Raw genomic sequence first — 62,820 nt, 5'->3', positions numbered from 1 at the left:
CTCTCTCTCTCTCTCTCTCTCTCTCTCCCCCCCCTCCCCTTTAAGTCTATATCATCCATCCAGTTGCATCACTTGAAAAGACTGCTGATCTGATGGTCCCTCCATTCACCTCAGGGGCTTCTCTCTACGGTGGAATCTTCCCCAGTTTCACTAGATAGTTTTATGCTTCGGTTTCTATTAAAATGCAAATACCTTTGGGTGGGGACATACTTTTAAGCTGTTATCTGTCATTTACACCTGAGGGCTTCGAGGGCCTCACTTAAGCCTCAGTTTCCTGCTTTCCCTCTTTCCTTGTCCACTGTCCAGAATCTAATAAGATAATGTCTATGAAAGCCTTTGTTGTGCAAATGCAAAGTGTTATTATTGTGTCCCAGTGGAAGTGGGTTAGAGGCTGAATTGTACACACTTGGTGGAACCCAGGCTGAGTCCCTCCCTGTGTGTGACGCTGACCGCTCTGGGTTTGGGAGAAAGCTGAAATCTGCCCAGTTTGGAGAAGGAGCGGAAGATCCGAGAATGAAGTTTTGCTTAGGGGAACAGAGAAAAGGAAGGACGGAGGGAAAGGAGAGCGTTAGGGCTCCAAGAACCTCTCCCCATTTAGGAGGGAAAAGGGTGGTCACATTTATGCAAGCACTTTAAAATCCCAAAGCACTTTCCATTTCTTATCTCATTTGATTATCACAACCGTGTAAAGTGTGTAGTGCATCACACTGGTTGTGCTGGGGAAAACTGTGAGCCTCGATGATCCAAAGTGAAGGACAGCGCCAAGTCACTATGTTCAGCTTTATTCACTTTGTTCACCAAAACCAGTAGAGGGGCTGTGCTTTTGATCAGCCGAGGGGGGCAACCAGCAAAGACCGGCATTTCTAGACTGTGCAGGATCATAGCTTGGCTTTGCTGTTAATTAGGTATGGATATGACCTTGGGAAGGTCACTCTGCAGACCTTGGTTTCCTCAGCTGGAAAATGGAAGTGTTTGGACCAGACGGTCTCTAAGATTCCTTCCAGCTTGTCATCTATGATTCATCTAGACCAACTCCCTCATTTTATAGCTAAGGAAACTGAGGCATGAGTGACTTGCCCAAGGTCATAAAGGAAATAGGTACTTTCGTACTAATAGGTACCTTAGGTGCTATGCTAGATTGTGTCTTTGAGGGTCACAAAAGGCTTTCCTCACAGCCACCCTGGTAATACAATTCTCAGCTTGGAAAATAAGCAATATGGCAGAGCGGGAAGAAAGCTGGCCTCAGAGTCACAGAGGCCTGGGTTCAAGTCTTCCCTCCCCCATGCAGTGATGACCCTGGGTAAGTGATAATCCCTCTGTGTTCCCAGGCAACTCAATAAGACCTTGAGCTACAAAAAAGATTCTCATCTTCGTTAGAGGAGGTTCCTAATTGGGCTACCTACACTGATGAAATCACAAGTCCTGTTAACAAAAAAAATTTTCAGTCAAGAAATGTTGCAGCTAGGTGGCGCCTTAGTGCACAGAGCACTGTATCTAAATTCAGTGATCTGAATTTGAACCTAAGTTCGAAACCAGCCTCATTTACAAGCACATGACCCTGAACAAGTCACATAACTTCTCTGTGCCTCAGTTTCCTCATCTGTAAAATGGAGAAAGTAATAATGCCTAACTCCCAGGATGGTTGTGAGGATCAAATGAAAGAAAATTTGTAAAGTGTTTTGCAAACTTTGCAGTTCTATCTGAATGCTACCTATTATATATAAGACATACAGATCTAAGTCTATACAGAGTAAATACAAATTATGTATCAGGATTCCACTTCCAACACTCTACTATGCCACACTACCTCTATGTGTGTGTGTGTGTGTGTGTGTGTGTGTGTGTCACAGGGAGAGTAGCAGATGAGTGTGGTTCACTCTCATGAATTGTGGGATGTGAGTCCACGGTAGGAACTAATTTTCCTTATTTTCTAAGCAGTTAAACTTGCCTAAGGGAAGAAAGGGCATGAGCTTCACAATGCGGAGTCCACCTTCCCTCCTGGGCCTCAGCTGGGGCTTAGGCCCTGGGTGATCATGAATGCCCGTGTCCTATACCCTGACCTGGAGAGAAGGCCCCCTGCAGACTCCCCGGATCCCTCTGTGGCTCTGTTGACACAAAGTTGTCTGTGTCTGTTTTAAAACAGAGAGATCCCTTGGGGAATTTTGGCAGATCATTTTCCTAAAACACTTCGTCACTCTTTATTGGGTTCTGTATAAAACAAATTGCAGGGACTACTTTCCTCAGGCAAGCGGAAGAAAGACCATTCATAGGACACTGAGAATATAGGATAAATGTCAGACATTGACCGGGGTGTCTCTCCTTTAACAAGCCAGAAAAGAGGGATGTGGAGAGCTATGGATAAAGTATAGGACTCAGAGTCAGGAAGACCTGAATTTGAAGCCTGCCTCAGACAGGTACTAACTGTGTGATCCTGGGCAAGTCAGCATCAGTTTCCTCATCTGGAAATTGGTGGAGGGGGGAGGGCAGGAGAGATCATACCACTTCACAAGGTCATTGTGAGGATCAAATGAGATAATTTACACCAAGCATTTAACAAGCCTAAAAGTGCTATGTGTTACTAGCTATTATTACTATTACATGTAATCCTATTTTCATAGTCATATTTTTAAATTTAGAGACAGGTGGTTAGTGAAATGGACAGAGCACTGAACCTGGAGTTAAGAAGATCTGAATTCTCGAGGGCAGCTAGGTGGCACACTGGATAGAGCTCCAGCCCTGGAGTCAAGAGGACCTGAGTTCAAATCCAGCCTCAGACACTTGACACTTACAAGCTATGTGACCCTGGGCAGGTCACTTAACCCTGATTACCTCACCAAAAAAAAAAAAAAAAAAGACCTGCATTCAAATCTGACCTCACTTGTTAATTCTGTGACCCTAAGCCAGTCATTTAATTCTATTACCTCAGTTTCTTCATCTGTAAAATAGGGGTAATAATAACACCTACCTTCCAGGATTGCTGTGAGGATAAAATGAGATAATATTTGCAAAGTCTTTTCCAAACCTCAAAGTTTTATATGAGTACTAGCTATTATTATATTAAATGGAGATGCAGATGGCTGGAGTTGGGAGGGGTGGCACTTCAGGGAAAGAATCTGTCAGCAAGCTTTTTAAAATTACATTTTGAAAAAGAAAGAGTCTTATAAAACACAAACAATTCTCAGTGAATTACGAAAATATAGTTATTGAGATAATCACTCAATAACCCCACACACATATACCCATTATTTCTCACCTTTGCTCATGTTATTCTCTTACGTATAGGCTACCTGAGTCATAACCATTACTACTACTGACTCCCAGATAGCACTTGAGAATTTGTTTGCGGTATTATCGAATTCAATCCTCACAAAACCTTTGTGAGGTGGGTACTATTATTAACTCCATTTTACAGAAGAGGTTTAGAAAAGTTAAATGACTTGCCCAAGGTCACATAATGAATAAGTATCAGAGACAGGATTCCATTTTAGGTCTTTCTGACTCCAGTTTCAACACTCCTTCCACTATGATTCACTGCCTCAAATCCTACTCAACTCAAACACCATTTTCTTAAAGCTTTCCCTGATCCCCTTCATGCATTTACCCCTCAGTTGGAAATCATCTTTTCCCCATGGGTTCCTTTGCATATTTCAAGCATCTGTCATACCTTATTTTGTATTTAGTTATTATAAGCCTGTGCCATATTTACCTCTTAGCTCCCTGAAAGCAGCAATCAGTATTTTATTTAAACTTTACATTTCCCTCATTGCTTAGAAGTGGTCAACATACATACTGTGTGCAGATGAAGCATCCCAAACACCAAAGGATGAATTCAGTCCCTTTTTCTCACAGATGGACAGCAGAAATAACAGCAAGAAAACTGGACTTGGAGTCAGGAAACCTGGATTCTAGTCTTTTCTCCATCTTGGACTACTAGGGGAAAAAAATCACTTAACTTCTCTGGGCTTCAGTTTCCTCATCTGTAAAATAGGGACAAAAATACTTGCACCATCTACTTTGTAATATTATCGTGAGGAAAGTGTTTGGGAAACCACAAATCACACTAAAAATGTGAGTTATTATAACAGTACTTGTAACAGACCTGAGGACTCCAGGGACTAGGGCCCTCTCTCTCACTAAGGGACCCTAGCTCTGGGCTCCAGGGAATTGGGCTCAGTCCTGCAGGACACTTTTCACTAAAGAGAAGAGGAGTCTGGCTTCTTCTTATCTCTCCCTCGTTAGGCTCGAGCTCCAGAGCCTCAGGGAAGATTTCTTAAAGAGTAGACTTGGCTTATGCATATATGGGGTTCAGGAGTGTGCTGGCAAATGTAGAATAACCAGCTCTCTTTAAAAAAAAAAATGTATACAAGACCCATTTTTAAGTTTAATTTGCATTATTCACATGATACACTTTTAAGTTTAATCTGCAAGATTAGCATTTTCTCTATCACTCTCTTAAGTCTAGGCAATCAACAAAACAATCAATCAAGCCCTAATTAGTAGCATTTGTGAATTTCCAAGGTAAATGCTTAGACTGAAAATTTATCAGGCTACCTTTGATAAGGATTCTCCAAAAGGTATCAATGGAGTTCTTTCTAGAAAGGAACTCAATGCACAAAGTAGATCATGTATAGAACAGTATGCAATGACAAGTACATAAAAGTGTGAAAGAGTAAGTTATAATTCCAATTATAATCTCCCAGGAGGTCAATACTTGAATCAACATGAAACACTTTGTGAAACTGTTCAACAGGCATATCACCCTCATCTTAACCCTGCACTGCCTGAGGAATTCACTCAATGTCTAATATCTTCTGGCAAGCCAGAACATGGCTTAAGTTCATCCTCCTTGGGATTGGATCTTCTCTGAATAGAGTATAGTTGAGACTATTGCTAGTCACTCAGACTTCTCAATGACTTGAGACCTCTCGAGTCCATGAAATAGGCAACAAGATGTTTCTACATCCACCTCAGGACTGTTGTTCAGTCATCTCTACTAAGGTAAGGAGACACAAAGGGGAAGACACATCCAGACTTAGGCTCAGCTAGACAAACATATGCTCCCAAGACCATCTGTGAGCAGCCATCATAATTTCTGGGGGTAGAAAGGAGGAGAAAGGAATCCCCTTCCCTCCTTCCATAGGAAATCCAAGAGAAAACTATCCGAGTCCTAAGCCACACATTTAGAAGAGGCAAAAAAAAAGAAAGAAAGAAATCAAGGGCGGAAATTGTCTCTTCTTTTTAATGTCTTCTGAGTAGGCAGTTCTTACTGCCTAGTGACTGATCCTCTATCACAGCCCCCAGTCATGGGGTCAAGGGGAGGGGATGAGGCAGCATGTGGGAACCAACCAGAAGCCTCAAGTTGTAAATGCCTTTTATTAAAAGTCTAAAGCACATTTCTCACTAGAAGTGGCTAGCTATTTATTTCTGGGTTCAGGCTCAGTCAATATTCCATGGGAAGTGTCTCATCCAGGGCTGTTACTTAAAGTGACCAAGGAGAGGTCTATCCCTACACATGTTCTATGGGGATAGCCATTACTACACACTCATAGAGGACCAAGACTGGAAGAGATCTTGTCCAGTAGTTTCCATTTAGTTGTTTACAAACCCTTGGGGGAGGGGGGGAGGTTTACAGCAACAGTCCAAGGGATTCTAGCTAAAAAAAAAAAGCTTTGGTACCTAAGCAGTAAATCATTCCCCAATTAAGCTACAAATATGTTTTTCCTCTGTGATGACAAACGTATTCACTTTTGAAGCATTATAGATTTCTTTCTGCAGCACTTTATTATCATTATAACATTATACACACAGCAATTTTGGTGTTTATGCAGAGAATACATCAAACTCTGACCACTTTTGAATAAGTACAACATGTTCTTGGAGTTTCTCAAACTGTCATTGAATTGTTTCCAAACCACTACAAGTGTGCAAACTGATTCCCAAAAGATAGACACATGCATATGCTCTCATTTATATACACTACACTGGAGTAACCCCCTTGTTTCCCTCTGCAAAACTACCTCATCAGCTGTATAATCACATGCTCAGGTTGTTACACATGTTTGCATTCTTGCAGTGCAAATGTCAGGCTATTTGAAAATCATAATCATTGGGCATTCACATTTTAAGCCATACTGAAACTATCATGGACCATAACAAATGTTACATTGCCTGTCTTTGCAGTATTAAGGCCATTTCCCTATTTAAACTTATTCCCCTGCTTATATTACTACTTTATCAGAAGGACTTTCAAATGAACTGGTTGGAAATACTGTAGAGTTGTTCAGTAGAGTTTTTGTGAAAACATAGCTGGCATGCCAGTGGTAGAAGAGAAGAAAGTGATATCTGAAGATTCCTTACAAAGATTATATATAAACATTATTTAAAAGGAAGCAATATATATCATAGAATTTAAGTATATCTATCATTTAATGTAGCACCTGCTATCAGCAATAGAAAAATAAATATTTTATATCATAATCAGCTATTGATTTTCATCAGTTGATTAGGTAACTATGTCTTCTGCTTGTACAGAGGTAGTGGAGTTTAGCCACTGGAGAGTATCCCAGTGACTGTCTGTGGTTACAAAACAAAGTCACTTGGAGGAATATACATCTCAATCAATTATATTAATTCAGTATTGTTATATGTGTGTGTGTGTGTGTGTGTGTGTGTGTGTATAAAGAGAGAAAGGGAAAGGGAGGAAGGGAAGAAGGGTATTGATTGTGAATGTAACCCCAATCCCAAAGCCCAATCGTATGGAACGCTCTCTTCATTGGTAGATACGAATGTTCTGCCCTGCTCGAGGGGTAGGGCAGAAATGGTGAGAGTGGAAGAGAGGAGAATACTTCAATCTTCAGACTTTCTTAAAGTCATTAGTTCGTCTGGCTTCCAGCTTCAAAAGGGAAGATGTATGAGGCCAACTCCACTTCAGGTTGCTGAAGGAAAAGACTCTTTAAAAAAAATTTTTTTTAAAGACTACATTAAATTTGCTTTTTCATTTCTTGAAATAATGAATATCCACAACTGCAATGTGTAATTCATGGAGAAGTTTTTGTAAATAATAACTTAAGACCTTTTTTGTCTCAAAATTTACCATCAAAACACGAAAGATATACTTACAAGCCTATTGGGGTTTTTTTTTAAGTGGAAAGAACAAGATTTTTAAATATGCAATATTGAAGTATTTATTTCTATGAATGCATAAGAAAGTAGAAAAGCAATTGAAGCTTCGTATTTAGTAAGTTATCAAATTACAAAAAAAAACTGGAGAAGTCCATTTTATTGCAGAAAAATTAATTTTGCATGATGCCAAAGCAATTTTGAAGTGTATATTTGGAGATGATTCTGTTAAGAAATTAGAAATGCTACCCATTTCTAATATAAGATGTGTCTGATGATGTTGAGTCAATTGTTATAGAGTTTTTAAAGTGACTTTTATACTTTGAAAATAGATGAGACAACTGATGTTTGTAACCTTGTCATTTTAATTGTATTTGTGAGATATCTGCGTAATTGCAAAGTCAAAAAGGATATGTTGTTTTGTCAGCAGTTAACAGAACATGCAACTGGGGAAGACATTTTTGATCTTCAAACAAATACTTTGAACAAATACAAATATTCAAACAAATACTTTGAAGGAAAAGAAATTAGTTGGTCTCTTGTGAAATTTGCACAGATGGAACAAAACTGGTGTGTTGTTTCAAGTATTAAAAAAATTAATGTGAGTATAAGCATGGACATACTACAGCATATGTGGACAAGTTTTGGTACCAACAAGAATGCCACAATGTAAAAGATTGTTAGATGATGCTGTCAAAACAATTAATTTTATAAAATCAATACCCACTAACTCTCAATTGTTTACCATTTTATGCAGAAAGATAGGCAAGTTACGCTTCTAACAGAGGGATATTAGGTGACTTTCCCATGTCAGTTATTATTAGTCTATATCAATGGAGAGGAGAGTTTGTTGGCTTTTCAATGATCATCCCTTTCACCTGAATGAGTGTACAAGTGATACGACATGGTTACAAAGATGAGCATATTTAGCTACCTAGCTAAATATGTCAATAATAAACATGCTAATAATAAATTATATCTAATATCTTTTCAAAAATTAATGAACTCAACATATCACTATAGAGTACAAATACTAACAAGTTCAATATTCAAAACAAAGTAAAAAGTATCATTAAGAAACTAAAATTTTGAGACCACACAATTGATAACAGAACTCAGTGCTTTGTAACATTAATAATTTATTTGATTAGAAAAATGAGTTATCTTTGGATTAGGATGTCAAGAAAGACATCAGTGATCATCCAAAATTTTTAGAAGTGACTTTCAATGAATATTTTTCTGAAATTTCCAATGAATTGAATTTTATTCACAACCCATTTGATAAGACTTCTATGTCATATGGCTGATAAATTGACAATAAAAAAAAGAACATTTAATTGACATATCAACAGATTTTGGACTACAAACATCATTCAAAAATGATAGCCTTGTACATTTTTGGCTAAAAATAAAAAATTAATTTCCATCTCTCAGAAAAAGAGCTTGCAAAATTCTCCTACTATTTTCCATCACATATTTGTATGAGTGTTTCTGTTTTATTCTTGTCTTAAATACAGAAATAAATTGAATGCAAGCCAGATTTGAGATTGTGTTTGTCTGGTGTTGAGTCAAATATTGCAAACCTTTGTTCAAATAAAAAGTTCAACATCAAAATTAAGTTTGTATATGATTATTATATTACATTAAATATATTCTACCTTATTTCATTAAAATATTATTCATATTCAATACAATTTGTAAAAAATAAATAATTTAATATGAAGTCTTGAAGGTAATAGTAAGCATATGAGGTCTTGCTGGATTACTTCTTGTATTTCTTACAAACACATAAAATATTCATAATTATTTTATAATTAAAGTTTAAAATTTCATAGTTAAAGTTTTTATAATTACAAGTAGAATAAAATTTTATATTTTATATTCATATAATGAACATTTTAATTTGGAGCCTATGGGGCAAAAGTTATCATTTGTAGTATTATAAGCACTTAATGAATAAATCTAGAAGATTATTATTAAAATACCCTGAGTACCCTTTGGCCTAGTATATATTGCTATGAGGTCTGTACCCCAAAGAGATGAAGGAAAAAGGAAAAATACCTATATGCACAAAAATATTAATAACAGTTCTTTTTGTAGTGGCATCAAGTATTGAAAATTTGAGGGGATGCCTATCAATTGGGGAATAACTAAACAAGTAGTGATATCTATTTGTGATGGAATACTATTGTGCTATGAGAAATGAAGACCAAGATACTTTCAGAAAAACCTGAGAGGATTTATATGAACTGAAGCAAAATGAAATGAGTAGAACCAGGAGAACATTATACATAGTAGCAACAATATTGTAAAATTATTAACTGTGAGTGACAGCTATTCTGTGCAATACAATGATCCAAGACAATTCCAAAAGACTTATGATGAAAAATGCTATCCGCTTCCAGAGAAAGAAATGGTGGAATCTGAATTCAGATTACAGTATACTTTTTATTTACTTTCTTTATCATTCTTGAGTTTTTTTGGTCAGCATTTTCTTTTGCAACATGACTAATATGGAAATGTTTTGTATGATTGCACATGTATAATCTATATGAAATTGCTTACCTTCTCAAGGAGGGGGAAGGAGAAAGAGGGAGAGAGAGAGAATTTGGAACTCAAAGTTTTTAAAAACAAATGTTAAAAATTTTTGTTTACATGTAAGTTGAGAAAACTAAATAAGTACATAAACTACCCTGGGGATCCACAACACATTTTCTTCTTTGGTTGAGAGGGGTTCAAGGAATAAAAAACATTGGGAACCATTGATCCAGTCCAATGCTTTCATTTTATTTATTTTTTTATTTGTAGTTTTTTGTTAGATAAATATTTTTATTATGAATTTGACAATCACTAACAAACATGAACATTTCCACACGCAAGGGATGAAAAGGGTTTTACATGTGAAACAGTGGCTCTGCCAACATACCCCGATTAGTTTTTTTAAGCATGTCAATTTTATCATAGTAGTAGAAACTCTGCCCTTCCTGTGTTCCCTTCTGTACTTCCCTCTACTCTTTCATTTTACATATGAAGAAACTGAGGCCCAGTCAAATGAAGTGATTGCCCAAGATTGCAGAATTAGTCATAGAAACAGGACTAAAACTTAGAGTTTTTTCCTCTCCTCCCAAGGAACCTAAAACATAGACAAAGAATGACACAGGTACAATATGAAAGGTCTCATAATGTCAGTGTTTAAAGACTTTTTTGGAAATCTGAGTATGGGGTTAGCCATGATATCTGCAAAGAAAAAAAGGAAACATCTATAGTCAGTGCACAAGGCCTATGCTCTGCAATTCAGGTACATCTTCAGGCTCCAAAGATGGTGGCTTCAGAAAAGGAAGCTAAAAATACAGTTCAGTACTTTCGTCTAATTGATAGGGGTATTGCCTCCTGTAATAAAGGACACAACAGTCCTGTTCTGCTAGTATCCCTTTCCTCCTATAAATTGGTCCCAGTAGTACACCCAATGAGCTAGGTGCCTTCCTCTGGTAATCGACATTACATGGATAGACACCAATGGAATACATGGGGTTGTCTCACACCTTTGTGACCAGCTCATCTTTCCCAAGTCATCTATTTCTCAGATAATTTCCTTTATTCTGCTCTCCCCTGCACAATTACTACTCATGATATACCTCTCCATTGCACTTTGGGTGACCTTCAACTTTAATTCTTCAAAAACTGGAATTGTCCATGATTCCCAGTCATATAGCATCACCATAAGAAAAAAAGTTTTATTAAAAGATGGGTCATTGTTTCAGGAAGAAGCTTGGAGTCATTAAAAGCACTGCATAATATCCTAATATCAGTTCACTCTCTTCCTCCCCCTATTGAACTCTGGGCCCAATTATTGTTCATCTGTATGTCTATCCCAGGCAGTTAAGTGGCACTGTAGATAGAGCACCAGGAAGATTCATCTTCCTGAATTCAAATCTGGCCTCAGACACTTACTAGCTGTGTGACCCTGGGCTAGTCACTTAACCCTGTTTGCATCAGTTTCCTAATCTGTAAAATGAGCTGGAGAAGGAAATAACAAACCATTCCAACATATTTGCCATAAAAACTCCAAATAGGATTACAAAGAGTTGAACATGACTGAAAAACAACTGAACAACATTTATCCTATCTATCCTGGAGAGATGTATAGATAGACAAGTTGAAGGGTATGATGGTAAATTTCAACATTTGACTCTCTGAAAAAAAAGTATGCATTTTTAAGTTTAATTTTCATTATTAACATTTTCTCCATCATTTTCTTGTCTAGACAAGCAACAACACAATAAATCAAGTCCTGATTTGTAACATTTTCTGATGCTTGAGATGTAAAAGTTCACCCTGGAAATTTAACAATCAGCTCTCACAAGCTAATAGGAGCTGGCTCCATCACACATACTCCTGGACAAGCTCTATCCCTCTTTTGTGGTTAAACCTATGATTCCCTTTCTCAGAATAATGTTTTTAAATGCATAAAACACATAGGATTATACTTTTAAATATTTTATTTTCCAATTACATGTAAAAACAATTTTTAATGTTCATTTAAGAAAAATTCTGAGTGCCAAATTCTCTTTCTCCCACCTTGAGAAAGCAAGCAATTTGATGTCAACTACACATGTGCAATTATTTATGAAATAAAACACAAGCCAAAAAAAAACCCAAGAAAAATAAAGTATGCTTTGATCTGCATTTAAATTCCATCAGTTCTTTCTCTAGAGGTGGATAGCATTTTTCATCAGAAGTCTTTTGGAGCTGTCTTGGATCATTGTCTTGCTGAGAATAAGTCATTCACAGTTCATCTTACAGTACCGCTGTACACTGTATGCTGTTTTCTTGGTACTTCACTTTGCATCAGTTCATGTAAATCTTCCCAGGTTTTTCTGAGAGCATTTTGCTTGTCTTTTCTTACAGCACAATAGTATTCCATCACAGTCACCTACCACAGCTTGTTCAACCATTCTGCAATTGATGGGCATCTCTTCAAATTCTAATTCTTAACCACAAAAAGAGCTGCTATTAATATTTTTTGTACATAGAGGTCCTCTTCCTTTTTTTTTTTTAAATCTCTTTGGGATACAAACTTAACAGTGGTATTGCTAGGTCAAAGAGTATGCACAGTTTTATAGCCCTTTGGGCACAGTTCCAAATTGCTCTCCAGAATAGTTGGATCAGTTTGCAATTCCACCAACAGTGCATTAGTGTCCCAATTTTTCCACATCTCTTCCAACATTTGTCATTTTCCTTTTCTGTCATCTTAGGCAATCTGATAGGTGTGAGGTAGTACCTCAAAGTTATTTTAATTTGCAGTTCTCTAATCAATAGTGATTTAGAACATTTTTATATGACTATATATGTGTATGTGTATCTATGTGTGTATGTGTGTGTGTGTGTGTGTGTGTATAGCTTTAATTTCTTAATACTGCTTGTTCATATCCATTGACCATTTATCAATTGGGGAATGATTTATATTCTTATAAATTTGATTCAATTCTCTATATATTTGAAAATGAGACCTTTTTCAAAGAAACTTACTGTAAAATATTTTTCACAGTTATGATTACTGTGTATTTCCCTCCATCCTATTTTCCCCATTTATCCTTCTCTCTCTCTCTCTTTTCACCCTGTCTCTCCTCAAAATTGTTTTGCTTCTGACCACTGCCTCCCCTGGTCTACCCACCCTTTTATTAGACCTCCCTCTTCTCTTACCTCCTTTCTCTCCTACTTGTCTGTAGGATAAGATAAATTTCTATACCCAACTGAGTAAAACACAAAGAAAAAAACAATTATACTGTAATATAGTTATCAATTTCTTTTTAAGTTCATGAGTCCTAAGTTAAGAAACCCTACTCTACAGGGTGTCTATCAAAATTTGTGTTGTAATCTTGGTAACAGACATTCTTCATCTACTTGGTCTTTCCTGAATGAAGGATTCAGCTAAACCCCTTTGACTACAGAGTTTCTTCTCTTCCAACAGGCTCCACAAAGGCTTGGGGATTTACACAATCGGCACAATATCATCCAAAAACAGGAGCATCTGGAGGAACCTGTCATTCACAAGGAATCCCTCTTTCATCTATGCTCTGGGAGAGATATCCTCCATCACAATGATGAATAACTTGGACAAGTATTCATCTCGGTATTTGGAGGGTCATTGAATAGGGTTATTTCTATAGTTCTATCTTCCAAGGAATCTTAAGCAATCTTGATGTGGGTATAGGAGGTACTTTGTTGACAAAGAATCTTTAAGATGAGTTTTGTTCTATTAAATCAAATGAGTTTTCACAAATAAGCACAATAAAATCATATGTTCTCTACATCTTTCAGTTAATTATGAAATGGTAAAGATATGAATGTCATTTTCAAAAACTTGTTTTTTCCCTATTACCTCATTAAGGTAATCACATATTGATTACTCAAAGATTTTATATAGATGGTTGAGTAGGTACATAGGTCAGTAGTTATTGGTATTCTATCACTCTTTTGTGATACCTGTTTGTAATATTTTGTGTATATCTCCTCCAGAGACCTTAGATATGAGCCACTAAATGCGCTCACAATTATATTGACTATGGCAGGGATCTCCTTTATATACCCTTGAACAAATGGATGGATAGATGAATAAATGGACAAAAAAGCATTTATCAAGCTCTTATGATGTGGCAGGCACATTTCAGTTAATGCTGAAGACACAGTGGCCAGGGAAGAGAAGAAAGTCAAAGAGAATGGTGATTAGAGAAGACTGAGATGTCCTTGCTTAGAATGGTTGTAATTGACTTATCATAGTTTTCAGAGCCCCTTTAGTAGGCAATCAGCTTCTGCTTAAAGACCTCTAGTGAGGGGCAAATTCCCTGTCCTTAGGAGAACAAATTGAATCCATCTTCTATCTGGCAGCCCTATAGAGCTCAGTAGATTGTGCAAGTATTAGTATTCCATTTTCCATATTAAGAATTGCGTGCTTGGAGAATTTGCATCTTGCTAAGGTTACCCAGCAACAGTAAATGGAGGAGCTGTACAACTTGAACCAGATCTCCTGATTCTACTTTACCACTAAGTTATTAAATTAGAGCCCTTTACTACAACAATTGGAATGAGGGCTCCATAAGTTACAGGAATTTGAAAATGACTTCATCAGTTTCTCTCATCTATTTAAAGTCATTCATTTAGTGGCAAATGTTCCTCTTCTCAGCAAGTGATTTTGTGGTAGCGTGCATCCAAATTAGGGACAAAAAAGGAAACCCAATGCATAACATGTGTCCAAAGGAGAGTTATTAAAGGATGCTCTTTATAGCTCACTAGACACAGCAGCAGGATGCTTCAGACCTTCTAAATCTGAGCCCGGATTGAGTTAATGGTAGGTCAGCTCCCCAGATTGGTATGGAACCGCCCCTTCTAAGATGGTTCCTGAGCTTTCTCTTTTTATAAGGGAAAAGTTTCATCTCAGTCATATGTAAGAGATGTTCTCTCCTTTTGGGAAACTTCAGAGTGGTACTTGGTGGAACGTGTTATGGGCTAACTCAACTCCTAGATCAATGCTATAAAATCTCTTAGTACAGTAACTGGTCAAAAGGAATGTGAGTTACCTGATTTGGTCAAGGTTGGCTAATGAGGGGCACATGAAAGGTTTTACTGGGGTCAACTGAGCCCTGTTGTTGTTCAGTAGTTTCGGTCATGTCCAACCCTTTGTGAGGGCATTTGGGGTTTTCTTGGCAAAGATGATGGAGTGGTTTGCCATTTCTTTCTCCAGTGGATCCATTTTATCAAGCAATCAGAGATTAAGTGACTTGCCCAGAGTCACATAGCTGGAAGTGTTTGAGGCTGGATTTGAACTCAGGACTTCTTGACTCCAGTCCCAATGCTCTATCCACTATCCTATCTGGGCCAAGATGGACACTTATCTGTGATGCTGTGATTGGGTAAACAAAAGAAGAACATCTCAGCTGATTTTTAATAGTGAAATTTAACACACACACACCCCTAAAAGGAGACCAGTAACACAACATATACTCAATAATAGGTTAGGGGGCTGAACCAGTTTTTAAATTTTCACTGTGAATATTATACCTTGCAAATCAGCAAACACTACAAATCAGGACTTGATTTCTCATTTTATTGATAATTTAGACTTAAGAAAGTGATGGGAAAATGTTAATGATGTAATTAAACTTGAAAGTGTGTCACATACTATTTTTTTTGGACAATGGATTGCTAAACATTTGCCAACATACCCTAGATACTCTCCAGTTGGAGACAAGTGCCAAGAGAATGGCTTTTAGTTGCTTTCTAAAGTGAGGAATCAGGGGCCTCATAGAGATACTTAGGGTTTTTTTCTTTAGGATTCTATACATGAAATACTAACTCATATGCCAAAGGGTATGTGAGGGAAGAAAAAACTTCCAATACTCAAAGGTCCTAACAAAGCCTTACTTATTAATATAGCTCTGCATAAATGTGTATTTACAGATGTGAAGGTAGAGATTGATTGAATCAATCTCCTTAACCTCCATCAAAGAAATTAACATGATGCTCTAACCCTGATACCTTTCTCAGGTGAGAACATCTTTATTGACTCAATCAATCAAAAGCATTAAATTATGTTTTCCATTAGACTGTAAGCTCCTTGAAGGAAGGTCTTTGGGAGCTTCTCTTTTTTATTTTTATTTTTATTTTGTGCTTTTTGCCTTTTCTTTTGCTAGTGCTTAGCACAATGCATAGCTCACATTGTTATTGTTATTAGTGTTCAGTCATTTCAGCCTTATCTGGGTCTTCGTGACCTCATTTGGGGTTTTCTTGGCAAAGATACTGGAGTGGTTTGCCTTTTCTTTCTCCAGCTCATTTTACAGATGAGGAAACTGAGACAAACAGGGTTAAGTGACTTGCGCAGGATCACATAGCTATTAAGTGTCTGAGGCCAAATTTGAACTGGAGATGAGTCTTCCTGACTCCAGGCCCAGCCTGATTCCAGACTCTATCCACTGAGCCACCTATATGCCCCTCACATTAGCACATAAGTTTGTGTTTAACAAATGTTTATTGACTAAATGAGAGGTGCAAAAATTCCTTAATCAATTTGAAAGGAGTGAAAGCTATTGAATGATATGAAACGATGCTCCCCAGGAAGGACATTGGGATTGTCTAAAGAGAATCATTCCCTCTGGATCTTGGATAATAATATAATATTATCCTGGAGATAATAATATCTTGGATAATAATATAACAATCCTAGATAAAAATCTAGGATTCAGGTGGTGGGCCTATCTAGTGGCCTATCTAGTGGTGGAAGCGGTTCCAGCCAAGCTCCTGAGGAGTAATTGCTTTGTAGGGATGGAGGACAGTTGCTCTGTCCACGAATTCTCTTGACCAAAGAATGATCTTGTGAACTTCAAAAGGTCATAAGACTTTAGATATCCAACGGTCATCCTAGAAATGTCCTTGGAATATCTGTGGTTGACTACAGAGTCTTCACTGAGATCTAAGGAAAAACTTGACCCACTGGGGAAAAGCAGCTTAAAGATTTTACAAGGAGCTCAGAAGAAAGCTACAAACTACCTAAGGGAAACTTCATGAGGACCCCACAAAGGGGAGAAAGGGAGGGAAAAATCTATGAGCCATCAGGAGCTGAGGATTATCCCTCTGCAACATGTGTTCTCTAAGCTTAAGACCACTTTCCCTTGGACTCTGCATGTACTTGTAGAAGAGGGCCAATCATTGTTATAATACCACCTTAGTAAATACCATTTTCTAAAAATATCACAATAATAATAACTAGCATTTATATAGTGCTTTAATGAAATGTTATTTCGTTTGATCCTCACAACAATCCTGAGAGGTAGCTATTACCCCCATTTCACAGATAAGGAAAGTATGGCTGAGAGTTTAAGTGATCTGCCCAGGATCACACAGCTAATAATTATATGAGGCCAGATTTGAGTACAGGTCTGCCTGACTCCGAATCTGGCATGTTATCCATCTAGATGCCTACTGTACCACCTAACTGCCTAATTAAGTCTGGCGGGTTAATTGATATCAACAGCATAATTGAAGCACTCTGGTAGGATTTATGAACTATTGTACTAAAGAAATAACTTTAGAAGTCCCCCAGAGTTAACACTAGAATACTGATGGTAGAAGTAGCTAACTCTTTTCTGGGGATCCAGTATGAGCCTAGAGCCTGCATCATACATGTATATATTCTTTTTTTTACTTTTTTTTACTTTACTTTTTTTTTGAGGCAATCAGAGTTAAGTGACACCTCCAAACTTACAAGATTAGATAAATTATTATTAATGGCCATATTTGTAAAGTGCTTTGCAAGCCTTGAAGCACTATATAAGAACTTACTATTATTATCATCATCGTTATCTACCTGCTTGTGCTTAGGCAGAAGTTCTCCCCCAGGCCAAAATAATAGCTCCAGAAACTTGGAGAATTCTGAGTGACATATATATACATACATACATACCACAAGTTTGCCAAATTTCTCAGACAATTTCTTTGAGGGTAATCTTGAGAGATCTTTTTGAGATGATATTTATAATTTTTTACCTTTGAGGTCATCAAGTCCAACTATATAATTTTGCAGATATGAAAATTAACTTGTCACACAGTTAGTAAGTGGTAGAACTAGAATTCAAACCCAGGTTCTCTCCCTCCAAAAGCAATGCTCTTGATACTGTATCATATTGCTTCCTGTGTTTGGATCTTGGCTATACCATATATGAATCCAAGTGACTTTAGACAAGTCACTTAATATATCATCCTTGATTTCTGCACCTACATGATGGGGACAATGTTACTTATATTAGTTCCTTCCCAAAGGAGTTATGAGAAAAGAGGTTTGTAAATCCCAAGGTACTATGGAAATTGGAATTTCCATCATTATCTTTCTTTTAAGTTTTCTTTCTCTGCCTTCACTGATTGAAGATGCATGATACACAAGACATTTGTATATGAAAGACAGCTTGAAGTAATAACTGACCTTGGAGTCAGAAAGACCTGAGTTCAAAATCAGTCTCTGGCAAATACTGGCTGAATGACTCTAGGCAAGTAGTTTAACTTCTCAGGGCCCAAGCAACTTCCTAAGATTATAAGTTGAAAAGCAATTGCCTACTTGCTTTTTTAGAGGGTCTTTCCTCACTAGGAGTTTCCTCCACTAATATCACAGGTCAAAAAAAAAAAATGGGTAGCATATCCCTTCCCTAATTTAGAAAATATGTAAATCCTATAATTGGAAAGAGAAGGCAATGGCAAACCACTCCGGTATCTTTGCCAAGAAAACCCCAAATGGAGTCATAAAAAGCTGGACATGACTGGACAACAAGAAGAATTGGGAGATAGTATGGAGCAAGGATGAAACTAGGGACAAATTTGGAGTTCAAAGGACCTGAGTTTGAATCCTAGATCTAGTACTTAAGCTCTTGGTGACCTTCAATAAGTTATTTATTTCTCTGAGCCTCACTTTTTTTTTCATCTATAAAATGAGAGGATGGCCTAGGTGATATTTGAGATCCCTAAATCAATGATACTATTATAGCATGATGTGGGTGTAGACATAGGGGTATCTTCTAATGAAAGGCTAGAAACAGTGCCAAAAAAGTGCCATCACAGACAATATAATTACAAACAACAAGCCCATAGGCGTGTGTCATTATTAACTTTCTCTCTAGGTTCAAAGGCAGCCTATCAGGTAGGCTCCAGAATACACTCAGAAATCACTAATACTACAAAACTTCCCCTCTTTCTAATTAGCTGGTATCCTTAATTTTTACCTGTTGGTTAGTTTCCTTCTCTTACTCTCGAAATCCCAAACTCACAAGATTAGACTATTAATGACCACATAATTCAATAGCAGTATCAAATAGCCAAAAAAAAATGCAATTAAAAGTTAAAACATTGTCCAAAAAGATGTCATAATATTATAATTTAAATTGAGTTCTCCTTTCCTCCCCATTCCTTCTCCCAGGCAATTTAAGAAGAACACAAAAGGAAAAATGGTTGAGATTCAAACTCTGGATGGAAATTTTCAAAGCATTATGCTCTTGGGAAATAGTTGGGTGCCATCCCCCACCAAAAAAAGTTCATTCCAGGCCAAGAGGCCAGAAAACCAGAAAATATATGCCTGCGCTCATGTCACTTCACCACATCTCTGTGGTACCCCAACATCTCTATGACGTCAGGAGGTTCAGGAGGAAGTTTACCTAGTAACATACAATAGTCAGTCAGTCAGTAAATATTTATTAAGTGCCTATAATATGCCAGGCACTGTACTAAGAGCTAGGGATACAAAAAGAAACAAAAGTTCCTGCCCTCAAGGAACTCACAATCTAAAGGGAGAAATAACAACCAAATAAATATGGATAAATAGGATAAATAGGAAATGGGCACTAGAATTCAGAGAGGTTGGAGAGGCTTCCTGTAGAAAATATGATTTTAATTGGAACTTAAAAGAAGCCAGAGAAGCCAAGAGGTAAAGACGAGGAAGGAGAGCATTCCAGGCACAGGGGACAGCAAGAAAAAACCAGGACCCAAGAGGTGGAGTATCTTGTTCCAAGAATAGCAAGGAGGCCATTCCTCAGTGCATTGTTTCCTTCAAAACTCAGCTTTTCATGAAGTCTTTCCTGATCCCCCCGCTCCAGCAGCTAATGTCCCCCTTCCCCTAAAAATTTAGCTTGCATTTATTTTGTATATGTTGATTTATGCAAGGACCTCTACAACCTGACTCTGATCTACCTTTCCAGGCTTTTTATACATTACTCCAGCCAAACTAGCCTTCATGGGATATTTCACACATTATACACCATCTCCAATCCCTTTGCATTAGTTGCTCTTCACATCTGAAATTCACTTTTTTTTTCTCCTCCACCTCTGAGAATATCCAGTTTCCTTCAAAGGTCTGCTCAAATGCCACCTACTGCCAGAGGCCTTTCCTGGTCCAAGCGGCTATCAGAGCCTTGCCTCCCCTGAAATTACCTTGTAGATAATAATGCATATACATGTTGTCCCTCCCATAGCAAGTAAGTTCCTAGAGGGAGTGTTGCCTATGTATCACTAAAGAATGGTACATAGTAGGTGCTAAATAAGTGATTATTGATCGATTGACTGATTGATACAAAAAGACAACTAGGCAAAGGCTCTGGAGACTTGTCCTGCCATCTTCACTAGATAATTTCAATTCAGTTCAATAAACAATTGTTAAGTCCCTACTATGTGCCAGGCACTGTGCTAAGCACTAAGATAACAAAAAAAGGCAGAAGATAGACCCTGTCCTCATTAATAATGACCACAAAGATGCACTTATTAAGCGCCATGCAAAAGACTTTAGAAATTATCTAGTCCAAGGGTTCTTAACTTGAGGTTTAAGACAGATTTCGGGGACTCTGTGAACTTGGGTGGGAATTTCCTTTGTAATCCTATGCATTTTATTTTAAGCATTTAAAAACATTACTCTGAGAAGAGGTTCACAGACTTCACCAGACTGCCAGAGGTTGCTGCTATTTGTCCTTCGTTCTCAAAGAAGACCATGACATCAGGGAGGTGATGCTATGACATGCAAGTGAACTGGATTTAAGTGAGGGAGAGCTGTGCAAATTGACTAGCCTCACCCTCTCCTCTGGAGCCATCTGGGTTCAATGGCCAGATATGGATCAGGACAACTGGATATGGCCCTGGATGCAGGGGGCACTTTGGCCTTTTCAAGCTAAGGTCTTTAAGAGGTCTCAGTTTGACTGAGGCAGCACCCATTCAGTGATTAAGGCTTAATAAAAAATGAGACTAGCCTTTCATAAATAAATAAAGAATAGCCTTTAAAAAAAATAGATCTGAGAGGGGAAGACTCTCAGGGTTTCTGGCCAAAACAGAAACAATTGTTATTTACATTCATTCTGAGCCAATCAGGGCCCAATCCAGGACCAAATAGGGCTTGGTCTGGGACCAGAGTGATTTGGAGGTAAGGCTGGTCTTTAAGAGAAAAAAACCAAAACAACAACAAAAAAAGTTTCAGTGATTAAAATTTACATTGCCTTTGGCTGGTAAGAGTGAGATACCCTATGTGGAGACAGAAGCAAGAGAAGACACAAGGAAAGAAAGAAAGAAAGAAACATAAGGAAGGAAGGAAGGAAAGAAGAGAGAGAAGAGAAAGAAAGAAAGGAAAGAAGGAAGAAAGAAAAAGAAAGAAGGAAAGCAGCTGTCTTGCCCTACTGGAAGTTCTCTACTCATTTTCTCCTCTATAGCCATCTGGGTCCAGTTGCCAGATATGGATCAGGACAACTGGAGATGGCCCAGGATGCAGGCTTTTCCAAGCTGCTTGAAAAGGCTAAAGGGTCCAGGACACAAAAAAGGTTAGTCCAATCCTGTCACTTGAGGAGTCTGAGGAGATATTCTATCACGGAAAATACCACGCACATGTTACAGCCCCTCCCCTCCAGTCTAACTAATGTAATTATAACATATGAGGGACAGCAGTATGAGGCACTCACCTTTCAGACTTCAGTGTTTACTGGTTGTAAGAGTGTGCCCCTTTCAGACCTTGAGTGACCCATTGGCATAGTTAAGAGTCGGGAAACTGGGCTGAAGATTATAGCCCAAATTTCCTTTTCTCTGTCCACTCAGTGAGTAGACAGAATGTTTAAAAACAGAAGTCAACCCTTTTAACAATCTAGCTCAAGGAATTGAGACAGGAAGCTCTTGGGATTGCTTCTAAAAGTATTCTGCAAGAGAGTAGAAGGGAACATCTCTCTCTTCCCCACCATGGGCAATGACTTTATGAAAGTGACAGCAGAATTCAGTTGAAAGTCCAGTGCCCCAGCTGCTGGAGATGTCAACTGATCCCAAAGCTGGAGGGGTGGTGACTACAGGCAAGCAGCAAAGGAACACACATCAGAGATGCCCCCAGTGCACCAGCATTCATCAGGATCCAATGAAGCAGACTCCAGGGGAAACTGTGAGCCCAAAGTCTGTGGGAACAAGTGTTAGTATCAATGCACTGCAACACAAATTTCTTCTAACTGACATATGCCTTGGCTGGTTGTGTTCCCTACAAGTGTGCCTTAAGTGTGTAAATGCTGCATGTGTCCACTCTTGCCACTGATGCTCTGTGTAAAAGAGTATACACCAGATTTGTGAGGGATATCTTTTACTGGTACTAGTTTTTACTATGCCAAGCAGCCAATAAACATTTATTAAGTGCTACTGTGTGCCAAGCACTGTTCTGAGCAATAGAAATAGAAAAAAAAAAAGACTAAAGTCAGTCCCTGCCTTCAGGGAGCTCACAGTCCAATGAGGGAGAAGATATACAAACAACTATGGACAAACAAGACATGTGCAGGATAAATTGGAAAAAATCAACAGAAGGGAATGCATTAAAATTAAGGGGGATCCTGTCAAAGGTGGGTCTTTGGCTGAGACACTCCTCTCTGGAATGGACCTGGCTTGATCTGTGTTCATCCAAGGATGTAGATAACATACTTTACAAACCTTAAAGCCCTTAACCATCATTAGTACCTACTTTTAGCAGCATTTTATCATAGTTTGGGGGTTCCTGGAATCCTCTGTGAGTAAAATGCCTTGCCCTGTGTATGGATGTCAATGTTACTTCCCTAGGATTTACAGGCTAGCCCAATGGTGGCCTTAAGCCTGACTAGGGGAAATCCAGAACCCAGCCAGTGAGGGTGGGGCCCAGCCTGTCATGGGAGGAAGCAGTGGTCCCAGGAGGTAAGCAAAATGACTAGCAAAGAAGGAAAGGCAGCTCTTCCTGCCATGGGATGAGAGGAGGGTGAGGGAGGAAAGGAAGTCTGGCAGGGAGAGAGAAACTGGAAGGGCTGCCTTCAATGCTTTTTTCCTGTTCCACCCAGTCTGCCTATGCCTCTTTGACCACTGTAATTTTGGTCCCGCACAAAAGCTTTTCATCTGTTCCCTTTCATTTGTATTTCCCTGGTCTCCCTTTGTTCTCTGTTTCTGTGTCTTTGTCTCAATTTCAGATTCTGTCCCTGTCTGAGCCTCAGTTTCTCTATCTATAAAATGAGGGGTCTGGATTAGATGATCTCCAGGTCTCTCTTTTCCGGATCTACTAGCAAACATTCTAGGACTCTGGGTGTGTGTGTCGCTATCGGTCTCTTTTTAATTCCTGTGTATCTCTGTAGTGTCTCTCTCAGTCTCCCTCCTACTCTGAGTGGTGTGACTGGCCCTTTATCCCCAGCCAGTTAGACTGGAAAGGTGAGCAGGGCGGAGGAGGGAGGAGGCTGGGGGGCGGAGGGAAGGGAAGTTGCTTCTGGTCGCCTCACTCACTCCCAGTCACCTTTGCCACCGCAGGCACCACAGCCCGCAGTTTCTGAGGCTAGGGCACCAAGCGTGAACCTCTCCATCCCTCCTGTCCAACCGCTCAACTTTCCTTCTCCAAGGTCTCCGGAACCGAGCCAGGAGACACCCCAGAGCGGCCAGGTCCTCTCCCCATCTGGCTCCATCTGGGCTCTCCTCCACCTCTCCAGGTAAAGTGGGAAACGCGCTCCAGTCAGCTCTGCAGTGGGCTTACTACTCTGTTCAGGGGCAAGGAGGGACCAGAAGGGGAGCTCAGGGGATGGATCTAGGAGCACACACCACGTAAGCTCTGCTATTTGGGGACTTAATGGAGAAGGTAGGGGTGGGGAGGAAATAACCGGGCGGAGGTTAAATACTCAGGACTGGGAGTGGAAGGACCCGGGATGTGGGTTACGGGGTGAGGGTTTACGTTTCGAGGATTATATGGCTCCAGGGCAGAGGCGGCCCACAGTCAACTAGCGTGGTCTTGAGAGAGTGAGGACACTTTTTAGTACTATGGCATCCTAGGGACATGTGCCCCCCTCCCAACCGTCCCGACCCTCAGTCCACTTCAGGCTGTTGAAGGTGCCTGGGACCGAGTCTCCATCAGCTCTGTCCTGACACCTAGTGGACAATCTCCAGAGGGCCCATACTCCCCACCTAGGTTGTAGCCTTAGTGCCATTTTCAGAAACCAGCAAAGGAACTAGCTTACATATTTCCCTACGTTTCCCTTTCCAGATGAGTTAAAGTAAATGGGCAGCGTAGAGTTTGGACTTTGCTGGAATGCAAATGAAATTAACATAGATGCAATGAAAAGTGGGCCTCAGCCACGGTTGGAACTAGTCCAACTTCTTAAGTACACTCTCAGAGAGATATAACCAAAGACAGAAAAACAGAGAAATTTAGAGACACAGGAATGGACAGAGAATGAAATTTATTTCCCATGGACTGTTCCCCCTTCCTGTCTTCTGAGATGGAGAGGTTGGGAAAAGGAGTGGGTTTGAAGAAATACAGGGTAGAGCCAATTGAGAAACACCAAAGGCTCCAGACCCCTTTTCATTTTTTTTCTTCCATTCTCCTTTTTCCAGGAGTGAAGACTCTTATTGCACTTATACCACTGCCACCATGACGGGCCTCCCAACCTTCCCTCCCCCAAAAGGTAAGTTATGTCCCATTGAAGAGAGAACTCCCGTTCTTGGGGCTCCAGCCTAGGCTGAGGAGAAACCCCCAGCACTGGAATCTGACTCAAACCTACCTGACTTACCAAGGGGCAGCTCTCAGGTTAGCTTTGGGCCCAGGCAACTGAAACACACTTCTAGAGTCACGAAAACTAGCTAAAGGCAACTTTTAGGAGGCCTTTGTGGACTGACAGTGCACTAGTGAGTTCTCACTTTCTTGGAGAAGATTCTGTCCTGCCTCTGACCCTCACCTTCTGGTGACATCATTACCATTTTCAAAAACTCCATGCTCTTGAGAGGGAAATTTCCCTGCTAATATATTTAGGCCTAGTTTCTGCCCTCAAGTCTGCAGTGTAGTTAGGGAGATCAGGCTAATAAATGGGACACTTTTTAAAAAAATGATTTGTATTTTTATTGAAGCCTTTTGTTGTTATGGCACAATTCATTTCCATGTGTATCCCTCCCTCTTGTCCCACCCTGCAAACCATCCCTCTTAAAAAAGCTTTAAAAAGAAAGGGGAGGGTGGGGGATCATTTTAGCAAAACCAATCAATACACATCTAAGAGTGTATGCAATATTCCACCCTAATTGTCCTCCCCACCTCTGCAATGAAAAAAAGGAAGGTACATCTTCTCAATTGTTCTCTGGGGCCAAGCTTGGTCATTATAATAGCATTCAGCTATTTTTTTTCCTTCCTTCCATTTACAGTATTGCAGTTCAAATGAGATAATATTTGTAAAGCCCTATACCTGGCACATAGTAGGTGTTTAATAAACGCTCATTCTCTGCTTCCCATCCCTCCTTCCCTTCATTGTATAAATTGCTTTCTTGGTTCTATTTGCTTCATTTTGCATCAGTCTTTCTATGCTTCTCTGAATTTTTCATGTTCTTTTTTTATGGTGCATATATTTTATCATTTTCATGTACCACAATTTGTTTAGCCATCAGATTCATGTGCCCAATCAATGGGTACCTCCTCCTTTGTTTCTCAATTCTTTGCTACCACAAAAAGTGCTGCCATGAATAGTTTGTTATGTATAGGACCTTTCTATCTTTGACCTCCTTAGGGTATGTGAATAGCAACAGTGGGAACTCTATGTTAAAGGGTATGGACAGTTTAGTCATTTTTTTTTTAGCATAACCCCAAATTGCTTTCCGGAATGGGCAGACCAGTTCACCATTCCAACAAGAGTATGCCTGTCATCCATGGGACACAATTAAAGAGCAGTTGAAGACAGTATATGATTCTGGTTATGAGGTTAGGACTGTAAGTATAATAGTGGTGGAGAGAAGAGAGAAGTTAATGTCAGCTGAAATACAAAAAAAAAGCTTCCTAGAGGGAGGGTGTGGGACTTGGGTTGAGCCCTGAAGACTTTGTCTGCTGTCAGGGGAGAGCATTCCTGCCTGAGATCATGGGATCAGAGATTAGAGATAGGAAGGACCTTAGAGATCATTGAATCAAAAACCTCATTTTTTACCAATTAGAAACGGAGACTGAACTAGGTTAAGTGACTTGCCCAGGGTCACACAAGGGGGAAAGGAACCAGCATTTATTAAGTACCTACTATGTATCAGGCACTGTGCTAACTAAGTGCCTAACAAATGCTATTTCATTTGCAATGATATTTTGAGATAATGCATAGGTGTTAAATGGCATAATCAACATTCCAACTCGGGTCCTCCTGCTGGAAATCCAGTGCCCTTTAGTTGGTCATAAACTAAGAGCTGGAAGTATGTTGTGGGGAGGAGGAGGGGAATGGGTAGAGGACAATGGTAGACTAGCCTCACTGGAGCCTAAGGGATTTGCATGTGGAATGAGGAGTGGGGAATGAAGTTGAATAGGCCTTGGAAGTCAAACAGATCTGGCTGACAAGTATCCATTTGATACAATAGTCAATGGAGAGCTACTATTGTGTAGGGAATGATAAAAAAAAAATTTAGATTTGCACAGACTTTAAAATGAAGAATTTAACAGACTGAGCCCTTTGAAAGCTCACTTTCTGAGACAAATTCACAACCACAGGCCTTCAATTCGTACAAAATGCAGAAGAGGAAACAAGATTAAACCCAGTTTAGGAAGTGAAGGTTACAGGCAGGGCAAAGGATCAGTGCACGGAGGTGGTTCAACTTTCAGGTTCCAATCTAGCCACCAGAGAGGTTTCCTATTGAAAGGATAGGATCGTCCACTTCCCAGGAATCTCATATGCCACCTAGGCTTTACCCACCCTCCTGACTGGTCATCATCCCAATCTGTTTATGTCATGCTCTGCCCCATAGGTGGGTGCCTAATAATTCTGGGAGAAAATATAGGCAGCCCCCTAGTAGAGAAGGGGACCTAGAAGCCATCTGCCAGCGAGCCAGTATCAAGCCAAGAAGGTTAGCAAATCCAGTGGTAAAGGATCAGACGCTATGGTGATAAGAGCTTTAGTGCGACTCAGGAATGAGAGAGACAAAGAAACCCGACTGGTAACTGGGTTAACAACAAAAAGAGGCAAATGAGTTAAAGTGCCCTACAAATTCATTTTGCTATTGGTTACAACCTAGCCTGGATTGAGATTGGGATGGTTCCCAAATGCTTTCATCACCCTCTCCTCATTTAAATTTTTTTCTAGTGTAGCAGGACTTCCACACCCCAGAAAGAAGGAACATGATCTTTTTCATTTATTGGGACAAGGAGAAAGGAGGGGTAACTAGGTGGAAGAATTTGACCATGGGAAAAGTGATAAATTAAATGGCCAATTGGTTAACATTCTGGCTAACAATCCATACAAACATTTATTAGGCACCTTCTGTGTACCTGACCTTGCAGATACAAAAAAAAAAAAAGACAGATCCTGCTGTCAAGGAGGTTACATTATACCAAAGGTGAGGGGGTGGGATGGGAAATAGAACATCTAACCAGGTAAACATCACACCTTAATTTTAGGAAGAGGGAGAGACCGTGAGCTTCTGTCGGGATCCGGAAAGGTTTCTGGCACATGAGCTGAGTCTTGAAAGAAGTTAGAAATTCTAGGGGGAAAGGGGAAATGAACTGTAGGCATGAGGCTTCAAAGATAGGAGGTAGCAGATTGAGGACTGTGTTCAAGAAACCACTAGGAAGCCAGAAACTGCAAGGAGGGGGGAAATGTGCAATAAGCCTACAAAGGTAGACGGGAGCTATATAGCCAAAGGCTTTAAATGTCTTGCTCAGAGGTTTGTGTTTTATCCTAAAGGTAATGGGGAGCCACCAAAGATTCTTGAGCAGGAAAATGGCATGGTCAAACTTGTGTTTATTTTTTTGCCTATTTTTGTATTCCTAGGGCTTAGTACAGGGCCTAGTATATAGTAGGTATTTATAAATGTTTATTAATTGACTGATTGGTTATATTATCTTGTCCTAGAGGCAATTGGGGATAACTAGAATTGATTCCCTCATCACATTTACAATTAGGCCCCACTTTTTCCTGGATCTCTCTTTTGTCTAATCCAGATACTTTTTCCATCTTTCTCTTTAGAGCCTTTTCTTCTATAAGCTATAAACTTATCCGTGAGTCTCAAGTGTGGTGGTTCTATTGTCCTTGATGGTAAAATAAATAAATAAAATTCTTACAAAAATCTTAGCGAATCTCTTCTGATTTTTTTGTTTGGTTTTGGTTTTGATTTTGCTGTTTGTTGATCTTTTATTTTTCATCTTTAAATGCCCTCAGGTTGACCTTGCTCCATTGTGTTTTTGACCAAGCTTTCTTTAAACTGGTTCTACTTTCAACTACTGTTATACAACTAGGTATCACCTTGGAGGTGAGAAGTAGTGCTAAGGAGCTCAGGGTCAGTGAGTGTCAGTTCCTGGTCTTGGAGGGATTTTTTTTCCTTCTTTCGAATTCTGGAGGTCCTAGACCATAGAAACAGCAGAAGTTGCTTTATCTTTGTTGCATAATTTTTGTTTTAGAGAGGTCTGAGAGGTCATGAGGATTGGAGAAAATTCATAGTCTACCATCTTGTTGCTCACGGGATCCACCCATTCTTTTCTTTTTTTCATTTTCTCTTCAAAAAAACCATTATTTATTTTCAACTTTCTTTTTTTTTAATTGAGTTCCAAATTCTCTCCCTCTCTTCTACCCCTCCCCACCCACAGAGAAGATAAGCAATATGGTATCAATTATACATGTGAAATCATGCAAAACATAGTTCCATATTAGCCATATCACAAAAAAAGCAAAACAAAGAAAGTGAGAAAATTATACTTCAGTTCGCACTCGGAGTTTTTCACTTCTCTCTGGAGGTGGATAGCATTTTTTCATCATGAGTCCTTTGGAATTGTCTTGGATCATTGTATCAATCAGAATAGTTAAGTCTTTTAGTTGATCATAATTACAACAATGCTGTTGCTTTGTACAATGATCTCCTGGTTTTGTTCACTTTACTTTGCATCAGTTCATATAGATCTTCTTGTGTTTTTCTGACACCACCCCCATCATTTCTTACAGAACAATAGTATTCCATTGCAATCATATGTCACAACTTGTACGGTCATTCCCCAATGGATGAGCATCCCCTCAGTTTCCAATTCTTTGCCACCACAGAAAGAACTGCTGTAAATATTTTTGTACATATAGATCCTTTACATTTTTCTTTGATCCCTTTGGGGTACAGACTTGGTAGTGGTATTACTGGGTCAAAGGGTATGCACAGTTTTATAGTCCTTTGGGCTTAATTACAAATTGTTGTCCAGAATGGTTGGACCAGTTCACAATTCCCACCAACAGTTCATTAGTGTACCTATTTTACCTCATCCTCAAACATTTGTCATTTCTGATGGGTTAGGTGGTACCTCAGAATTCTTTTAATTTGCATTTCTCTAATCAGTAATTTGGAGCATTTTTTCACATGACTATAGATAGTTTTGATTTCCTTTTCTGAAAACTTCCTGTTTATATCGTTTAACCATTTATTACTTGGGGAATGGCTCTCATTTTTATAAATTTGACTGAGTTCCCTATCTATTTGAGACATGAGGCCTTTATCAAAGAAATTTGCTATAAAAATTTGTAATACTACTTTATTATCTACGGTTCATTGTTCAGTTGTGCCTGACTCCTCTTGACCATATTTGGGGTTTTCTTGGCAAAGATCCTGGAGCTAGTTCTTTCTCCAGCTCATTTTACAGATGAGGAACTGAGACAAATAAGGTTCAATGACTTGCCCAGGGTCACACAGCTGGTGTCTGAGGCCAGATTTGAATTCAGAAAGATGAGTTTTCCTGACTACAGGGTTGGCACTCTGTCCACTGTGCCACCTACCTATCCCCATTGTCTATGGTACCATCGAGAAAATGTAGTTTCGTTGATTATCTCTTTTAAACGGGTCTATTTTTGCTTTTGCTTTGTCTGAGATCATGATTGCTACCCCTGCCTTTTTTACTTCAGCTGAAGCATAATAGATTCTGCTCCATTGTTTTAACTCTGTGTGTATCTTTCTGTTTCAAATGTGTTTGTTGTAAACAAGATATTGTTGGATTCTAGTTTCTAATCCATTCTGCTAGTTTCCATTATATGGATGAGCTCATCCCATTCACATTCACAGTTTTGATAACTATGTATTTCCCTCCATTCCACTTTCTTCTGTTTATCCTTTTCTCTCTGTTTTTATCCTGTTTCTCCCCAAAAGTCTGTTTTGCTTCTGACCACTGCCTCCTTTAATCCACCCTCCATTTTATCACCCCCTTCCCCCTTTCTCTTACCTTTTTCCCTTCCTATTTCCCTATTGGGTAAGATAGATTCCTATACCCAACTGATTGGACACATATGTATTCTTCCCTCCTTGAACCAATTCCAATGAGAGTGAGGTTCAAGCATTGCCTGCCCCTCCACTTCCTTGTGCACCTCTTTTAGGTGAGAAAAATTCCCCATTGTACTTCTCCCCTCCCCTTTCTCCCAGTGCATCCCTCCTTCTCAGTTCTTCACTTTTTTTTTAGATCATACCAACATAATTAACTCACACTCATGCCATCTCCTTCTAAGTCCCTAGAGTTAGACTTCTAGACCCCTTTTCATCAGGAATGCTTAAAAGTCCTCTATTTCATTAAATAATCCCCTGAAGGATTAAACTCAGTTGTTGTTTTTTTTTTGGTGAGGCAATTGGGGTTAAGTAACTTGCCCAGGGTCACACAACTAGTAAGTGTCAAGTAAGTGTCAAATGTCTGAGGCCGGATTTGAACTCAGGTCCTCTTGACTCCAGGGCCAGAGCTCTATCCACTACGCCACCTAGCTTCCCCAAACTCAGTTTTACCAGATACTACAGACTATGATATTCCAAGCCCTCTACTCCTTTAACATGGAAGCTGCTAAATCTTGTGTGATTCTGACTGTTGGCTCCATGATACTTGAATTGTTTCTTTCTGGCTGCTTGCAGTATTTTCTCCTTAACCTGAGAGCTCTGGAATTTGACTATAATTTCCTGGGCATTTTCATTTGAGGAATCTCTTTCAGGGGGTGATCAGCAGATTCTTTCAGCAGTAGCTTTTTATGGTCAAGTTTGTTTTGTGTTTTGCTTTGTTTTTTGCTCATTTTCCCAGTCTAGTTCTTGTCTTTAAACTTTCTATTAGAATTAATTATTAGTATTTCTATTAGGTTCTATTCACCTGGGGCTGTGGAGACACCGTCCCAATCTTAAGGCTTTTTCATACTGCTGTTTTCAGAGCTAATTATGGGGGTCTGTAAGTTTTCAGTGCTTCCTAGGTGATGTGACCCCAGGAGAGATGTCACAGCTTTCTGGGTCTGCACTCTGATCTTTTCCCAGGAAGGGCTTCTGCTTCCCTGCAGCCACAAGTGCTAATGGTCCTGGAACTGTGACCAGGTCCCCTACTCTTCTACAGCCTGAACTGTCGCTCTCCTCTCTGCCTTGGAACTGACTGCATACGGTCAATAGAGTTGCCAATCAGTGCCAGCAAAGAGGTCTTCTGTAATCTCTTTCTAACCAGTTTTCCAACCCCATTACTCTTTCCAAGCTAAGAGTTCCTGAAGCTGCTGATGCTGCTGTTTCAGCCAACCCACTGATGGCTGCCTCCACTTGTGCTCCAGGCCAATCCCCACCCCAGTGTCACAGACCTCACCCTCTGACCTACTAAGTTGTCTTAGGCTGGAAAAATATCTCACCTTGACCTTTTGTTGGCTCTGCTGCTCCAAAATTTGATTTGAGGTGTTAAAGTTATTTGGAAAGGAATGTTGAAAGAGTTCAATTAAGTTGCTGTCTCTACCCCACTATCTTGGCTCTCTTTCATTCTCTTCTTAAGATCATCAACACATAACAGAATTATTCCCAGACCTTGTCTAATTGAACTCCCTCCATAATCCTGGATGGTGATAGGATTCAGAAGGGACAAATCTATCATTTACCTATATCTGAGTGTAATCAGTTTACCTTTGTTTAGTCCTTTATCATTGTTCATCTGTGTTTACCATTTTATGTTTCTCTTTACTCTTGTGTTTGAGTTTCAGAGTTTCTCCATAGCTCTGATCTTTTTTTTTCTCATCAGGAATGCTTGGAATTCCCTTATTTCATTAAAGTTTCATTTACCTCTGCTGCAGCATTATAATCAGTTTCGCTGGGTAAGTTATTCTTGGGTGTAAGCCCATGTCCTTTTCCTTATAGAATATTGCATTCCAATCTTCCCATTCTTTCATAGTGGTGGCTGCTGAAACATGTGTGATCCTGACTGTGGCTCCTTGGTACTTTAATTCTTTCATTCTGGCTGCTTGCAGTATTTTTTTTCTTTGACCTGGAAGTTCTGGATTTTGGTTATAATGTTCCTCGGAGTTTTCATTTTGGAGTTTCTTTCAGGAAGTGATTGGTGGATTCTGTTTGTTTCCCTTTTCCCTCTGCTACTAGAAGATCTGGACAGTTTTAAGATAAAATAAAATGTCTGGGCTCTTTTTTGGGTTATGGCATTCAGTTAGTCTAATGATTCTTAATTTTTTTTTCTCCTCAATCTGTTTTCCAAGTTAATAGTTTTTGCCTGGCAGTAAGTTTTGTTATATCTTGATGATCTAAAGAAAAGAATGGTAAGAGAAGGGGAGAGGAGTCCATTGGGTGGAGGGTGGGGTTGGGGAGTAAGCTTACTTATATTTTCTCCTATTTTTTTCACCTTTTGCCTTTAATATTTCTTGTTGCCTTATGGTGTCATTGCTTTGTGTTAAAATTCTAGAATGTCTTCATCTTTCTCTACTTTATGGATATGTGAATGGTTAGAAGGAGAAAGGGAAATTGGGTAGGGGAGGTAGGGCCAGAAATAAAGCTAATGAGGTCATCTTCAATGATTCTTTTTTTTTTTCTTTTTGGTGAGGCAATTGGGGTGAAGTGACTTGCCCAGGGTCACACAGCTAGTAAGTGTTAAGTGTCTGAGGCTGGATTTGAACTCAGGTCCTCCTGACTCCAAGGTCAGAGCTCTATTCACTGCGCCACCTAGCTGTCCCTCTTCAATGATTCTTAACATCACTTCCAGCTCTCAATTAGATTCTATGATTTCTGTTATTGTTGCTTGATACTAGATAAACATGCATATACCCACACATATATACATTTGTATACATATAAGTGTGTGTGTGTGTATACTACCCTGTTTCTTGCTACTCCTAACTCCCCCTCCCCAGCCTCTACTTGTGTGCTCCATTCCTTCTGGGTCAGGGTCCTAATTAGTTCCTTAAGGTAGTCCATACTAACATACTAGTGGGATAAGGTTAGAAACCTCTCTTCTCTTAGAGGTGACATATCCCAAGGGTATTTTAACAGGGCACTTCTAGAGAAAATGCTCCCACCTATGCTGTGTACCTCTAAAAGTTTCAGGCTAGGAATGAGGGAAGGGCAAGGAGTCATTGTGATGTCATAGGCTTTGAGAAGAGTTAGATTTTGGAGTGAAGGGTGGGATTAGTTGGGAAAAGGAACTTAAAATCCAAAGTGAGAGTAAGGCATCAAGGTGCACAAGAAGGGATGTAATACTAAGAGGTAAAGGACCTTGGGCAAATCATTTCACCTGTTTCATCTGTAACATAATACCTTCACATTTATAGTTTATCGTTTGTATAGCACTTTATGATTCCAGCTGTAAAATGGGATAATAATAGTAGCTACCTCCCAGGGCTGTTGTGAAGATCAAATAATATTTCTAAAGCAGTTAGCATTGTTCCTGGCACATAGTAGGCACTTAATTAATGTTTCCTTCTTTTCCTTCTTGGAGCTTTCCTTGCAACCCTGTGAAGTTATGTAGATACTGTCCCCTTTTACAGAGTAAAATCTTTGTAAAGTAAGATTGCTGCTCATAAGATATCTTGGGGTTTACAAGCTAGATTTTTTTTCTTAAGGATCATGCCTTAAACCCAAATCACTCTGGCTCTCATTGATTGGCCAACAATAAATAGGTCCCAGACCAAGCCCCACTTGGTCATTGTTTGGGCTCCACTGGCTCAGAGTAGCAATTATTTCTCTTTTGGCCAGAAACCCTGAGGGTGTTCCTCTCCCAGACTGATTTTTTTAAAAAAATTTTTTTCATTGACTAGGTAAATAGAGGCCATTCTCTGGCTCATTTCTTACCTGACCTTAATCACTGAATAGGTGTTGCCTCAGTGAAATGGGGACCTGTTAAAGAAGTTAGCTTAAAAAGGCCAAGGTCTCCCACTGCATACAGGGCCACCTCCAGTCATCCTGGTCTATATCTGGCCACTGGACCGACCAGATGGCTCCAGAGGAGAAAGTGAGGCTGGTGACTTTGCACAGCCCTCCCTCACCTAAATCCAATTGACTTGCAAGTCATGGCATCACCTTCCTGATGTCATGGTCCTCTTCAAGAATGAAAGACAAACAACAACAACAACCTGAAGTTTTCCTTGCAAACCTATGAGGTTGTGTAAATATTGTCCCATTTTACAGAGTAGGAAACGGTGGCTGAGAGAGGTAATTTGACTTTCCTAGAATCAGGAGTCACATGAAAATTTTTTGAGTCTTGAACTCCAGTGTTCATTCCACTTAATCAGGATCTACATCTCCAGAAATGTGGGGATTCAGCTAAGCGATCCTCCAGCCTTTCCAGCCCCGTAATTCTGCGAAATTGGCCCTAGAGAAGAATTGAGAAAATGCACTTCTCTTTTGGCAGAGGTGAAGGACTATAGGTACAGAATTTTACATATATTGTCAGACATGGTAAATATTTTGATTGGTTTTCTTGAACCGCCTTTCCTCCCTTTTTTTTTTTAGGCAATTGGGGTTAAGTCACTTGCCCAGGGTCACACAGCTAGTAAGTGTCAAGTGTTTGGTCTGAGGCCGGATTTGGACTCAGGTCCTCCTGACTTCAGGGCCGGTGCTCTATCCACTGCACCACCTAGCTGCTCTCCCCCCTTCTTTTAAAATAATTGCTTCAAAGAATAGCTTGATTGGAAGGGGACAGGGAAGAAACAGATTCAGAAATGAAGGCAATGTAAAAATAAAAATCTAAACAAAAATCAAGATATGATGTGGAAGATGATTGGGAAGCTGGAACTATTTCTTCAGTAGCAGAGAGAAGGAAAGAAGGAATATAAACAGCACCTATTCCTATATTAACTGTATTTTCTTTGCCCCCTCTTCTGAATATGCCAGCAGAAGAACTGATGTCCACTCCACTCCTACCAGCCACTGAAACCCTGACTCCTACAGCTGTTGCCAACACTGCAGTCATTGCAGGTAAGGAAGCCACTGGGACCAAGGGCTCTTTTTTAGGTCCCCCCCCCAAAAAAAGATGGTTTGAGTGTTCACAGCAGAGACCCAGGGGATATAGAGAAAGCAGGTTCTGATGCCAGTAGCCAAATGCCCAGAGATGGTCCAGCCAATGGGAACCTATGGCCTTTTTCTCAACCATACCATAGTTACTGAGCAATGATTGGCAGGTTTCTGCACGGGGGTCATTATGCAATCTTTCCCTCTCACACTTAGTTCAATATTTTGAGGCTCTATTAACCAAATGATGATCCTCTCAAAAGTTGGCTATATTGGTCTTCAAAGATGAAATACTATCTACAGCCAAGCCTATGTAAATGCATAGTTATTATTATTATTCCCAAATGAAAATTATAGTTTGACTTGCTAATTTCATTGTCAGGAATATATCCTCAGGGTGTTACCAAAAAGAAAAAAAAAGCTATCTGTTCAAAGATATTTATAGCAGCGTTATTGCGGGAGGGAAAGAAAACCACAAGCAACCTGAATATTTAGGAATAGGGGAGTGGTTACATAAATTGCAGCATACTAAAGGGATATTATAATTAAAGTTAGTGTGAGAAATTTAAAGAAATCCGGAAAGAAATAACTAAACAATGTACATTTAAAAAGTAGAACAGAGCACATCCTAATTCCAACTGGGATTGAACTCATGCGCCAGTTAGTCTGATCGAGACTTATGGATTATAACATTTTAATACACTGAAACTCATGTTTAAATGTAATCGCTGCAAAACAATTGTAATTACTGCCATTAAATTCATAATAAATAACTTAAGCTTGGGGGGGAGAGGAAATCAAATGATGGATTTGGAGGTGGGCAGGTAGACATATCAACCCCCAGGAGTTGTTGGGTTGACATTATATCGGCATGAACAAGTTATCCTGTGTGTTGCTGTTTGTGAGCAAATTAGGGAGCAGATGGAAGGAAGGCTAGGAGGGCTCAACAAAACTACCACAGAAGATTAACTATGGCTTTGGAAAACCCTTCCTGTTGAGATAAACTGTTTCCTGTTTCCCTCCTTCCTGTTCTGTCAGAGTCATCAGCAGCTGGCTGGGACCTGCTTTTTAACTCATTCAGGGAAGCATATCCTTGTCTCTTGAACACAAGGATTAAGGCTGCAGTTTTCATGGAAACCAGGCAGCGAACATACAGGAAGTCAAGCTGCAGAACTAATAGCCATTCTTTGTCGGGGACTTGGTGAGGTTTGCTTAGATTGATGCTGGCTTTCATGGGAGGAGGAGACGGGAGGAAGAAGAATTGATTTATAGGAAAAGAGAGGCAGAAGACAAAAGCAAAATTTGGGGAAAAGAGGGAAAATGGCAGGACCCATGCAGGTTGGTTCCTCTATGAAATGATAGGTAAATAAATAACCCTTCCAGAATCTTATGTCTCCTCTCTTCTTTCCAAGTTGTTATCACAGTGGTCTTCATCACCCTGCTCTCAGTCCTGATCGTCATCATCATTTACCTGTACAAGAACAAAGGCAGCTATATCACCTATGAGCCCCCAGAAGGAGAAGCCAGCGCAACTCTGCAAATGGAGAATGACTCAGTCCAAGAGAAGAAGGAGGAGTATTTCATCTGATGACTCCAAGGTTCCCAAAGAACACCTCTGGCCTCTAAGTGCAAGACTGAGTGCTTAATTTATTAGGTGAAAGACGCATCTGAAGCCAGAGAGAGGTGGTGACAATGGGCAAGTCTATGCTTTCTCCAGGTCAGGATCCAGGGACACTCTCGACCTGAGTGCCAGCAACAGAGACCAAGGGGACAAAGGGAAGTAAAGAAAGCAGATTTTGATGCCGTTAGCTAGACTTCTTTCATGGATCTTAATGTCATAGGCCAAATGGTCTTTATAACTAGACAGGGTAGGACTAACCCACTGGGCATATGGGCATTTACCCAGTAAGTTCCTGTACTCTTATCTGGTGAGGCAATAGTGATGGGAGTTGCCTGAACCCATTCCATACTCTGCCTCCTAGCTGCATCACGTAACTCATGAAGAATCATAATCACTGGTCCCAAAAAATTACTTGGCATCCTGATAACTAGTGCAGCCGCTTGGGGAGGGGCATGGTGACTGGTGGTGATGGTGGTAATAATCAACACATTAACTGACTTCACCTGCTAGTATCTGGGCCATACGCTTTCCTCAAACCCCCTGCTTCCCAGCCCACTCTCTTATTCTCAATCCAATCTTGTATTTGTAACGTTTTTTTATCAGAATTAAAACTTTTCATTACATGAGATTTTGATTCTCATTTACAAGAGACAGAGTAATAATCAGCACTAAATTATCCACATTTGGGATTTATCTGTCCCAAATCTGGACAGATCTGGAGCTTATATTCCTAGAGCAAGTAGGAGTATAAAGTACATAAGCAGACAATCCAATATGTGCATATTTACTTAGCTATAAATTATATACATGTAATACAGTACCAAATGTATATACATATATTATAAAAATGGCACCAAAAAAGACATTAAAAAGGATGAGATAAAAATGAAATAACATAGGGAGCCACTGAAGGTTTTTTGGGGTTTTTCAGAGTTAAGGGTAGACATGGTCAAACATGTGGTTTAGGAAAATCACTTTGATAACTATTTGTGAAGCATGGATTTGAAATAGTGCAGAGAATGGAGGTAGGTACTTCTACCTAAAATAGCTTCTTGAATAGAGGCAGTGGACTAGCTCCCATATGCTTACTCTAGCAAAAAATAAATAAATAAATAAATAAATAAACTAAAAATAGTAACAGATCAAATAATGATCAAGAAATTCAATGATAAATAACAGTAAGTGATTTCATCAAGCTAGAACTGGACAAAACATCAGAAATCTATGGCCAATAGGAAATAGGGACCACCAGAAATCCCAGGGCTAGCACAGGTAACCAAGACCAAAGCATGACCCCAGAGACTGGCCAGGGACATCTGAGCCTGTAAGAGGCAACAAGAAAGAGAAAAACCAGTCTTTTTAGAAACCCACACAGTGGACCTTGAGAGCAACGTGGAGCTTCAACATTCAGTCTAAGCAAGACAATATACAGACTTGGATACTATAGCTCTGAGGTCCATAGTACTCTGTCCTGAAATGCCAAAGAAGGTCGTGAAGTCATCATTCTGAACCTCAATGATATGTGTGGAGCCTAAAACCTAACAGCACTCTTAGTTTAGACACCCCCACCCCTGGAGATGGGAGTCAGCAGATGAATCCTGGTGCCCCAAACTAACCAAGTAGGACTAACCATGCCCCACCCAAAAGTACAGGAAGAGTAAGTCCTGGCCCTAATCTAGCCCTAGCACAAAGCCCCAACTTGGAACTGAGGCTGGATATCTAAGTGAACAGAAGAAGACATCAATCATTGTAAAGAACTATTTGATCCAGAAATACCCAAAAATCCAAATTAGAAGAAGAGAGAGTAACTAAGCAACTGTTAAGTAGAGACTCAAAGGAAAAAAAACTGATTCTTCAAAAGAAAGAAAGGAAGGAAGGGAGGGAGGAGGAATGTGCTGGAAGAAAAAAAAACTGGAAAACAATTTAATATCTTAGAACAGGAAGTGATAAAGTTTACCTTATTAAATAATAGACTTCCTCAAAATTAAAAGACTAGATAGAAATCAATGCCTTTATGAGAAAAGAAACATTTGAATAAAATAAAATAAAAAATGGGGGAAAATGGAAAGTATCACTTATCAAAAATAATTGACCTGGAAAATAGGCTAAAGGATAATTTAAGACTCCCTGAAAAGTGTGTGTGTGTGTGTGTGTGTGTGTGTGTGTGTGTGTGTGTGTATCTATCAAGACACTTTATTTCAAGAAATCATAAATGAAAACTGCCCTGATCTTTATAATGATAGGGCAAAGTGAAAATAGAATATATTCATTACTTCCTAAAAGACACCCCAAAAGAAAAAATCCCCATAATCTCAGGCTTCCAGATCAGAGAGACTTGAAGCAAGGAGACGAGTTTGTATGCTATTACAATAGTGCAAGCAAGAGATGATGAGGGCCTGAACTGACTGGATAAGTAGAGAAAAGGGGACAGATGTGACAAATGTAAAGGAAATAATAAGAAGGGTCAACATTAGACATGTGGGATGAGGGACAGTGAGGAGTTGAAAAATTTTTTTTAATTTTTAATTTTTATTTTCAGCTCTAAATTCTCTCCCCTACCCATTGAGAAGGCAAGAAAACATTGTACATACGAAGTCATGCAAAACATATTTCCATATTAACCATATTGTTTAAAAAAAAGCAAGAAAAATAAAGTGAAATAATAAAGTGAAAAAAATGCTTCAATCTGCACTCGGAGTTCATCAGTTCTCTTTCTGAAGGTGGATGACATTTTTCATCGTGAGTCCTCTGGAATTGTTGTGGATCATTGTATTGATCAGAGTAGCTAAGTCATTCACAGTTGATCATCATACAGTATTGCTGTTGCTGTGTACAATGTTCTCCTGGTTCTGCTCACTTCATTTTGTATTGGTTCACATAGGTCTTCCCAAGTTCTTCTAAAACCATCCTCTTCATCATTTCTTCTAGCACAATAGAATCCATCACAATCACATTTACAACTTGTTGAGCCATTCCCCAATTGATGGGCATCCCCTCAATTTCCAATTCTTTGTCACCCCAAAAAGAGCTGTTATAAATGTTTTTGTACATATGGATCCTTTTCCCTTTTCTTTGATCTTTTTGGGGTACGGACCTAGTATCAGTATTTCTGGGTCAAAGGGTACACACAGTTTTATAATCCTTTGGGCATAGTTCCAAATTTGGACCAGTTCATAACTCCAATAGTGCATTAGTATCCCTATTCTTCCACATCCCCTCCAACATTTGTCATTTTCTTTTTCTGTCACATTAGCCAATCTGATAGGTGTGAGGGGAGTTGTTTTCTCATTATTTAATTTAGAGTATTTTTTCATGTAATCATTGATATCTTTGATTTATTCTGAAAATTGCCCTCATCCTTTGACCATTTATCAATGGGGGAATGGCTTATTTTTATAAATTTTGCTCTTATAATTTTTGCTTTTGAAAGATGAGACCTTTATCAGAGAAACTTGTGGAAAACTTTTCCCCCAGTTTCCTGCTTTCCTTCTAATTTTGGCTGCCTTGGCTTTGTTTATGCCAAACTTTTTACACTCAATGTAATCAAAATTATTTTACCTCCCCATTATCCTATCTCTTATTCATATATGTGACAGGTAATAAAAGTTTAAATCACGTACCCATTTTGATCTTGTTTTGGTATATGGTGTGAGATGTTGATCTCTCTAGTTTCCACCAGGCTGCTTTCCAGTTTTCCTAGCAGTTTTTGTTGAATAGTGAGTTCTTCCCCAAAACAGCTGGGATCTTTGGGTCTATCAAACAGTAGCTTACTATGGTCACTTACTTCTATATATTGTGTACCTAATTTCATTGATCAACCACTCTTTCTTATCCATTGCCAGCTTGTTTTGATGACTACTGCTCTGTAGTATAGTTTGAGATCTGGTACTGCTAGGCTGACTTCTTTCACTCTACTGATTCTCTTGACATTCTTGATGTATTGTTTCCTGAGATGTATTTTTTTTCTAGCTCTGTAAAATAATTCATTGTGTTTATAAAGTTCCTCCGTGTGTCTTAGCAAGTAGATTCCCAAGTATTTTATACTGACTGGTTATTTTAAATGGAATTTCTCTTTCTATTTCTTCCTGCTGGGTTTTGCTGATAATATCTAGAAATGCTGATGATTTATGTAGGTTTATTTTATATCCTACAACTTTGCTTAAGATTGTTAATGATTTCAACTTTTTTTTAGCTGATTCTCTAGGATTTTCTAAGTATACTATCAAATCATCTGCAAAAAAAAAGTTTTGTTTCCTTGCTGCCTATTCTTATTCCATTATTTTTCTTGTCTTATCACTATAGCTAGCATTTCTAGTATGATACTAAATAATAATGATGATGATACACATCCTTGCTTCACCCCTGATCACAGGAGTTGAAAATAAAGTTGAGAGCCTAGATGCTCTCTGCACAGTAACAGCAAAGTTTGGAAGAAGGATGGATTTGGGGGAGAATATAACATAGTGAGATCTGTGATCTACCTCAATATACCTACTCATCCTATTCAACTCACCCAAACTGAAAAGTAGGGAGGCAAGACTTACTGGTCACTGTCCTGGTTGAGCAGAAATTACCCTCCGAGAACATCTGTCAAAAGATCTGGGAGGCAGAGTGTGAGAATACTTGGCAGAGGGGGAGATGGTGAGGAAGGTGGAATTTTTTTCCCCAATTGCACCTCCATGTCCCTGTAGCAATTAGATTATAACTGAGAGGAAAGGCTGACTTCAGGTTGAGAAAGGGAAAAGGATGTTGGGGAATAAGGGTAGGTGTGGTTGTGTTGGTTTACAAAACAAAATATGACTGGAGAGAGTAGGATGCAATCCATCTTCCCACCCTCAAGTTGATTAGTGTCATGTATCCGCTCCATACACACCCATTTGGGAGATCACTACTGTAAGGGAATAGAGAATAGCCTGATTTGGCTAGAGCTGGGGTTCTTAACCTTTGTGTCACAGACCTTTGTCAATCCCATGAAGCCTATAGACCCATCTCTGAATGTTTTTATATAATTGAAAAAAATGCTAAATTAGAGGTTAGTGAAAATAAAGATGTAATTTCCCCTCTAACCAAATTCAAGAACACCTGGGCTACTGCATAGAATACATGGAGTCAAGGTTGGAAATTTAGGGTAGTGCCAGATTACGAAGGCTCCCAAATGGATGGATGGATGAATGAAAAAAATATATACAAAGACAGTCCCTGCCTTCAAGGATCTGACATTCTAATGAGGGGAGATGTGCAGTTTCTAAGTTAAGCCAGACTCCTGGTGGCACAAGATAAACAGCACAGGTCAAAGTTAACAAAAGATGTACTTAGCTATAATCGGAGGAGGATATGCATTGAGGACATGAGTTGATTCAGCTGAACAAAATACCTCTGCCTTTGAATTGCCTATAATGGTCTGTAAGCCAAGCATTAAGACAGTACCTAGAGTCCTCATGGCTGTTTTGTATTCAGGTGAATAAGAAATCAAAAACCTGAACCACTAATTCTCAGAGCCAGGATGGTTTTAATACTTAAGGAAAAGCTAGCCTAACTTGCATGGGCTCAGAGTTAGGATAATGCTCCTGCACATGGAGACAATATATATATAGGAGAGTGATAGCCAGGGGGTATGATGGTGAATGGATACATAGAAGAGATTGGCACATCCTTTCCAAGAGCAATGACAGTTGATTTGACCATGGTACAAGAGCTGGAACACAAGGCAGCAGATGACATGGTCAAGGAGTAACGCATGGCTGGAATTGGGCTTTTCCTACTATAGCAGGAAACAAGGACAACCGTCAATCAGGACGGGGGCCCCAGGGCAGGTTGATAGGGTCAGACCCTTTGGGGCATGGTTTTGGTCCAGGTGGCTAGGCAGATGACAAGAATAAAATGAAACATGAATGCTAGGCAAAGGAGTTAGAACTGTAATCACTTGGGCACTAAGAAGCTACTAAGGATTTTTAAAGAAAGGAATACTACGAAGGCCAGATCTACATGTAAGGAGTTTAGCACGAGATGAACGGGGTGGGATAGGGGGAAGGAGAGGAAAGGCAGATGCAGGACAACCTGTTAAGAGGCTATGGCTATAGTCCAGGCAGGTTATAATGAGAGCTTGTTTATACTAGTGGGGTGGCAATGGGAAGAGAGAACAAACTAGCATTGAAAGGGTTTTAATTAACTGCTTGGATTAATAATGCAGAGTGAAAAGTTTAAAACGTCAGACTGTTTCCAACATCAGAGATGGGATAAATGGTGACACCAATGACAGAAATAGTGAAATCAGAAGACAGAAGGGATTTAAAGAAAAAGAAAATGAGTTTGGCATTGGACATACTGAGTTGCATCCAGGTAGAGCAGTGCTGCAAGCAGGTCTGGAGCTGAGCAGTCAGGACTTGGAAGAGATCTGGATAATTTGCAGAGGCAACAGTTGGTGCTGGGGAAGTAAAGGAGAATGCTGAGGGAGAAAACATACGGAGGATTCAGAGCTCAGGGGAACACCTTGCTTATGGGATCAAGAAGAGGGTGGAGAAATAGAAAAGTGAGTGGTCAAGTTAGGAAAACCAGGAAAATGGTCATCTCTGAAGGCAAGGTTGGAAGGCGGTTTTTAACAACCATGAGATACTGCAGAAATATCAAGGATGCTAACTGAAAAAAAAAATGCCACAGAACCATTTTGTTGGTTTCACAATTCCTAGAGATCTAGAAATTGCTCAGCATAATTTGATTCCGCCTTTGCTCTAGTTAGAATAAACTCCCCCAAGAACACAGCCTGAAAACTCCACAGGGCAGGGAGGAGGGAGAGGGAGAAGGAAACACAGGGAGAAGGAAATACTGACCTTACTAACCTTTGCTCTGGTAGCTTCTGGACTAAGCCCAGAGAAGCTTCTGAAGGGCAGCTTTTCATATCTTCTTCTAACTGTCTTCAGCCCTACCACCCTGGTACTCAGGATTCATTTATTGAATAGGGCATTGCACCATGCATTGGTTGTGGGGTATAATCCACATATTGCCAGGCAGCAAAGAGTCTGGATATTTTGCACACCCGCATTTTCCCCCCACAGGTCTTCCTTACTACAAAACTGGGTAAAACTGCCAATAAAACCTTGCTATATTACAGGGGTTCTTAGCCTTTCTGTGTGTCAATGAAGCCTATGGATCCTTCTTTGAATACTGTTTTTTTAAAGACATAAGAAACCGATTATACTGAAATTATTTTTTAAAATGTTTTTTAAGTTCATGGACCCAGAAATTGAGAATCCCTTTTTTTTTTAATTACCTTCAAATTCCTGTCTGAAACCACCAGAGATGCCAGCCACAGGGATTTAGGAATTAACCTGACAGCACTGTACCAGTGAGCCCTCGTAAAGCTACAGAAGATAATTCAGAAGACATCTAGAAATGAGCTGGGTGAGAAATACTTGGAGTTAAGGTGTAATGCAACTTCATCACTTTATTCAAATCTTCAAAATATTCTTTATTCTACATTTTTAGTATAAAAAATCCACAAGTTAAGTGCACCACAGTGAAGAGAGAGACATACAACGCTGAACTTCCATAACAGTCAATGGTACAGTCAAACACCATATATACAGAATACAGTCAAATTTAGATGAACTGAAATTATAAGATAAAATATATTCATCAAATCCAATTCCAGAAAACAAAAATTAAAAGACTGAGGATCCCTGAATCTTTTCAATCCTAATGAGACTTCAGTTGAATTCATCTTAAAGTGACCCATTCACAATACAATCCCATTAACCCAGCTCTTGAGCAGTTAATTAATGGCCATGGTCAGCTAGCTGCCTCAGACATTTAAACAGATGGCAACCAATTTCTGCTCTCAAAACTCCCCTTAATTGGACTGTGAAGTCATCCATCCCACCGTTGGAAACAGAACCCTTCCCCTTGCCTCTCTTACTTTAAATCTGAAGTTGACCAAAGCGCAGTTAGCATTGACATCAGGTGCTCAGATCATGTGTTTCTGGCACCAAAACAAATCTGGATGAGGCTTTTGTGTGCAGAGGCATCCATGAGAAGAGTACAAAAGGAACGGTCCATTCTCAGCCTTTGCAAGAACGGGGGTCTAAACTGTGAACACAAGGGGTTTCAGAGGATCCTTTTGAATAAAAGGTCAAAAGATAAGGAGAACCAAGGTCTCCTCTCACACAAGAAGTAGGGAGAGGTGCAGGGAGAGAGAGAAAGAAGTCTGACTGGCTTTCTGTCCTGCACCATTGATTCAATGGAGATTGGCGAGGGAAGTGGGGGAAGGGGCAAAGGATGTGAAGAAAAAAGGCAGACATCTATGCATTTCATTTATAACAAGTAATAGAAATCAAAGACTTTAAGGAGATTTAAGACCAATCAGAATAATTTGGCAACTTTAATTCTTCAGATCAAAGTTCCCTCCAAACCTAATTTGATGGTTTATTACTAAAAGCAAAGACCAGTATGGTGCAGTATTACTCCAAAGGAATTAAAGGAACATCTTCAGGGAAGATTTGCCCACATTCATTTTATGAATGGATTACCCCCCTCCCCCCACCTTGAAATGTTTTAGGGAGGTACTGCTACCATTACATGGTTCGTTATTAAGTTTTGAAAAGTGCCTGAAAGTTTGGGCACCAGAAAGACACCCCAACAACATGTGTCTAAACTTTGACTTCAGGTTAATATGACTAAAGCAGTTACATTGTGAGAAGTGCTGACGGTGTGTGATGTCTTTCCTGGCACGGGGGTGGCTTTGGTTCTTCACCAGATGGTATAGCCACCATCCGAACCACCCATGAAGAAGTTCCCCTTCCGCTGAGTTACTAGCACGTTGGCCCCTTGCATAACAGCAAGCTGAGCAGCATTGGGGGGGCAACCAGGGGGTGGAGGCTGGAAGTAAAGAACAAGGTTGAATGGGCACAGAGAAACTGGTGCAGGGAAAATGGGCCCCCAGGGGAAATCGGAAGGAGGGCCTATCAGGAAGAACGGCAATTTGGGGACCAAGAGAATTTCACGGGGCTGGCCAATGTATTCCTTATTGGCACTGTCTGGAGAGAGAGCATACTACTTTCTTTCCTGACTACCCAAAGACAGTAAAGAAGAACACTTGGAAGAGGGATACTAACACTCATTCAAAAGATGCCCCAGCTCTAGAGTGAGACACAGGGACCATTATGACTTGTGTACAGTTAAGACTCATACTGGGTCCTCTACAATCTTGGAACTCTCCAAGGGCTGAGCTCCTTCTAAATCCTCTTTGGATGCTGCTTTTGCTCTAAGGTGAGTCTGTTCCAGAAAGTTAACTAGACGTCATGCCGGCATCCTGTGAAATACTTTTCACTTCTACAAATAACAGTAACACCAGAACAAAATCCCTGGAGATTTTATCTAGGGGATAACTTGAATATAGGCATCTATATTTAAAGAGGACATCTTAAATATAGGCATATCCTACCCAATACTATTAATTGGCTCCAAGAAAACAGGAGATAACAATTGATAAACATCCAATTGTCATTTTAGGGAGTAATTTACAAGGACTTTTGTGATGTTACAGTGGTATTTGTTGTTAATTATTTATTGATGCTTTGCAATAAGAATTATATTACTGCAAAATAGCACCGGTCAGAGAAATGTTATTTGGAATATGATGTACCCAAGAGGCAAATTCAATGTGGGGATCTTAAGTCCTGGTAGACTATACATAGGGAGCAGATACGGCTCTGGAACTGATCTGATGCCTTGGGGAAATCAAGGAAAATTTTCGACCACCTGGATTTATAGCATAAGAACTTTCCTTTGTCAGAGACATCAATGCCTCTTGGGTAAGCACAAAGATGCTGACATGACCATGGCTGTTACTGTTAGTGGACAGTTACTTAGGAAAAGTTTGGCCAGCTCCAAATTTGCCTTCTTTAATGGGCACATGGGAAACAAATCCCCAGATAATCTGGAAACAAGTTAACCAAAAATTCCAACCTCCTGGAAACGACTTGAAGATAAAAATGTATTCTACTTATTTTGTATCATTTATAGTGATTGTTCAGAACTGTTGCTAGAAAGTCCTACTGAGTAAATACAAACTTTTGTTAAACCAGTTTAAATTGCTCCTTGTTTCACTTTCAGATGAGCCAAGAAATGGTCCCAAATCTGGGAATCAGGAGGACAGGGTAAAGGGGTCTAGGTTTAGAAAAAGAGATTGCTAGCTACAATTAATTACCAAGCTATTGCTGCCAGAGGTTCTCCTTGCACCTCACCCCCCTTACTGCCTGCCTCCCAGGTGAGTATAAACTATCGACAATCACTGCCCAGGGATGTTGGAGGGATCCTAGGATCAGGACCATAGATTTAGTTGTTACAGATTCAGAGCTGCAAGAGGCTTAAAGGACATCTAGTTCAGCCGCCTCATTTTATAGATGAGGAAACTGAGGCCTAGAGACGTTAAGCAACTTGTCCAAGGTCACACGGGTAATATTGAACATGAAAGAGAAGTCTGAGGTTAGCAACTCAGGGCATGGGGATGCTTAGAGTCAAACATGCAGCAGCAGGGAAAACCGAGTATTTTCTGGTCATACTCACAGGAATGTTACCAGCAGTAGCCCCAGCTCCAAACCTGGCACCAGGATCATATGCTCCATCCACCAGCACTGTTGAACCCGGGGGGTATACATGACCGAGTGGATAATAAGCCAGTGGAACTGCAGAGCCAACAGGCCCAACAGCCACGGACTGGCCCATGGGAAGAAACAAAGAAGCACCAGGATATGCAGCTGACATAGTGGGAACTGTGGCAGTCCCTGGGTGCACAAAATTTGGACGATAGAGCTAGAAAGGGGCAGAAGAAAAAACCCAAAGTTTATTTCATGAGGTTTTTATTTTGGATTTTAATAGTCAACGTTTAATTCTCCAGTAGAAACTACATCACTTATGAAGCTAGCAAATGTCTAATCTATAGCCTCCCTCCCCCCCACCACTGAGCCTGCTCTCAAGCCCCTCTCCCCAGTCAGGGAGAGCCTAAGCAGAGAAAACCTCGCTGTTGTGTTGTCCGCCCCCTTACACCTCCTGCCCTCACTGCCCCTCCCCGGGGCTTTACTTAGATAATGCATCCTCAACCCAACAGAAATGATTTTTTTCGTCCACACTGTTTCTGAAATTCTAATCCTCTATGAAGATAGGGCCACGGTGACACATGATTGTGGTATGCTCCAACACCTAAGAACTTTGACCCTCTTACCTCAGAATAGGCTGGAGGTGCATCCGTGTACGGTGGAACCTGAGGGAGGTGCACAGTTTGAGGGTACACTGGGTTCCCAGGAGGCTGCACAGGGTATGTGGGCTGCGTTGGATACTGCCCTAGAAGACACAAAAAGGCACTTGTGGTGCGTCATGCACGGCCAGAGATAGAGAGAGCACACTGCCCAAAGAATGGAATGGCTGTGTAGACCCACAGCAGTGGGGTCTGACAAACAGCTTGAAAAGGGATGATGCAGTAGCTGTGGAACAAACAGGGGAAAGGTGAAGAAAGTACTACCTTGCAGCTTCAGATTAGGGATTCTGAAAGGCCCAGGCAGGGAAGTGTACCATCTACTCTACAGGCCCAAGTGGAGATCGTGCCCAGTCAGTTCCAAGGAAAGCACCTTAAGAACAGGAACTCTTCTGATTATTCTTGGCTCTCTCTGAAGCTGGGGGGCTCAGAAGTACCCATGAGGGTAGGGGATAGGATGGATTCATGTCAATTAGTAAGGAATACCTGGCTCCAGGGTTGGCCTTATTATCATACTAGTCAAATGTCTTCGGAGGGGTTTCTTGCCTGGATCCAAAGGTCTAGAATGATCTTCAAGGTCAACTTCAGAAAGAAGAGATTTAGCAGATGCAGAGGCCACTGGATCATATATAGGTTTAGAGATAGAAGTGGTCCAAATGCCTGATTTTACAGATGAGGAAAACTCAGCCCCAGGAACCTTAAATTACATATCCAAGGTCACACAGCTAGTAAGTGGCAGAGCCAGTATTTGAATACAGATTCTGTAACTCCAGCACATTTTCCACTGCCCCTCATGGCCTATCACCACATGAGAGGTCTTCCCCCACCAGGGAAGAATATAATAGCATCTTGAAACAGAATAGACCTTGAGGATCTAGGATCATCACCTCGTCTACAGCACTGAACAAGGAGTCAGAAAGACCTGAACTTGAATCCTGCCTGTGACACTTACTACCTGTGTAACCCTGGGCAGATCACTTAACCTCTCTGTGCCTCCGTTTCTTCATCCGTATAAAATGGGGATAACAACAGTATCCACATCACAGCGTTGCTCTGAAGGCCAAATAACAAATAATCATTGCAAGCCCCTGAAGGTTTGCAAAACATTTTACACATATCATTTCATTTGATCCTTAAAACAAATCTGGGAGGTAGGCGCCAACTGTTTCTTTGTATTAGCCTAAAAGTGATGAAGAAGCCACATCCCTCTTAATCTGTAAAAAGGGTTTGAGTCTAGTTCTGTTAAATAGGAATGTAATCTACAAATAAACACTTTACTTTTAAAAAGAAAAACAAAAGAAAAAACTTTGCCACTATTTTGCAGATGAGGAAACTGAGGCCCAGGTAAAATAACCTATCACAGAGATAATGATGATAACACATAAATGCTTTGCAATCCTTAAAACGCTACATAAATGCCACCTACATAATGATTATTATTGGCTGTTATTATGAACCAAATGATTAGAGGACACCTTGGATCCGAGAAGTTAAGTAACTCGCCCAAGGTCACACAGCTGGCTAAGGAACACGCCCCGGACCTGAACCCCAAATCCAGGATCCTTCCACTACCCAGCAGGGCCCGGAAGAAGGGCTTCCCAGACAATAGAACAATTCAGGGAGAGGGGCGGGAGGCGCCCTGACCCCAGGAGGGGGCTCGGGCTTGGGCTGCTCTGGTTTAATGGGCACATACACAGTTATCAAGAAAGGCAGAGGCAAGCAGCGAGGAGAGGAGTCCGAGACCCCGGCCCCAGAGCCCACCCCTCCCCTAAGGGCACCGACCCTCCCCCTCCAGCTCCCCCAGGCCGGAGGATGGATGAGTGGGGGGCGCCCGTCACCAGGCAGCGCTCGGCCCCGCCCCCTCCAGCTTCTCATTGGCCGAGTCCCATCGGAGCCCTCGCTCCCCATTGGCCTCGCGGCCTGCCCATCCCGCCCAGGCCCCCCTGCAGCTCAGAACTGCGCCACAGGCTTTAAGGGAAAAAACTCAGGGAGGGGGCGAGCGGCCGTGGCTCGGGGCCTCGACTGCGAGCGGGCGCGACGCGGGCCCGAGGCCGGGCCCCTCGGCGACCAAGGCGCACAGCCCCAGCACAGGCCCACGGCCCCCCGGGACCCCCCGCCCCCCCCCCCCCCCGTCCCTGCCCCACCGGCTTCGCCCCCTGTCCGCGCTTGCCTTTGCTGTTCATGGCGGCGGCGGGTCCGGTTCGGCTCGGGGCTGCGGACGGTGTTTTTTTTTCGTCCTCTTCCTGTTCCAAGTCACTTCCGTGTCATGTGACGTGCCGTCCTCCCAGAGTCACGGGACGTCCTGGTGCCCCCACTCCCCCCCAGTCTCCCCAGCGCCTCCACCGGAAGCCCCGCCCTCGGGCGGTTCCTCCAGGGTCAGGGCTGAGCCGGTGGTGCCGGGCCTGGGCGCGTCGGGCGCACCAAGGCCCCGCCCTGTGATCCCGACCTCGCGGGGCTCATTTCCCCATCCAACTCGGGCGACCGGGAAGCTATGGCTGGATGGGCCTGGCCTCTCTGCAGCTCTTCAAGGGCATCCACCCCCGGGAAGTCTTCCCGGATTAGCTCAACGCAAGCGAAGACTAAAACCAAGGACCCTCGAGGGATTATACGACCCAATTCAGCCCCTCAAATGTCCCCCACCCCCATTTCATAAATGAGGAAACAGCCCTGGTGACTTTTCTAAAGGTCACAAAAGGAGTTTTTTTTTTTTTCCTTTAGGCAATTGGGATTAAGTGACTTGCCCAGGGTCACACAGCTAGTGTCAAGTGTTTGCTCTGAGGCCGATTTGAACTCAGGGCCGGTGCTCTATCCACTGCGCCACCTAGCGGCCCCAGAAGTTCATTTTAGAAAGTTTGAAATGCGCTCCTAACCTCTCTATTCTCATGACGTCAATACACAATTTTTCTGCTTTACCCTGGCTCTGCTGAAGCCTTTCCCAGTCCTCCTTGGTCTCAGTGCCTGCCTTCTGAGATTACCCTCAATTTAGCATATAAATATGCAGATGCACGCATGTATGACACAAACATAATTTGCTTGTTCATAGTTGTTTGCATGTTTTTTTTGCTTTTTGGATAGCCAATGGGGTTCAGTGACTTGCCCAGGGTCATACAGCTAGTAAGTGTTATGTGTCTGAGGCCAAATTTGAACTTAGGTCCTCCTGAATCCAGGGCCGGTGCTCTGTTCACTGCGCCACCTAGCTGTCGCAGCATGTTCTTTTTTAAAGGCGTCCTTCTCCTCATTGCCTTTTTGGACCTCTTGCCATTTGGGTTAGTCCATTTTTTCAGGTGTGATTTTTTTCAGTATTTTTTTGGGTCTCCTTTACCAAACTGTTGACTCGTTTTTCATGACTTTCTTGCATCACTCTCATTTCTCTTCCCAATTTTTCTTCTGTTCTTCTTACTTGATTTTGAAAATCCTTTTTGGGCTCCTGTATGGTCTGAGACCAATTCATATTTTTCTTGGAGGCTTTGGATGTAGGAGCTTTGGCTTTGTTGTCTTCTGCTTGTATGTTTACATATATGTATATAAATTACTCTGTCACCAAAGTAAGATTCTATAGTCTGAGTTTTTTGCCTCTGTTTGCTCATGTTCCCAGCCAGTTCCTTGACCTTTTAACTCTGTTAAGGTAGGGCTCCGCTTCCAGTGTGAAGGATGTACTATCCCAAGCTTCAGAAGTTGTTTTTTTGTTTGTTTGTTTTTAAAGGCAATTGGGGTCAAGTGACTTGTCCAGGGTCATACAGCTAGTATGTCAAGTGTTTGGTCTGAGGCTGGATTTGAACTCAGGTCCTCCAGACTTCAGGGCCAGTGCTCTATCCACTGTGCCACCTAGCTGCCCCTAAGCTTCAGGAGTTTTATGCAACTGTTTTCAGCAATACTTCTAAGGACCTGTAAGTTTTCAGTTCTTCCAAATTGGTATGATCAAAAGAGAGGTGTTTACTCCTTTCCTGGCCTGTGCTGTGGTCTGTGAGTGACCACAAGCACTCTTTTCTGCCTTGGAACTGTGAGGAGGATTCCTTCCCCACCACCACAAGCTCCATCACACCAGCGCTCCTTCTTGTCCCATGACCACCACCCAGGACTGCAACCCAGATCCAAGCATGGGCAAAGCAAGAGAATTCTGCCTCAGTGCCAGCAAAGATATACCTGCAATCCCCCTCTGATCAGCCACTCAAACCCCCCACCAAGAGCCAAGAGCTCTGGAAGCAACCACTGCAGCTGTAGCCACTTCCCTGGGGCTGCATTAGGGTTAGGGCTGGACCAAGCTCCTCTCTCATGCGGGTCTGATAGAGCTTTCCTACTGACCTTCTAAGTTGTCTTTGGCATTTGTAGGTTAAGAAGTCTGGAAACCACTACAACAGCTAGTGATTCAGTCCCCTAAGGCCTGCTCCAGGTTCTCTGAGGCCTGGTCTTTGCCTGTGCAGCCCATGATGAACTGAGCCCCTCTCCCAGCCCAGCACAACAGACCTTTCCTATGAAACATCCAGGTTGTCTTGGGCTGGAAACTTATTTCACTCTATCTTTTTGTGGGTTCTGATGCTCTAGAATTTGCTTAGTCATTTTTACAGGTATTTGGAGGGGCTTGGGGCAGAGCTCAAGGAAGTCACTGCTTTTGCTCCACCATCTTGGCTGTTTGCACGTTCTTCTGATGCGGTTTGGAGTTTCTGGGAATTCTGAAATGTCAGGGTACAGGACTAGTCTGGCTGGAAAGAATTCAGGAACTCAAACCATCTTCCAGTCAAGGGCAGTTTATTGTAACACCAGTAGAAGCAGGTTAGATTCTTAATGAATCTGCAACTTAATGGGAGCAGACTGATGCTTATATATAAAAAGAACAATGAAAGTATCTGGATTGGATTAAGGAGTGGTAAATAGTCTGGGTGGGCCAGGTGTAACCCTGAAAAGTCATCAAGTAGGCTAATGAAAAGATGTAGGTGGGATTAAGGAGTGTTGGGTATGTGCAAGTAGTCTGGGGTGGCCAAAAGCAAGAGTGAAAGGAATGTTTTTTGTCTTAGTACAGTGCCTGAAACATTTTAGAAGTTTAATAAATACCGGCTGACTGACTATCTGGTCAGGAGTCATAACACTAGGCCCCATGATATGGCTAGTAATTGGCCTCCACGCTCTAAGGTTAATATAATTTAGAACTACGAAATCACAAGTGGAAGACCCTTGTCACATGGGCTAATTTTCTCCCCAAAGCAATGAAACAATTTTTGATTGTTTGTTTGCTCTAGAGGACTAAGGCTTGAAGCTTTCACTTAACTTGCCTGTCATCTAAGGAATAAAAGTGTAGGACATAAATTGTTGTGGGTCCTTAAGCTTGACAAGACTTTCCACTGCTTTGTGACAATGCACCCTCCTGACTGGGTGTGCTCCCGTGGGAAATTGGGGAGCTGAGAGGAATTGTGTCCAACTGAACCAAGGCTGTATCCTTCATGAATAGTATCCTTTCTATGCAATTAATGAGTAAATTTCTTTTGTTCATTGTTATATGTCTACAAAGTATTTCACTTTGTTCTGTTCCTGAGCCTGAACCACCAGACCACCCAGGCCACAGGCAATCTGGCCTCCTTATTCATCAACCAAGCATACCAACTCCCACATTCATGTGTTTACATAGGCTATCCCCCATTCCTGGAATGCATTTACTTCTCCCCTCTGCCTGTTCAGATCCTTAGCTTCCTTCAAGGCTCAGTTCAGTGCCATGTTCGATGTCAATTTTTTTTTTCTGTATTCCCCTACGTTTGTTTTTTTTTCTTTGTTGGAGTTTTTTTGTTTTTGTTTTTGTTTTTGGTTAAACAATGGGGTTAAGTGACTTGCCCAGGGTCACTTAGCTAGTAAGTGTTTGAGGCTGGATTTGAACCCAGGTCAGGTGCTCTATCCACTGCCTAGCTGCCCCTGTATTCCCCTACTTTTAATACTCTACCCCTCCTCAAATTATTTTGTGTTTATCTGTGTACATGTCATATCCTACCCAGAGCCTTGAGGGCAGGATCTCCTTTTTTTTTTTGGTCTCTGTATCCCTAGCACCCAGCACAGTACTTAGCATGTATTGTTGTTCATTCATTCAGTCATGTCCAGCTCTTTGTGACCCCATGGACAACAGCATGCCAGGCATTTCTGTCCTTCACCATCTCCCAAAGTCTGCCCAAGCTCATGTTCATTGCTTCTGTGACACCATCCATCTCATCCTCTGCCATCCCCTTTTCCTTTTGCCTTCAATCTTTCCCAACATCAGGGTCTTTTCCAATAGTCCTGTCTTCTCATTACGTGTCCAAAGTATTTAAGCTTCAGCTTCAGTATTTGTCCTTCTAATGAGTAGTCTAAATAAACTTATTTAAGTATTGACTGGTTTGATCCTATTGCTATAGCTTAATAAAGCCTGCTGTCAGTTTTTTTGAGGAAGAAATCCAAGCTATAAATAGCCATATGAAAAAATGCTCCTGGGGGCAGCTAGGTTGCACAGTAGATAGAGCTCCAGCCATGGAGTCAGGAGGACCTGGGTTCAAATCTGGCCTTAGACACTTGAAACTTACTAGCTGTGTGACCCTGGGCAAATCACTTAACCCCAATTGCCTCACCAAAAAAAAAAAAAATGCTCCTAATCACTAATAAATTCAAATTAAAGCAACTCTGAGATTCTCATACCCAAGGGTGACAAAAAAGAAATATGGGAGCAACGAGGTGGCACAGTGGATAGAGCTCTGGCTGTGGAATCAGGAGGAACTGAGTTCAAATCCAGCCTCAGACACTTGACACTTACTAGCTATGTGACCCTGAACAAGTTACTTAACACTGATTGCCTCACCAAAAAGAAGAAGAAAAATATGACAAATGCTGGAGGGGCTCTGAGGAAACAGGTAGGTTAATGCAGTATTGGTAGAGTTCTGAACTGGTCCAGCCATTTTGGGTTTTTTTTTTGGCTAAGCTATGGGGTTAAGTGACTTGCCCAGAGTAACACAGCTAGTGTCAAGTGTCTGAGGCTGGATTTGTACTCAGATCCTCCTGACTCCAGGGCCAGTGCTCTATCCACTGTGCTACCTAGCTGCCCATTGCTCCGGCCATTTTGGAAAGCAACTTAAAACTGTAGTCCAAAAGCAACTATAGTTCAAAAGCATTCCCTTTGACTCAGAGATAGTAGGGTTATACTCCTAAAGAAGTAGAAGAAAGAGAAAAATGACTTGTATGTATAAAAGTTTTTATAGCGGCTCTTCTTGTGTTGGCAAAGAACTAGAAAATTAAGGGAGTTCCCATCAACTGGAGAATGGCTGAACAAATTATGGCATATAAATGTCATGGAATACTATTGTGCTACAACAAATTATAAAGGGGGCAATCTCAGAGAAACCTGGGAAGATTCATGTTAACTGACATAGAGTGAAGTAGGCAGAACCAGAAGAACAATGTATACAGTAACAACAACATCATAAAGACAACTTAGAGTTAAAAACACTTCTCATCATAGTGACAAACCATGATTCTGCAAGACTCATGATGAAACATGCTGCCCACCTTCTGACTGAGGTGATACAGCCAGGGTACACATTGAAACATGGGGTTTTTGCACAAGTCTGATGTGGGGATTTGTTTTGCTTGACTATATTTGTTACAAAGGTTTTGGTTTTTCTTTCCTGTTCGATAGGAAGAGGAGTCAGTTAGTTAGCATTTATTAAGTGTCTACTGTATTCCAGACACTGTGCTAAGTGCTGTTGATACAAAGAAAGGCCTAAGTGAGGCCTTGCCCTCAAAGAGCACACAATGTAATGAGGTGAGTAGGAGAAAAAATAGATTTTTGTTAATTAAAAAAATTAAATTAAGCAACATGATTCATACAAATAAACATACCTTTTGTAGACTGAATAAATATCATTTTGTAAGGGGAAAAATGCTTGTTATTTGGTCAATCAACCAGAGAAATAACATATACATAAATACATACAAAATATTTGCAGAATTGTTGTTCATTTATGTCCAACTCTTCATGACCCCTTTTGGAGTTTTCTTGGCAAACATACTGGAGTGGTTTGCCATTTACTTCTCCAGCTCATTTTATAGATGAGGAAACTAAGGCAACAGGATTAAGTGACTTACCAAGGTCACACAGTAGTGTCTGAGGTCACATTTGAAATCAGGTCTTCCTGCCTCCAGGCCTAGCACTCTCTCTGCTGCACCACCTAGCTACCATTTACAAAATAAATAGGTAATTTTGGAAGTGAAGCTCTACCAGTGGAAGGGATCAAGGAACAGGCTAATGGGGAAGATAGAATTTCTAAGAGGCAGAGCTGAAGGGGGCAGGGTCCTTCTAGGCATGGGCAAAGGCACTGAGATGGGAATTGGAGTATAATGTGGGGAACAGCAATGAGGCCAGTTTAATTGATCTATAGAGTAGATGAAGGGGAATAATCTCAGTCAGCCTTGGAAGCAGGTTGTGAAAGGATTTGGAGTTTGTATTTGATCCTCAAGGGAACCCCTGGAATTTATGGAAGAAAGGAATGACATGGTCAGATCTGTGCTTTAGGAATATCACATTGGCATCTATATAAAGGTTGGAATTGGAAAGATGAGACTTGAGGCAGGGGGAAGGAACAATTAGGAGAAATAGTCCAGTGAAGAGGTGAGGTGATGGTGAATGACACCAATGACTGTACAAGTAGAGAAAGGTGACAAATAGAGGAAGTGAGAGAGGTTGTAGACATAAAAAGGGCAAGCTTTAGTAACTGAATGACTAAGTGAGGTGAGGGAAAATGAGGAGTTGAGGATGACGCTGAGATTGCAAACCTGGGTGACTGGAAGTCTGCTGGTACTGGAAGGATGCTGGTACTGTTGTTATTTTGTCACCTCCCAGCCAGAAACCTTTGCATTTTCTAGCCTCTGAAATCTTTGCTTCTGTCATTCCTGCCAGCTGACATTCATTTTCCCTCCATCTGTTGAAATCTTATTCATTTTTCAAGATCCAGTTCATTCTACAACTTCCATGAAGCCTTTCTTCCATAATCAGCTCAGTCCCTGGTAATCTTCAAAGTTCTATAGGAAAGAGGATAAAAACAGATTGAGGAATAGCTAACAGTACTGTTTGGCTGGAATGTAGTTCACTTTGTTGTGGTTTCATGGTGTGTTGTGGTTTCATGGTGTGTTGTGGTGACACTGTCTCAAAGAATTCAGAATCACACCACCTCTAATCCAAGTATAGGCATTTATTGAGGATTGACAGCCCTCAGAAGTGGGTTAGGTTTCAAGAGGAACCAGCAACTTAGTAAGATAACACAGGCAAATTTACAGTGTAATGATGCTGATTACACAACAGAAATTATAAATATTAAAAAGGCGGGAGGAATTTGTTAAGGGATTAGATAATGGGGAGGGGTCCCTTCTGTGGTTTGGTGGTCAAACATCCTGATCATGCTGCTTTTTGATTGGCTAGCTATTGTGATCCTGTCTGGTCAAGAAGGATAGTTAGGCATTGTGGTCCTGTCTTGGGCTAAATGGATGATGTGATTGTGGTTGAGTTCAAGGACACACCTGTTCAAATATTTGAATTGAATCTGGGGGCAGTGGCTAGCTAGGGGCAATGGCTGTATTGAGCCTGGGGGCCTGTGGTGTGGTTAAAGCCAGATTATGTGGTTAAATCAAGACATGCCTGCTGTTCAGTGGAGCCCATAAGGAAGTTAGATTACTGAGGATGGGGGCAGCTTTATTAGGATTCCATCAACTTGAAGCAAAATAGTGTGAAATAAGGCAAGTATAGTAGGTTGGAGCAAGATTGTGGATTATCTTAAATGCCAAGCTAAGGAGTTTGCATTCTATAAGTAACAGGAAATCACTAGAGAGTTCTGAGCAAAGAAATGACATCATCAGACCTGAGTTTTAAGATTATTTTGGTAACTGTATAGAGGATTGATTAGAAAAAATGAAGCCTGGAAACAGGGAAACCAGTTAGGTGGCTACTATTAGTATTTCAGATAGAAAGGGAAGGATGAGGGCCTGAAGCAGGGTGGTAGCAAAGAGAGGTGAGGACAAATATTAGAGTTATTGTGGCAGTAAAATCAACAGGATCTTTCATTATCTGGAGTTGGGGGATGGGAGTGTGAGGGATTAGGAAGAGTCAAAGATAACTGTGAGGTTTCAAACCTGAATCATTGGGAGGATGGCAGTGCCATAAATAGAAAATGAGGAAGTTGGGAGGAGGCAGATTTATGGGGGAAGATGAGGTATTCAGTGCTAGATGTTTTGAGTTTGAGAAGCCAGCAGGACAATGTAGCAGGTAGCTAGAAATGCCGGATGGGAGCTTGGGGGAGATCTCACTGAGCTTTGGAGAAAAAATGGGAAACTGTCCAAAACTTTTTGTCAGTCAGTTAGTAAACATTTATTAAGTTCCTACTATGTGCATGGAATTATGCTAAGCACTAGAAATATAAAGAAAAGTAAATACAGTCCCTGCTCTCAAAGAACTGATAACCTAATGAGGAAACATCGTAAAAACAAATATATACAAACAAGCTAAATATTGAATGAATTGGAGATAATCAACAGAGGAAAGGCATTCAAATTAAGGAGGATCAGGAAAGGCTTTCTTCAAAAGGTGGAGTTTTAGCTGGGATTTAAAAGAAGCTAGGGAAACTAGGAGATGGAGATGAGGAGGGGAATATTCTAAGCATGGGGGACAGCCAATCAAAGTACCTGGATTCAGGATATGGAGTGTATTTTGTCTCAGGAACAGCAAAGAGGTCAGTGTCACTGGATCACGAAGTGGGGAAGAGAGGAGTTGTATGCTATAATACTGGAAAGGTAGGGAAGACGGGTTATAAAGAGCTTTAAAAGCCTAGAACTATCCTGAAAAAAGCAGCAAGAAAGGGCTGAAGCTTGGGACAGTGCCACCTCCATCCCGGGAGCAGAGCCCAACTTTTACATATAGTTAAAAGTCAAGAAATAGACTGGGAAACTGAGCAAACAACAATGAAAAAAAAAAAAAAGAACCTGACCATAACAAGTCACTATGGTGACCAAAGATCAATACACAAACCCAAAGCAGCTGCAAGCAAAGCCTCAAAGAAAGGTGTGAATTTGGATACAAGCCCAATAAAAATTCCTGGAAGGAAAGGACTCCTAAAAGGAAAGGGGTTTTAAAAATCAAATAAGAGAGGTAGAAGAAAAAATGGGAAAAGAAATGAGTGTTACAAGAAGATTATGAAAAGAGAGTCCACAGTTTGGTAAAAGAGGCACAAAAAAATGCTAAGGAAAATAACACCTTAAAAAACAGAATTGGCCAAATGGTAAAAGAGGCACAAAAATCCACTGAATAAAATAATTCTTTAAAAATTAGAATTGGACAAGTAAAAGTTAAAGACTCCATGAAACTAAGAAAGAAGAAAACAAAATTAAAAAATGAAAAATAGAAGAAAATATGAAATATTTCATTGGGGGAAAAACTGACCTAGAAAATGGATTGAGGGGAGATAATATAAGAATTATTGGACTACTTGAAAGCCATGATAAAAAAAAAAAAGCCTAGATATCATTTTTCAAGAAATTATCAAGAAAAACTTCCATGATATCCTAGAACCAGAAGGCAAAATAGAAATTGAAAGAATATACCAATCATCTCCTGAAAGAAATCTCAAAATGAAAACTCCCAGGAATATTATCAGCAAATTTCAGAGCTCCCAGGTCCAGGAGAAAAAATTACAAGCCGCCAGAAGGAGATAATTCAAATATCATGGAGCCACAGTCAGGATCACAAAAGATTTAGCAGCTTCCATGTTAAAGGAGTGGAGAGCTTGGAATATGAGATTCCAGAAGGCAAAGGAACTAGGATTACAACAAGAATAACCTATCCAGCAAAACTGAGTTTAATCCTTAGGGGAGAAAAAATGATTAGAAAGAAATCATTACAAAGAAAATGAAAATTTAATGAAATAGAGGACTTTCAAGCATTCCTGGTGAAAAGACCAGAGCTAAATAGAAAATCTGACTTTCAAATATAAGACTCAAGAGAAGCATGAAAATGTAAACACGAACAAGAAATCATAAGGGAATCAATAAAGTTAAGATGTTCACTTTCCTATTTGGGAAGATGATAATTGTAACTCCTAAGATCTTTATCATTATTAAGATAGTTAGAAGGAATATACATAGACAGAAGGCACAGGTGTGAATTGACTATGATGGGATGATTTTAAAAAATAAAATTAAGGGATGAGAAAGAGGGACACACTGGGAGAAAGGAGAGGAAGGACAGGGAAATTTATCTCACATAAAAGGAAAAGCTTTTACAATGGAGGGGAAGATGAGGGGGGTGAGGGTGGCAGGCAGTGTTTGAATCTTACTCTCTTTGGAATTGGCTCAAAGAGGGAATAACATACACATTCAGGAATAGAAATCTATCTTACCCTACATGGAATTAAAAGGGGAAAGGAATAAGAGAAGAGAAGGTTGACTAATAGAAGAGAGGACGGATTAAGGAAGGTCATGGTCAGAAGCAAAACAGACTTTTAAGGAGGGACAAAGTAAAAATAGAGAAAGAGAAGGATAAATGGAAAAAATAGGATGGAGGGAAATCATTAATAATCATAACCATGAATGTGAATAGGATGAACTCACCCGTAAAACAGAAGCAGAGAGCGTAATGAATTAAAAGCCAGAATCCAATAATATGTTTTTTACTAGAAACATGCTTGAAATAGAGAGACACAGAGTTAAAATAAGGGACTGGAGCAGAATCTATTATGCTTTAGTCAAGGTTAAAAAAAAAAACAGGGGTAGCAATCATGATATCAGACAAAGCAAAAGCAAGAATAAATCTAATTAAAAGAGATAAGTAGGGAAGCTACATTTTGCTTAAAAAAAAATACAGTAGACAATGTAGCAGTATCAATACACACAAAATGGTATAGCAACCAAATTCTTTAAGGAAAAGTTAAATGTGAAAGTCTGTAAGAGCCCATCTCCTCATATGGGGAAGGGTGTCATATTTCTTGGTATCCTTTATACCAGGACCCAGCAATAGGCTCATGAACTATAGTTTTAAAAGCCTCTCACACTCTTTTCATTCTATCCTTTTCTCACTAGAAATACTTTTAAACTTTCTCATTATCTCCTGGTCTACAGTAAGGTGTCAAGTAATTAGATCTCAAAGAGCTCCATTAACAATTACCTTTGGGAAGGGTGCTGGAATAACCACTGTTTTAAACAGTTTACATAACACCACTATCACTTCTTCATACCTGCGTATCTTAAATCATACTTTACCTTATCCCAAGGTGCCTGTGGCATGGTATATATCTATTATAATGTCATAAGGAGATATGGAGATGTGACCCAGGAACTGCTTCTGTGCATGAATGCAGTCACAGCTACTGAAGACTTGGGAAAAAAAAGCTTTTGCCACTGAAATCCTTGGCACTTACAAATGGTTCAATATCAGAAGCTAACATGACTTTATATCATATTTTTATGGTTTTATGTTTTATATAGTAGAAATAACATTGAAGATAATATATTACCATCTGTTTTGCTGTTACACCCTACAGACCATGGGACCTTTCCAACTGACTTGTAGACAAAGCCTTCCATATGTGTTGTTTCTCCCATTAGAATGTATGCTCCTTGAGAGCAGGGGCTGCCTTACTTCTCTGTTTGTATCTCTAACACTTAACAAGGTGTTTTGCACATAGCAAGGACTTAATAAATGCTTTTTGCTTCCTTCATACATTCATCATTACTTCAGCCAATAGCTAGCCCCCTTGACGGGAGTCAACTCCTGCTACTGGGCACCAGTTCTCTACTAACTGAATTGCATTGGTGGCTATTTAGCCCAATAATCAAATGTGAAATGTACAATCACAGTTGAACAATTGACAATAAGCCACAAAAAACTTAAATGACATTTTTATCCACAACAACATAATAGTTTCTTGAATCTACTGACCATAGACTTCGAAGTGGAAGGAACTTTAGAATTTCATTAGGAAAATTTACTGTCAAATCTTAGCCTAGAAAAAAAGAAAAGGAAAAACATCAATGGCTTCTTGCAGCAATAGAACAGGAAGCCTTAGTTTGATCCAGGGCTCAAAACAATCCCCACATGTAGCACTTTTTTTTAAGCTACATATTGTAGCTTAACATTGTAGAGTTGAGTGTATCATCTCTTCACATCATCATAGCTTTGATCTCCTGTCACAGTGTCTCCATGCCAGATGACTCATGAAGTTGTGGCACAACACATTTAAGGAAACAATAACAAGGTAAATAACAACAGAAAATGTATAAACAAAAGGCTACAGTTTCCCACAGATTATAACATCAATTTGAGAAGGAGTACTACCTGAGCAAGTCATCATATGTAAGTTGGAAATCTCTTATGGTTCTGTCTCCCAACAACCATCTGTGTTTCACTGATGCTCCATTTTGTCTCTGCAACTCCATTCCAAATCTGTCACTTGTTGCTTGCTTCCCAACAAAGATGGTGCCAGCCTTCTTCTCCCCAGAGTTGGCTGACATCTGCTGGAGCTGTCTTAGGTTGTTAGTATTTCTTTCTCAATGAAATCTTACCACTTTTGGGGGGGTGTGGGGGTTGAGAAGAGACTGTCTATAACCTGGCTATTTCATCTCCTTTGTCAGGACCACACAGAAAAGACCACCTCAGTGGTCTTTCTTT

General features: G+C 40.4%; 2 protein-coding genes across 4 annotated transcripts; one reads left to right on the top strand and one right to left on the bottom strand.

The window, feature by feature from the left end:
* Window positions 1-23,004: 23,004 nt before the first annotated feature.
* On the top strand, window positions 23,005-37,550 carry SMAGP (small cell adhesion glycoprotein). Of its 3 annotated transcripts, XM_027844489.1 has the most exons (5): window positions 23,005-23,322; window positions 23,419-23,594; window positions 24,493-24,563; window positions 35,185-35,268; window positions 36,714-37,550. In XM_027844489.1, the coding sequence occupies exons 3-5, from the start codon at window positions 24,530-24,532 to the stop codon at window positions 36,887-36,889; spliced, it is 294 nt and encodes a 97-aa protein (XP_027700290.1). In that variant the 5' UTR covers window positions 23,005-23,322; window positions 23,419-23,594; window positions 24,493-24,529; the 3' UTR covers window positions 36,890-37,550. The 3 variants fall into 3 exon arrangements, with proteins under 3 accessions (XP_027700290.1, XP_027700291.1, XP_027700289.1); XM_027844490.1 differs by lacking the exon at window positions 23,005-23,322 and having other exon boundaries at window positions 23,373-23,594; window positions 35,188-35,268; XM_027844488.1 differs by lacking the exon at window positions 23,005-23,322 and having other exon boundaries at window positions 23,375-23,594.
* Window positions 37,551-44,337: 6,787 nt separating this feature from the next.
* DAZAP2 (DAZ associated protein 2) lies at window positions 44,338-50,441 on the bottom strand. The gene is made up of 4 exons (XM_027844340.1): window positions 50,338-50,441; window positions 48,138-48,256; window positions 47,483-47,728; window positions 44,338-45,793 (listed from the first exon to the last, which is right to left on the bottom strand). The coding sequence occupies exons 1-4, from the start codon at window positions 50,348-50,350 to the stop codon at window positions 45,665-45,667; spliced, it is 507 nt and encodes a 168-aa protein (XP_027700141.1). The 5' UTR covers window positions 50,351-50,441; the 3' UTR covers window positions 44,338-45,664.
* Window positions 50,442-62,820: the final 12,379 nt, after the last annotated feature.

The sequence above is a fragment of the Vombatus ursinus genome, unplaced genomic scaffold (assembly GCF_900497805.2).
Source record: "Vombatus ursinus unplaced genomic scaffold, bare-nosed wombat genome assembly UNPS02014941.1, whole genome shotgun sequence".
NCBI classification, from domain to species: domain Eukaryota; kingdom Metazoa; phylum Chordata; class Mammalia; order Diprotodontia; family Vombatidae; genus Vombatus; species Vombatus ursinus.
The sequence above is the reverse complement of the archived record's forward strand: the minus strand, read 5'-3'. Positions and strand labels throughout refer to the sequence as shown.

What these genes read in the sequence shown, in the direction of transcription:
- SMAGP (XM_027844489.1), top strand. Translation starts at nt 24,530, where the DNA reads ATGACGGGCCTCCCAACCTTCCCTCCCCCAAAAG. An exon ending in AACCTTCCCTCCCCCAAAAG is followed by an intron (nt 24,564 to 35,184) that starts GTAAGTTATGTC and finishes TGAATATGCCAG; the next exon opens with CAGAAGAACTGATGTCCACT. An exon ending in CAACACTGCAGTCATTGCAG is followed by an intron (nt 35,269 to 36,713) that starts GTAAGGAAGCCA and finishes CTTCTTTCCAAG; the next exon opens with TTGTTATCACAGTGGTCTTC.
- DAZAP2 (XM_027844340.1), bottom strand. An exon ending in CACCTCCAGCCTATTCTGAG is followed by an intron (nt 47,729 to 48,137) that starts GTAAGAGGGTCA and finishes GCCCCTTTCTAG; the next exon opens with CTCTATCGTCCAAATTTTGT. An exon ending in CTACTGCTGGTAACATTCCT is followed by an intron (nt 45,794 to 47,482) that starts GTGAGTATGACC and finishes CTTTACTTCCAG; the next exon opens with CCTCCACCCCCTGGTTGCCC.